Genomic DNA, 72,089 nt, shown 5'->3' on the forward strand with positions numbered 1-72,089 from the left:
GTGAGATGTGTAGTTGGTCTTCCCGATCTTAAAGAAAACAAATGCATTTAAGATTAAATATTGCACACTTTTTTTGTGATGAAGTTGATTATAGAAAGCATTAACTTACCTTTAACTTCTCAAAATACTGGCAGCCAAGTAGTTCTGCAAGCTCCAAAAGGTCAGCATAGTTCGTATGGTGAGCATGTTCTTTTTTCGTGAGGTGGTAGAGGCACTTAAAACCACCAATCACCGCTTCGTGTTCAAGGGTGATAACTGGGTCAAAGGCGACCAGCACTGAGGACCCTGTGTAAAGGTAAACAAAATTAAAATTGTAATGTATTATAGCCTACTGTGTTGTTTGTACTATGTTGACCTGCTGAGGGACTGCAAATGTTTTTGTTTTGCTTTCTCCCCTTTTCCTTGGCTCGGGAGTCACGTCAGCCATGGGAGAGTTAGTGCCCCTCGTCTCCTTGTGATATGACGACTCAGGGTAAGAATCTTCGCTTTAATCTCCTGGAACCTGAAGGGTGCCAACCAGCCCATCAAACGTAATAGGTAATGACTCATTTAAAGCAACTTAGGGGTGATATTTTCTTTTACAAGAAACCCACCTTCGTTCGTCAGAGGTTGGCCTTCTCAAGCGACCCTTGGATAAGGGATGTATTTTCACTCTAAATTCCCAGTTAGGGCAAGGGGTGGCGGCTATCCTTATACACAAGAATGTTCCATTTGAGTTATCAAACTCCATTGAGGACCCAAATGGTCGATTTGTAATTATTTCTGGTAGACTGTGCCAGTGGTTTATGGCCTGTGCTTATATACCAACATGGGATATGATACATGTATTAAACATTTTTTCTCCTCACTCCCTAAAGTTGATGACCACTACTTAATTAGTGGCGGCGATTTCAATTATAACTCAAAACCCCTCCCCTAGACAGGTCTTCCTCTAAGCCTCTGGCGTTATCCAAGTCAGCTAAAGTCCTTGACACATATAAATCTAGTTTAGGTTTATTCGACCCATGGAGGGCAAATCCCATTCAGTCGAAGCCTTTTCATTTTTTTCACACACGTCCATTGCGTACTCTCGGATAGATTTTTTTCTCTTGGATAATTACTTTCGATCAGAGGTCCACTCATGTGAGTACCATAGCATTGTTATCTCAGACCATGCCACCCGTATCTATTGATATTAAGCTTTCCTAGTCGGGTCCCCTCATCCAGACAATGGAGACTTAACTCCTCCCTACAAGCCCACACTTCCTTTAACCTCTTAAGCCCGAAGTCCCCCCATGGACCCCTCCACCGGTTTTTTTAACGAGACTGTCTCAAGGCTTCTTAACATTTATGAAACTAGTAATGTTTCATACCCTTTAAAGGTAAGACACTACTCCGCTAACTGACAATAAGAACATTGTTAGCTAAAAAAAACAGAGTAATACCAAGCCTTTGAATTAGCATTGAGCGAAAAAATGCTAACTAATGCTAACGCTTTTTACACAGAACTCACGGTAGAAATGCCCTTATTACTATCTTAACTGCACAAACAAGATATACGATTTAAAGCTGAGACTCCACAGATTCCACACATGTAATGTCATCACTGTACGACCTCGAATTCCTGGAGCTATCAGCCAGAAAAGAGAAAGTAAACAACATCCGGTTTCAAAAATATTACAATAATTACGTCTTACCTTTTTGATTTGTGATCAAAAGTTGTGTTCAACGGAATAAAAACGCCGCTCAAGGTTAATCCAATGTCATTGGGTCACGTAGAAATGTTTACTGATAATCCATCATCATATTTATGGCAATATACTGGGTATAAAGGTTTGCCGTCCAGGCTTGTACTTTCAGATATGTTTCCTTTGCTTCTCTATTACGTCCGCAATGGTAATGTTTACATGGATTTGGGAACTGCCCATCGATTATATTGGATGTAATGGTTAAGAAAAAGGTGTAAATCACCAAATCGACCAATGGGTTCCAGAGATATGGTCTGGCGTAAAGGATAAAGAATGCCAGCCAGCTTAAGTACATTACGCAGGAGACTTTACTTATTGTTTACTACGTAAGGAAGCAGGAATTGCGGACCCAGAGCGCATGGAGCACGAGCGGACAGCAGATAACGGAATTGTAGTTGTATTGCTTACATGATTATCAGAACAGTTTCACAGGGACACAGCCACATTGGATATTAACCTATGGATTAACTACATCATCGTTTTATCGTTTTAATGCCAGTGAAGACCAGTTTAGACCAGACAAAGAGGAAGGTGAGCCATGTTAGCCTAGCGCATTAGCGCTAGCGCCACTTGTTTTGATGTACGTTTTTGTTATACGTCACAAGTTTGTATCTTTCAGTGTTGAGGTGGGCACCGTTAGATTCTGTGTCTTTACGATCATAAACAATGTGTTGGATGTGCAGCTATGATAAGTAATAAGGGAGCTAGGAGTGATTTTCGGTGCAGTAATAGGTTAGCATTTTTCGCTCGGGGCTAATTCAGAGGCTCAGAGGATAACAGAGTAGGCCTATGTTTTATTTTAATTTTTTTTCACAACAGTTGTATTTGGATGGAATGAATACCTATAGTGATAATTCAAAGTAATAAAAAAATGATTTTTTACAGTGAAAAAGTTCAAATGGAACTGATGGTTCCCAAATTACCCAGAGGTGAGTCCGCTTGGACTTTATTTTTCTAACCCTCTCTAAAAAGGTCAAATTTCACTTGTTTTGCATCAATCTTGATACAGGGTACTTATATGTTATAGTTTGGATTCCTAAAGCTTTTAGTCTACTAGCCCATCATTCAAGGTTGGTTTTCACTATAAGTCATGGGTTTTTTTTAGGCGGACATTAGAATTTACATGTTTTTACTGTGTTCCATCTGAATTTACTTTAAAATAAAAACATCTATATTGATTCTGACACTTCTACATCCAACTCACAGATGTAGCCTTGCTTTGAGAGAAAATATTATTAATTTACCCCTTTTAGAAGTGAAGATATAGTGTTTGTTGTGTTAGTGGCATTTTCGAGCCTGAAACCTGAAAAACAGGCTCAGGGCTTAAGAGGTTAAAGAATTCCTCCATACGCAGATCTCCTTGTTCTTTGATACTAATGATTCTCCAGAGATCTCTAGACGCACGCTATGGGAAGCATGCAAGGCGTTTATGCGCGGCCAAATCATCTCCTATGTCTCAAACCTAAGGAAGGCAGAAAGGCGAGAGTTGGAGGCGCTCACTAAGGAGGTATTTAGAATTGATCAGTTGTATGCTTCAGCTCCTACCCCTGCTCTTTATAAGGAACGCCTTCAACTTCAGTCCAAATTTGATTTAATGTCCACATGTAAGACTCAGAAGCAGTTATTCCTCGCTAGACAACGTTTCTTTGAGACTGGGGACAAAGCGGGAAGATTATTAGCACACCAGGCGCGTGCAGCTACACTATCCAGATTGATTTCCAAGATCAAATCTACTTTAGGTGAAGTTTCCTCAGACCTGACAGAGATCAATAAGATATTTTGTTCTTTTTACACTAACCTCTATTCCTCCCAATGTCCTCCGGATGTTTGGGATGAAGATAATCCTCTAGATAGGACCGTTTTCCCCAAAATAAATGAGGATTTGTGTAAGGAGCTGGGAAGTCTGATCTCTATCAAGGAGGCAATTATGTCACTTCAGAATGGTAAAACTCCAGGCCCTGACGGGTTTTCTGTTGAATTTTTTGAGTTACTCCCTGGCACAATTGCACCAGCCCTCCAGAGAATGTATAATGAGTCTTTTGCTGAGGGCCGCCTGCCTCCCACCCTGTCGGAGGCCTCCATTTTTCTTCTGCTTAAGAGTGATAAAGACCCTCTTATGTGTGGTAGCTATAGGCCCATCTCCCTCTTAAAAGTTGACCTAAAGATCCTGTCAAAGATCCAAGTATAATATCTACTGACCAAACAGGTTTCATAACACAAGGAGGCTCTTGAATATCATTGGCTTATCTAGTTCATGCAGTCCGGAATTGATTATTTCACTAGATGCGGAGAAGGCCTTCGACAGGGTGGAATGGAGCTTCCTTTTTTTTGTGTTGCAGAAATTTGGTTTCAATTCAGAATTGATATCTTGGGTCAAATTGCTTTATGCCTGCCCAGTCGCCTCAGTCCACACAAACGGTCTCCAGTCTGCCCCATTTCCCCTTTATCGAGGTACCAGACAGGGCTGCCCTCTCTCCCCCCTCTTATTTGCCATAGCTATTGAGCCTTTAGCAATCTGGCTGCGTCAGGAGGGTGGGTTTGAGGGCATCACCAGAGCTGGGAAAGTTAATAAATTATCGTTATATGCCGACGACCTCCTTTTTATACATGTCTAATCCAGCTGCCTCTCTTCCCGTGGTTCTAGATATCCTCGACAAATTTGGGTCCTATTCAGGCTATAAACTTAACGTCCACAAGAGCGAAGTTTTCCCCATCAATTCTACAGCTAAAAGTATACCCCCAGCTTTTTTCCCTTTCAAATATTCTAACCCTCTGTCTACCTCCAACTTCACCTCAAATCCAGTGGTAACTAACACCATTAGAATTTGGATTCAATTTAGGAAGAGCCTAGGCCTCCATAGGGCCTCAGATCTCTCCCCATTGTAAATAACCACCTATTCCTGCCCTCTTGCACCGATATGGCCTTTCGGACTTGGTTTGACAAAGGGCTAACCACATTTAGAGACCTCTACAACCAGGGGACTTTTATGTCCTTCCCTGAGCTCTCGAAGAAATTCTACCTGCCTAGAACCCACCTATTTCGTCAAAGGCATTTTGTCCAGAATCAGAACCCCAAATTCCCGAGTCGTCCCCCAGAAATCCCGGTTGACTTGTTAGTGGCGCTTGATCCCGAACAAAAGTGGCTAATTTCTAGCATTTACAGCCTTATCAGTTCTGCTATTGACAGCCCAGCGACCGGCCCCAGAGATTCTTGGGAGCAGGAGCTTGGAATCACACTGCACGATGATTATTGGCAACAAGTTTTACGGTTGGTTCACTCCTCTTCAATCTGTGCAAGGCACGGCCTCCTACAGTGTAAAGTTGTGCACAAAGATCACTACACTAACTTGAGGCAATCTCGGATTTACCCCAATGTAACTGACTCTTGTAATAGGTGCAAACAATCCCCAGCCAACCATTCCCATATGTTCTGTCTCTGCCCTAGGCTCACCACATTCTGGTCCGATGTCTTCAAAACTCTTAGCACAGCATATAATACTACTATCCTTTCAGATCCTCTCTTGGTCTTGTTTGGTGCCCCCCTGCAGCCTGTCACCTCTAAAGTTATACAGACTGTTCTAGCTTTTGCCACCCTGTTAGCCAGGCGACTTATACTCCTCAATTGGAAACACGCTCAACCTCCATCTCATAGTAGGTGGGTGAAAGAAATGTTACTGTCCATTAGACTCGAACAGGGGCCCCCCCTTTTTTATTTGTATTTATTTATTTATTTTTGTCCATACTTATGTATTTGTTGTATGTATTTTGTACTGTTTACATTTTGTGTACAGAGAAGTGTTCTCCTTTGGGTGGGATTGTGAGAGGGATAAAATGACGGGGGGAAAATGGAAGAATGGAAGTTCTCTGTGACACTGCTCTGTTGTTTTGTTGGTCTAATTCAGGGGTCTCCAACCTTTCTCCACCTGAGAGCTACTTGCATCGCATCGCTTACATTTATTCACATAGCACTAATCAGTTGAATTAAGCTACTTTTGTGTGAAATTGCAATGCCTAAAGCTTATCTAAAATCTTAACTTCACATCAAGGTCCAAGAAACCGACAATTTCTCACATATTAATATGGACAACATAGTAAGTACATCACTGAAGATTCACATAAATGTCCAAGAGCAAATTACAATGTTTTCACTTCTTATTATGGCCCACATAGTAAATACATCGCCTTAATCACCAGCTTGCAAGCATCTTATGGCACGTGTAAAATAAGTGCATTCACTCTTTTTCACAGTTAGTGAGATGACTGGCGCTGCATGGAGTAGAGGTGCACCATAGAGGTGTATGCTGGAGTGGACCCACTTAGGTTCACTCTAATAGAGTCATTTAAATGTTCATCAGTCGGTCTTGTTCTGTATTTAGATTTCATCATAGGCGGCGCGTGAGGCTCAGGTTTGGGAAGGTTAAATAACTTCTTTTACCTGACGCTGCCCGCCTCCGGCGTCTATAGAAAAGAGATCAACTCAGTGTGCGGAGTTTAAATCTCTCAAGTCATATTACAGGATAAAGGAAATACAGTTTAAACTGCCGTATGCAGAGAAGACGCCGACGTGTCGCACTTATCATTCATATTACATCATCAATCAGATCATCGATCATATAATATCATATATTTCCTTATCTGAGTCAGCTTCTCCAGCCGTATCTGGCCGTGCAACACTTACAGTGTCACATACTGTATGCAGAAGTATTATTTTAAGCAACACATTATGTTGACGAAACACTCAAATGTAATTAAAGTCAGATCCACTCGTGTCTTAGATGTGGCAGTGATATCATAAAACTATACGCTTTCAAACACTCGGTAGGCCTAGTTATTTTTTAACCAGTTGTTCTATATTCACCTTGCAGGTGCAGCTCTGTGGCTTGTATCCTGGATTATAATTTATATGTTTAAGTCATGGATGTTTAAAGCTCATATTTGTCTAATATTAGTTTACTTTTCATTAATGAAGTATGACGCTGCGCTGTCAGCACACTTGTCCCTGTTTGTGATTGGTCAAATATAGCTAACCCCGCCCCTTTCACGTGAACGCGCTCTCAGCTGGTGAGAGAAGCCCTTGCTTGATTTACCGAGTTGATAACCTGCGTCGTAGGACCGCTTAGCGAGATCTCGTTTGTTAGTTTGTTGTTAGTTTGTTTGTTACTCAAACATATCCAGGGTCTGTTGAACTGGCTTCGTAGTACAGGGCACAGGTGGCGAGCATCGCTAATGTCAAAGTCACAGACATTATACATTATATTTGTATTTTACCAGGATGCAGTGACACAAATATTTGGGAAGGCTTAGCCTTCCCTAGCCTACAGCACCCGCTGCCCCTGGATTTCATGACATTCATGCCAGAAAAAGCTGCTTCACAAAGGGATGTATACAGAACCAAATAAAGCAGACATGTTCAGTGCTGCTTGATGAATGTTCTTATAGTTTTCTGGGCGTACAAGGCTCCAGAAATGTTGTGAGTTTTGCTGAGACTTCAGCTGAACATTATTTTGGAGATTTATAACCTCCATCTCCACAGGATTGACACTGAACAGTGCAGCCATATTTTCTTCTTCTTCGTCTTGACATTAAATTATAAACCATAATAAATCAACTGTATAGGTCTAGCCTCCCTATATCTGCGTGTGACATTTTTCCATCCTCAAAAACAAAAAACTAATACTTCTGCAGTCTAGCTGCAGCTTCTAGCAACGGTCTTCTGTTAAAGAAAGGACACTGAATGTCCTGAATGAGGCATCACACACAGGACTTAAGTCTGAACACAGCAGACAACAGGAGTATTTACAACAGCATTATAAAAACAAAAATAGTGCATGTGGGTGCGCACTTACATTCTCTGTCTTACTGTTACATGAGTCCCATGAATGTATGAGATTAAGTTAGCTTCATCATCTCAATCAGTAATTAAGTGAATAATAAAGTTTCTATCAGGTCACTATCAGCCTGTCACTCTTATTAGTAGTTATTTTTCAGGAGGGGGCGGGGCTTGGAGGAACAGAGAGGAGACGGTGATTGCGGAAGCTTTCCTCCTGCCTTCACAAACTTTACACGCGTATTTATCAACTGAAAATAGCAAGAGGACATTCATACTCTGCAATCCAAGACTTGATTGAATCCACCAAAAAACCTGACATTACGATAACGAGTTTTTCAAAAACACAAATCCCTCCCTGTGTCTCTGAGCCGCAGCGACGTGGACTGATTCAGAGCGGTCATTCTGCTGGTGCTGCTGGAGAAAGCAGACTGCTCCATATGTGGTGTCGCTGTGCCGCCGTCACATCTGCTCCTTGATCTCTGCGTCACGGACCAATTCTAAAATAAAAACACTTTGTCGCGGCCGAAAAATCAAGAAGCAACGTTACTACGCTATAATCGATAATCGAGCGGCGAGCTACTGAAAAGCTGCCCGCGAGTTACCGGTAGCTCGCTATCGACGTGTTGGAGACCCCTGGTCTAATTGCTTTCAATAAAGAAAGTTGACAAAAAATAAATAAATCTGGAATACATAAGAAAAGCTAAACGTTTGAACTCTCGTCATGCTAGATGGACTTTATTTTTCAACCGCTTTAATTTTACTTTGTCTTACAGGCCGGGGTCCCAGAACATGAAGCCTGATGCCCTGTCATGTCTATTTGACCCCGAGCCTATTGCCAAAGAGCCTGAAGCCATCCTGCCATTGAACCGTGTGGTTGGAGCGGTGACTTGGCAGATAGAAACAGAGGTGAAGCAAGCTAACGGTGAGAGCCCTGCACCTAGTGGTTGCCCGCAAAATCGTCTGTTTGTGCCCATTACCATGGTGATCCATTGGGCTCACACCCTGCTGCTCACTTGCCATCCGGGGGTTAAGAGAATAATGTTTTTCATCAAGCAACGTTTCTGGTGGCCATCAATGGAGCGAGAAGTTCAGGAGTATGTGGGGGCATGCCCCCTCTGTGCTCGGAATAAAACATCCTCCAGGGCGCCGATGGGGCTTCTCCGGCCACTCCCTATTCCCAGCCGGCCATGGTCTGAGTTCTATGTGGACTTCGTCACATGTTTACCGGAGTCTAAAGGTAACACCACCATACTCACGGTGGTAGACCGTTTCTCGAAGATGGTACATTGTATTGCCTTGCCCAAGCTTCCATCAGCCAAAAAGACGGCTGAAGTAATGATGACTAACGTTTTTCGTGTTCATGGTTTTCCAAAAGACAGAGGACCACAGTTTATATCGCGGTTCTGGAAGGAGTTCTGTAACCTGATCGGAGCCACAGTCAGCCTCTCGTCCGGATACCATCCAGAGTCCAATGGTCAAACAGAACGCCTGAACCAGGAGTTGGAGACGTGCCTTCGTTGTTTGGTTGCTCAGAACCCTTCGTCCTGGAGCAGATGCCTTACCTGGGTTGAATATGCCCGCAACTCGCTTAATTATGTTAATTATGAAGTTATTACCCTATCCGATAATAATCCATGAAGAATGCTCATGGGTTCCATCAAGTTTTGTTGTGGGTCAGGATCTTTTTGACGATTTCTACCGACGCCATCCACAAGTGCCTGGGCCGTCAGGAGCCGTCCCTAGAAGGGGGGGTACTGTAATATCTCGTAAAATCTGTTAAGTTAATGTTTTAAGTTTAGTCTTGTATCCTGTTTTATGTTGTAGTAACCTTTCCTTCTTGTTGCAGATTACCTCACTTCCTCCCTTTGTGTGTTTTCCCTCCACTGTGATTGTTGACTCCGCCCTAATTGTCTGCACCTGTTCCCCCTTAGCCTGCCTATATATAGTTTCTGTCTCCCTTGTCTTGTTGCCAGTTTGTTTCGTCCCATGTGCCTGACTGCCAGCGTGAAGTCCATGTTATCTGCTAAGAGCTAAGAACCGAGGTTTTGGAATTTACTTTATCTTTTTGACTTTTGATACTATGTTAACCTTTTCCTCGTAAGAGTGTTTTTTGTTATCGAAACCTGTTACCTCTACGGCAGGGGTGGGGAACCTCCGGCCCCCGGGCCGTATACGGCCCGCGAGACCATTTGGTTTGGCCCTCGAGGTAATTTATAAACACACGCAAAAAAGAAAAAAATGAAAGAAATCGAGACCGCAAAATAATTAAACAAGCGAGTGCCTGTTTTTCCTGGCAACGGTCATGTTCCTTGAACACAACACAAGCCTAACGTGTCACCACGTGGTATATGTCTCGTCTGACAGGGGTGCAGTGCTGACGGAGAGCACCAGAACCACTCCGGGACTTCAACAAATTGCAGTACCCATAAGTCCGTAGGCTACACATGCTGCAGTTTTTGCGTGGCTGTGTCTTAGTTGTAAGCCCAGTGGCGATCTGTTCATCTGTCATACTGATCATACAGTCAATAACTTTGTTGTTATTAGCATCTGGTTAGCTAGCTACGCTAACGAATATAAGAAGCTTTTTCTCCAACCAGTGAGGTAAAGGCACATCTTTATATGATCATTATAGTTAACAAAAAACAAGAGAATAAAGTAAACAGGTATACAATACATATAGTATTTTATACCTGTTTACTTTATTCAGTAAAAAAAAGTTATTAATAAACAAGAATACAGTTTGAAAGGAGAGTGATTTGTAAAATATCCATAAAGAAAAAGTAAATCTGCTTACAGTTCTGTTTCATATGGGTGTTGAGAGATGTATCCATAGATCTCTTCATTTTGCTCTCAAAGTGCACCAGATTGATGCTTTCAACTTCAATATTTAAAAAAAAATCCCCCGGACCCCCCTAGAGGAGGTTAGGTCCCCCCCACTTAAATCATGTCCATGGATAGAAAACTAAATACATTTGCACACATCTTGTGTCCATATCTTTCTGTTTGGTGGTCATGCCACACCGTGCATGTGCATGCATGCGCGAGTCATGGCAAGATATCTGGATTAAGAGGTTGCTTTTTCTTTGCACAGCATGAAAGAAAAGGCCAAATGAATGTGCTGTGATTTTTAAGCAGAGGTCAATAATTTGTACGGCCCTCGGAGGATGTTGAAAATATTGAAATGGCCCTTGAGAGGAAAAAGGTTCCCCACCCCTGCTCTACGGAGAGCTCACAATGTCACTATTTTTTCAGTAAAGACTTTTTTATTTGTACCTTGTTTGTACTAGTGGATCGACAGAGCTGTTAGATTAACATTAACATGTGTATTGTAGTTATAAGTGCACTGCCTTGCGGCCTGTATCACCATCCTTGATGGAGCATATATGTGGGCTGGAAACAGGAAAGGAGTGAGCTCAGGGTAGAGTAGAGTAGAGTTGTTGATTCTTGTGACTATCTTCCTCACCCTCTCAGACTTTCAGTTGTGCGCGCTACTAAAGAGACGCGCTACCATGGAACCCAAACAATGGTGTAGCTGTATTAAAGTCCGAGTGGAAACAGTCCTGAGTAAATCTGATTTTGTCAGAAATGCGGGAGAAATATGACCCCGGGAGGAAACCGGGAGAGGGCAATGAAATCGGGAGTCTCCCGCGAAAATCAGGAGGGTTGGCAAGTATGCCCGTTCCTCGCACTGCCTGGCGAACCGCCGATTCCATGGGTTCGCTGGCTTGAATCCTTCGAAACGTTCATAGTAGCCGCGGGAAGAGAGGAAGAAAGCTCCGCCGATCACAACCTCACACTTAATGGGGAAAAGTGCACATTCGCCGTTCCAGCCATCAAGTTTGTGGGGTTCCGCCTGACCGCCGACAGCCTCAGCCCGCTACACAACAAATGGTTTCCTGAAAGAGTTATTTGGAGTAAACATGTTACAGTGGGTGAAAACAATGTTTAGGCATATAGTAAAAGTATGAGTAATTCATTAATTGTGTTTAGATGGCATTTAACAAACTAAAACAGATAGTATGATGAGAAAAATAGAGTGGAAAAGGTTGGATTTATTTGTATCTACCCTCGTGGGGGCGCGCTCATGTGATTGGCTTGGAATTGAGGAGACATCTGATTGGCTGTAGATAGAAAAAATTACAAGTACGAATCGGCTGACCGTCAGGGGAGTCTCAAAAAACCCACACACGAATGCACAGCGATCCGTGCACAGAGAGCCGGTTGTGTTTGCAGGTTCAGAGGTTTTAAACGGAAAACAAATATGTGAGGATCAAAAATACATTTGTAAGACTTTTTTCTGTATTTGGATTTTATTTACATGTATATGAAACGGAACACATTTGTGTGTGCATTGAAAAACACAAGTGTGAATCCTTTTGTGTGTATTATGAGACTGTTCTGAGCCCATATGAGATGTGGATATGGGCTTTTCTCTTCCAGTAGATACATGGACTTCTGTACTTAAACGGGTTAATTCAAATGATCTATGTGCACTGCTTAATTCAGTTCAAAGTGGTACATAGAGCTCCTATTTCAAAAGTCCAACTATCCAAAATGGACCCTGATGTTAGTCCCTACTGTGACAAATGCGAAAATCCTCTCATTCATATGTACTGGTCCTGCCCTTGCCTTTGAATGTACTGGAAGGAGATCTTTCAAACTTTATCCCAGGTGTTCAGTACTGAACTGGATCCAAATCCTCTGGCTGCCATATGTGTGGTTATAGGAAAGGAGATGCATTTAACTGCAGAACGGCGCTGATCTCTGTCCTTTGCTCTCCTCCTAGCTCGTCGAGCCATTCTGCTTGAGTGGAGAGACAGTGTCCCGCCCACTCACTCACAGTGGTTGATGGACGTAATCTCCTGCATGAAACTGGAAAAGATCAGATATTAATTTCTACACTCAAACAGGACATTTCAGGAAGCCTGGGGACCTATTTGAAATACATTACACACTGTGAAATTATCCGTTATTGGTATTGCTTATCTGCAGCATATGTAGATGTGTATCTGTGTATGTATGTTTATGCATATTCGTGTGTATGAGGCACACTGGCAGTGAATGTAGGGGATTACTTTAGTCGTTGTCATTGTTTGTTTTGTGTTTTCCATTGTTCTGTATTTTCCCCTTTGTACATGTACAGTACAAACCATTGTTTCATTTGTATATGCATACGTTTTCCTTTCCATTTCTAAATGACAAACCCTGGTTATGCATTGTAGAAACGTAATTCAAAGATTTTTGATCTGAATACTTGTACTTTTACTTAAGTAACATTTTGAATGCAGGACTTTTACTTGTAACAGAGTATTCCTACCCTCTGGTACTTCTACTCAAGTACAAGATCTGAGTACTTTCCACCTCTGTGAATATTGTTCCGTCATTTATTTGGCAGCTTCATCCCTTCAGTCCATCACACCGACTTTACCTTCATAGTGTGTACTTTTACTTACTATTAGTACTCTGTGTGATTGTGAATATCCCTCTGTGATGAAAGAAAGCCTCCACCATGCATCTCTTTTGAAATCTACGTTTTATTACAAAAACAATATACCTTCATCTCAATGGCTGTTGGCAAGTCACCAATAAATCCCTTTTGTCTCATAGAAATGAAATGTCTTAATTTGATCACCATATATTTAATAAAAATAAACATTATTAGAGGTGATTAACAACAACAATGGTAAGATGTGACTTATCTTAATCAAAATATATCAGCTATTTATACTTATTTGTTGTTCACATTTTAGAACACAGCGATGAGAACAAAAGTGAGTGTTTTTGTGCGGGAGGGGGTGACACACAGCACACTGGAGGATGTTCAGAATCATGAAGAAGCTTCACATGGCTACAGAAAAATGATCAGCTGACTAAAGAAATAACAGTCACATGTCAGCAGTAGGACTCACATTGAAGTGATCATGGAAATGCTGCAACAAAGGAGTGTATGAGGCGGTGCAGAATACAGGCTGCATGTGGCCTCTGTGTGAGGCTGTGTGGATCAGTGGTGATGCTCCCATCATTCACCAGGAGCACATTTCTCCTCTCCACACTCTGCTGGGCCGACAGTCATGTAGCTTCCATGTTTGTTTGGACTCTGAGGAGCGTCCTTCTGCTGCGCTTCCTTCAGTGTCCTCTGTCCGACTTCTCAGTCCTATCCGCTCTGCTTCACCTCCCTGCAGTGATTTGTTGCAACGGTATACATTGCTTTATTGTGACCCTTCCTCCCCTCTGACTGCTGCTTGCTGCTGTTTGGTTTTTGGTATAGAAAGTGAGAACGTTGCAGGTCGACATTATTTTGGTTGAAGTCTCTTCAGTGGGCCAACAGGAAGAGGAGAAGTTTATGCAGGAACAGGAGAGAGATGCAGAAGAGGGAGTCCATGGAGCTCATCAGACGGCAGCCTGGATGAAAGAGAGAGAAATAAGAATATTACAAATTACACTAAATGACACTGTTCTGAATATCACACTGATCATCTCTAATAATGTTTCTTAAGAGCCAATGCCTGCACCTTGCTGTAGCATCATCATGCTAATCTGTGTTGTTATGGAGGTGTAATGTTTACCAGGGTAATCCTCCTATGCTACGACTACAATTGGATACATGCTCAGTGAATGGACCGTGTAGTTGTGTCTCAAAGCCGCAGTGCTGCCTTGTAACGATAACCACTGTTATTACATGGCTTAGTTGAATACTCAATTCTGATTGGTCACTTCAGAATATGTGACACGTTGTTAAGGACGCTCACATCTTCAGAAAGAAGTCCGGTCGATTTAACTGTATACAGTTGGGGCAAGAGACAAGAAAAACAGCGGAGAAGAAACGGGGCAGAAACCCTCCTTTTTACGGTCCAGGCATAGACATCAAACAGTTACTTTGGCATTAGGGCAGGGATATCTAGATACTTTCCAAGGTTTGACATCATGAATTGTGCTACTTTTAAAGCAAGGAGCGATGTTTTCAAATCTGTAATCAAAAAGCTCCTCAAAAACGCTATCGAAGCAGTTCCTACCGTTGGCTTTTCAAACTGACAAGAGACGCTCTCACTGTTTTTCAAATGTAACAGTTTGAAAAGCAAGCAAACTGTCTGATTGTCTTTAGTTTTCCGCTGGCGTGTGATAGCAACATGGAGGATTTTAACATTAATTTTAATATATTTGGAGAGCACAGTAATTTGGAGGAATGGTTAGTGGCTGATGAGTCCCCAGTGAAGAAAAGAAAAAGACAAGAGGGACAAGAAAAAAGCGGAGAAGTAAGAGAGGTGAAAAGACACCGAGATTTGAATGAAAGAGAAATCGACCAAATTGAAGAGGACCGGCATGAATTGAATACAAAACGGAACTCATTATGGGCGATGAAATTATTTAAAGACTGGTTGATTGAAAAAAAAGAACCAACAGAGTTTGACAGCTATGCAGCAGAAACCCTCAACACGCAGCTGCGGTCCTTTTACGCAACGGTCCAGACCTCCAACGGCAAAACATATTCAGTAGCCAGTTACTTCAGCATTAGGGGACATATCAAGACACTTTCCACGGTTTGACATCATGAACTGCGCTACGTTTAAAGCAAGCAACGATGTTTTCACATCTGTTGTAAAGAAGCTCCGCAAAAACGGGAAAGACGTCAGCCAGCACCACCCGCCTATCTCAGCTGCGGATTTGCGGCTGCTCAGGGCTTTGGCGCTGTCTGTGGACACAGCCGCCGGACTGGTCCGGAAAGTGTGGATGGATGTCCAACTGCATCTTGCCAGACGAGGCAGAGAGGGAAATCGACATTTGAATCAAAGCTCTTTTATTTTGAAACTTGATGATCACGGATGCGAATACATATCTCTTGCCCATAACGCCGATACCAAAAATCATAAAGATCCAAAAGACACAAATAAAGAGAATGACAGAGGTTTTATTTTCGCCGAGCCTGACAACCAAAATTGCCCCGTTGCCAGCTTCAAAAAGTATGTTTCCCTGTGCCCATCTGACGCCAAAGCCTTCTACCTTCACCCACTAAAAACAGCTTCTCAACAGTGAATCAGTGTGGTATTCATGTGAGCCCATGGGACATCATTTCCTTGGGCAAATGCTACCCACAATAAGCCAGGCAGCCCAGCTTTCAAAGCGCTACACTAACCATAGCCTGAGAAGCACGGCTGTACAACTTCTCTCTCAGGCTGGTCTTCGATCTAAAGAGATCATGTCTGTGACTGGGCACAGGTGCGAGGGCAGCCTGAAGAGTTACTGGGCTCCGACAATAACCGAAAGGGAGAAATGGAGCAACATCCTGTCCTCCAACCCAGGAAATACCACCACATCGGGTCAGTGACCTTTCTATGTTGTCTGTCCTTACACACACATTAGCGGGAGCGATACAACTGTAGCAATATTGTTTCCCGTTTTTTTACATGTTGGGAATTGTGCTTTCAGATGTGTCATCTGCGAAACCCCCGCAAGGACAGAGGATCGAGGACAGAAATGTCGATCTGAATATCCCTAAAGATTTCCCATTCACCATGTCACATTGTACCATTAATGGAAACGTTCAGGTCAATGTTAATTACAGCTAAGGCTCAAATGCTAACATGAACAGAGTTAGTTGCTATCGAAGCAGTTCCTGCCGTTGCAACAGCCTTTGTTCAGACATCAACAATGGACTATTTTTCGTAGCGGATGAATGTCATTTTAAATCAGTTAAACTATATTTTTAATCATTAAAAACATTTTATAAATCAATAAAAGCATTTCAATTAATATTGGGACTCATGTCGTTACTTTGTTGAGAATGTGGCTATGTAATAAGCGGGATAATGTGCAGCGACTTGGTCATTATAAAAGAAACCCTTCAAGATCCCTCCGCTTCGCGTCGGGCTCTCTGATCAGCCCGACTGCACATTATCCCTTACATAGCAAGCTAGCTAGAAATGATCACTGCCAGTACCAAATAATTACAGACTGCTAAAAAAATAACATGATGTAACAATTGGTGGCTTATTTTCAAGAGCAGTTTTGTGGTACTTACTTAAATGGTGAAAAAAATAATACATATGTATAACATGTAATGTATAGTGCTATGTTTACTGGAGCAACCACGCTCATAGCTGTTTGCACAAAAAACACAAAAAAGTGTCTCTACTGTAGGCTATTTTTATTATATGTACAGCACTTTGGCTCGACCAAAAAAAGTTTATAAATGTGCTATATAAATAAAACTTGATTTGATTTGAAAAAACGAAATACAGCATTAACAGTTATTACTTTAGCTGCAGCTAGCATGACTAACAATGAGACTATGGTGGGAACAACGTCACCAATGGTCTTTACATTTAAAACAGCAGATCTCACAGAGACAGTCTTATCGCGGTAAAAGTAGAGCAAATTTCCCATAAACATGTTTTTAGCCTTGACCCCAAAATGTTCAGATTGCACCTGATTACACTTCCTGTCCCCTTTGTGTTAGAATCAACTGTCCTACATTTTATTTTTAAGGTAAGCTAAGGTGTTTCAGAAAACAGACCCAGAATGAGGAGATAATACCAGACGTCATGTGACCCTGGCAGACTGCGTTTTGAATAAATCTATCATAATCTCGCCATGTTAATCCCTCCACAACATTACTGAATGAAATGAAATGTTATTTGTAAAGGTTAGTAGGAAACAAAAGGCAATGTTACTGTCAGTGAAATATTTGGATTGCATCTTTCCCACAGTGTAGGAGAATAATACACCTACACCTAAACATAAAATCATTTTATTAAGGATGAAAAGGTAGGATGTGTCAACTACATAATATAATAGATCACTACACATACTGCAGGCCACTTAAGCAGGGAACTCAAATAAAGGTCCAATAGGAATCTTTTCCAGCACGCTCGTGAACTGTCAACGGGGGGTGGGCGCACGCTCATGAACTGTTAGCGCCGTGTTATGCAAGCCCACTGCACACAGCGTGCGCACAGCGTAAAGCAAAAACTCGCAGACATTTCAATGATTTGTTAGGCAAAGTTCGGTTTGGAAACGGTATCATTTCCTTTTTGGCGGGCATGCATAAAACGGCATAACACCTGAGCCTTGCTGCAGGGAAGCTTTGGCGCTGTTCCGAGTTTGTACTAATCTGTCAAAATGACAGACTGCTTTCAGATTTGTCCATCATTGTTAAAAGAAATCCGTCATAGACGGAAAATATCCGGTTAATGCGACCTCTGCTCCTGACGGCTTAAAAATATCTGATATTGGATTTGTCAGAAGCCTTTTGCAGAAAATGTAAATGGTTAAATATAGGCAAAGTCAACCAATGAGCCCATTTTGTTATTATCAGCGACATGGATTCATATAGTCATATTTGGATGGGATGGGAATGACATATTTCACACCTATTGACGCACTATAGTGTGAGGATTTGCTTTTCAAGCAACAGTTGTATAAGTTTGTTTCTAAACAATATCAATTGCTAGTGGGGACGGGGGCAGTCAACATCATAAACCTCCCAAAAAGTCAAGGCTTCTAAAACATGTTTCTAACAAACGATTCATCCGAATATTAAGCCACTGCTTTGATTCCAAAGGACATCAATGACCATTGCGTAATTATTCTACTTATCATATTTTCATTACTGTTCTTATGTCTTATGTTATTGTCTGGGAAACAGCAAGTATATTCTTAGCAGCAGTCAGCAAATGTAACCTTCACCACCATCATCCAGCAACAATAACCTCCCCCAAAGTCATCTGTCAACCATCATCCAGAAACCATCACCCCTGAAACATTATTCATCAACGTAGGCTGGAGCCACACAAGGACGATAACGCAAACGGACCGAAATCGATATCAAAAATGTCTTCCGTCCACACGCAATAGGCACCAGAAACGTGTCCGTTCACACGAGACCGCTCAAAAGCGCTGAATGTGCGTGGGGATAGGGAATAGCCGAATGGCAGCCTGTTGTACTCGTAGGCTATTCCCTGGAAGGCAAAACGCAGATACTTTCTGTGCTTTGGAGCAATTTCTACATGAAAGTACGCATCTTTCAGGTCGATGGTGGTGAACCAATCGCCTGGCTGCACAAGCCCCAGTAACTGTTTCATAGTTAACATGCAGAATTTCCTGCAGGAAATGTGGCGATTCAGGCCGCGGAGATCTAGAATAGGTCTGAATTCCCCTGTCTTCCTGAGAACCAGGAAGCACATGGAATAAAGACCCTCTTCTCTGTGCTGAGGGTGCACAACAGACACAGCCTGTTTCTGCACCAGAGCCTGAATCTCCGCTGAGAGGAAACCCCTCTCCTCCAGTGGGACACCCGCAAGACAGTGGTCCATGTGATACAGTGTACAGACATGTGGTACAGTGGGACGCTGCAAAACTGGAGTAAATAGCCCCATTTCAGCGTCCTGTCCATCCACCTTATTAGCACAACTGAGTTTCCATTCCCCATACCATTGTGTTAATGGGCAAGCTGTGGGGCCGCAGCTATGAAGCTGTGATACTCTCTGGTGACCTGTTCCGCCGCAAAACTCCCCGGAGGGTCGAGACAGAAAGGGCCGATTATTTCCTAAGGACCCTGAACGCGCACTCTTGTGTGAGCGCGCGCTCCACCATAATGCTGTTCTCACCACTACGGTAAACAGCATTAATCGGAGTCTTTATAGGAGTAGTGTGTTTTACTAAGGTCCCTGAACGCACCACCATGCGCTCTTGTGTGAGTGCAGGCTCCGCCATAATGCAGCCTTTACCACTACGGTAAACTGCATTAATTGGAGTCTTTGCTCTAGGCGTAGTGTGTTCTCTGACAGTAATACGCCGGCCATAATGTCCCTGCACCCGCATAGCACTCTCCTTTCACTCTCATCTGCGCATGCCCACTAGCCACCTCCTTTACAGGAGCTACAGCTGGGGCAGCAAATGGGGAATTTGTACGGTTAACATTGTGTGTAAGTGTAGCATTTGTGGAAAACAAAAGACACTTAGATTTGGATACAGATCAACCTCATTCTTATTAGAAAACGTAGTGATCTGTGTATTATACAGGGAGGAGGCGGGATTAGCCCTCTCGTCCCGGGCGGAGAGATATTCTCCCCCCGCCAGTCAGATCCGTAAAGACCAGCAGCCCACCCCCGTGAGTGCCGGCACGCCGGTTCCACGGGGTGGGCTGAAGAGGTGGAGGGCGCCGCGGGCACGGGATCTCCGTGCCGGCACCTCTCCCTTCGTCTCACCGTCGCGCTGCGCTCCCTCGTCTGCAGGAAAGCCTGTGGAGGAGGAGGAGCGCCCGCTGCGGTGACTCTTCTTTCTACTGAGGTCTTTGAACGCACTGCGGCCCGCCCTCGGGGGAGGGGGGCCGCACGCGCCATCACAATACCGTTTCTTTGAAACGGACATTATGTGGAAAAGTGGAATTGTAGAGAGATGACTCTTACTTTGGGATAAATGCAATCGTTTTTACTGAATGCATTTTCCCCACACACACACATCACTCGAGAACAGTGCTTCTCAAAGTGTGGTCCGTGAGCGCCCCCTAGTGGTCCGTGAGTATATTGGTAACATTTCACATTTGAAATAAATACATTTAAGTTTTCCGCACTCTCGCGGGAATATCTCCGCAATGGAGCGAGTTTAAGTTTCAATCCATTGCAACACCTTCGTTACACATGTTGCCACCTGTTTGTACCATTTTCAGGCGATTTGTAATCTGTTCTAGAAAAACCATGTGTTTTTTTATATTTGTGGAGTTAGGTGGTCCGCGAGTGTTTTGTATTGGTTAAGTGGTCCTTGGTATGAAAAAGTTTGAGAAACACTGCTCTAGAACTAGAGTTTACAAACGTAAACCACCGTTCCCCTGCGGAGGTCCCTGAACGCACCGCGGCCACTCTCACGAGGGCCGCGCGCCCACTCTCACGAGGGCCGCGCGCCCACGTATTAACGCTGTATTTCCCATTCAATGGTGAAATGCATTAATCGGAGCTATTATACCAGGCAAGGTGTGTTCTCTGACAACAGCACGCCGGCAATAGCGTCTCTTGAACCTGCACAGTGCTTTAACAGCACACGGTTTATTCCACTCATGTGCACACGCCCACCTGCTGGCTCCCTTTACTGGGGTTTACAGCAGGGGCGGGGAGTGTAGGACAGTGTTTCTTCCTCTGGGGATGGGCAAGAATCAGCCATGCTGCGATTACTCCTTATCCCGTGACCAAGGAGATTGATCCAAAGAGCCCTTCCGTAAACACGGGGGCTCCCAGGAGATCAACACGGTCCTCTTTGGAAAGTGTCACGCGGCGTGATATCCCAGGGACATCACACGGCGGGCACCTGTCAATATATCATTTGAAGCCACCGAGCACCGGTCCCCGGGGGAACCGGGCCTGGGGCAAGGCCCATGGACCAAGCTACTTATTCGGCCTTGCGGCCCAATAATCGCTCTGACCTGGTGAGGCGGGGGCATCTCTAGCAATGAGCGAGTAGCCCACACACCCGCCGCCATGATCATCACCAGGGAGAGTACAGCCCTGGGCGGTGGACTTCCATGGACGCCGGACCCGGAAGGAATGGCGAACGTGAATGGCGAACGTGAATGGCACCGCCTCGGCCATATCCTGGTTCCCCAAACACTCTAAGCAAAGGTGGTGGGGATCGGCGCCCGCGATTTCAGCTAGGGCACGAAGGACAGGCCTGGGTCTCTAGCAGTGGAGGCGAGGCCTCCTTTTATACGGTGAGATGCGCGCGCATTCAGGTAGGCCCGCCCCGGGGGCCGGCTACGTCTATATAAATCTCAGTAGGTGAATGCGGGTAGTACCCATAGAGTCCAGTAGAGGGCGGAGCCTGTGAGAGATATAACAGGCTTGGGGCTTAACAGAGTTAGTCATGATGTCTAGGCCTGTCAAGATAATTACTTTTGTTGGACGATACATTTTTCTGGCGATAAACGATAATATTGTCGGCACCGTTGTAAGACCATTTTAGACCACTATAATATATAATAATTCAAGTACATCCTTTCAAACATAACTTTTTATTGAACATTTAACATTGTAAATGAAATGTGAAATAATATTAAATTATAATAAATGAATTATATCACACACAACCAAAACAATAAATTAAATAGAGTCAGGCTGGAAAACAGCTCTCTCTATCTATCTATATATATATTAGGGCTGTCAGTCGATTAATCGCACATTTTGTATCTGTTCTAAATGTACCTTAGAGGGATATTTTACAAGTTTGTAATACTCTTATCAACATATGAGTGGACAAATATGCTTTATGCTAATGTTTATTATCATTTGAACAATGACAAATATTCTCATGAATATTAAACACAACAACCTCTGAACATTACAAATATTCGCCTCAATTCAACCTGTAACCTCTCTCATACAGTGTGTGTGTGTGTGTGTGTGTGTGTGTGTGTGTGTGTGTGTGTGTGTGTGTGTGTGTGTGTGTGTGTGTGTGTGTGTGTGTGTGTGTGTGTGTGTGTGTGTGTGTGTGTGGAGAGACACTGTGATGGATCGTTGGAGCTATATGCTCGAACGGGAGCTGCCTGGACGCTGCAATCATGTTGCGTGCACTATCCGTGCTGACTGTTCGTACAATGTCCCACTGTCTGGCTTCCTGCATAAAGTGAAGTGCTCGGCGCAGTTATCGGCGAAATGTCTCTCCTGTTTTCATTTAAACAGCTCCTTATATCCGTTAGCGCAGCTAGCTAGCACCAGATGCTAACAACAACAATACACATAAGGTCTCTCTCTCGCTCGCTCGTGCCACACATACACACACCCTCCCGGTCCTCCTGATGGCCAGTCGGTGCCTGCCGGTGAGCGTGGAAGTGTGGTCTGCCACAAGCAGGCAGCATCAGCTTGTAGATTGTATTTTAAACTCGATGCGCTCTGAAACTACGGGGCGGCGGAGGACAACAAATACACATGCGTTAATCGCGTTAAAATAATTAGTGGCGTTAATTTTGTTTGCGTTAACGTGTTAACTTGACAGCCCTAATATATATATAATATATAATATATATATATATATATATATATTAGTGGTGTAACGGTACACGTTATCCTTCGGTTCGGTACACCTGTGTACCGAAGTGTACTGTGGAAATTGATGTGAGCTATTGTACCAAAGAAGTGTGTTACATTTGAAATGGCAGAAAGTCTTGTTGCAATTTCCAGACACTAAAAGAGGTCCTTTGAGTTTCAATAGTAGCAGTTAAGTGAATACTGTTCAGGCAATACCTGTGTTTGTGTTTTATAGTGATTTCTCTGTTTGATCCTTTCATAAATGTGAGGACTAAAATGGCGGTAGACAAAGGGCTGTTAAAAGTAAACTAGGTTTTATTGCTGATGGGGTATGCAAGGCAGGGTGATTGGTGTGGGGAGAGTATATTCTGTTTTAGATCTCTGGCAGGCCAGGTTTTAAGGAAATCTACATATCTTTAATGGTATATGTGTGGGTTTATACATTCCTGTGTGTTAATAATTGAAGGAACAAAAGGTACAGTTTTCCTCTCAAATATAGAGGTTTTTTATAGATTTCTGAAACAATGTTCCCTTTTTCTTAAAAATAGATGAGCACAATAGTTTTTTCTTTGACTTTTTACCTGTTTATCAAAAGAGTGTTTTAAGCTATTTGTGAAGAAGGAAGATGCAGAATTAATGGTGATTTCTGTTTTGAGTGTAAAGATTATCCCTGAGAATGTTTTCTGGGTTAAACCATCGATAGGCTTTGCAAATGGGGAGGGACATTTCCCCTGATTTTTAATGAGGTGCATCCTGCAGGCCTTCCCAACACCTGTGGCTTTCAAAGCTGCCCGCGCTAATTCCCTGTGAGACAGCGTGTTGGTCAGGGTGGGAATTTCACGACGGCCATGGCAATTCACGGCCAAAGTGGCCTTTGTGCCCCTGTCAAAAATTCCAGTGTAAATAACGCCAGTGAAGTTAGACTAGTGCGCGCAGTCCCGCTGTTATTGTTCCGTCAGACATGCCTGTAGGTGCCCGACAGCCTCCTCCTCAGCCGCGGGAGCAAGAGAAGCACAGGTAAGCAAGCGGACCAAGCTGTTTTGATATGATGTGGTAGTATTTGAAAGGACTTAACATTTACGTGTTTATAGAAAGTACTATTGATAGGTAATTACCATTGTATTAGCCTATTTAAAGTCGACTCGTTAGTACATGTTGTCATGAAAACTAGCGATAGCTAGCTAGCTAGTTTGGATAGCGTTAACGTCTTCCCTTCAAGGGGTCTACATCTAGTGTTGCTTCTACAAGCTAGCAGATAGCTGTCACCTTTGAATCTAGTATTTGTCTTGCTAAGCGGTTTTGATATAATACATGACTGACTTATGTGGTTTATGGCTGAACTTAACGTATACGTTTAAGAAACACTATTGCTATTCATTCAGCCATTTGTAAAATGACTGGCGTTGACGTTAGTGCTACACTTTTCCGTCATGTTGATTGACGAGCGATAGCTAGTGAGCTATCATCACTAGTTAGGAGGATACGTCTCTCTTTGAAGGAATTGTAGGGGTTACTTTTGGAATCCTTCTCATATGATTTTCTGGGCTTTTTGAACTAAAATTCTGACATTTCTGTGAGATGATGCATAATGTTTCAGTTTATCCTATAGTTAAGTTGTGGGTTTTTGATGGCATCGTGTGGGTGATTCAAACTCTGAAATAGCAGCTTGATTCACACTTGATCAAATGTAAAACAGCGCTGATGTAATCCAAGTATTTAGAATACGGTAATTAGATGGAGTAATGTAACGGAATATGTTACAAATGACATTTTAGAGCATGTATTCTGTATCTGAATACATTTTAAAAGTACAACCAGTAAAACCAGCGTAATTTAACCAAACGGCCTTTGTGCCCTGTCATGTGGCCTTTGTGCCCTTGAAATATTTTTGAACGGGAAGGCCAAATGGCCTTGCCCCTAAAATGACGAAATTCCAAGCCTGGTGTTGGTATCTCCCCAATGAAACGCCACCCCTTCTTAGTATTAGGGAAATGTTTATCTAGTTGTTGGCCCTCTCTCCACGCGTTGACAAGACGAAAGGATGTCCGCAGCGCGTGAATAAGGGCGGAGTACTCCACACGTTGCTTATATGATTCTTTGAATTGTATAGTAATGTATTATATTATATCGTATTGCATTATTACTTTGTTTAATTAAAACGGATTATTGTTTAACTGGTATCCTGGTGTCTTCTAATTCCCTCCCTGTTATGATTTCAAGCAGGACTCGTCAAAACAACACGCGGTGAGGAGTTGGGTTGTAAGAACCCCCACCCTACAACAAGTGGTGACCCTGACGTTAGCGAGTGGGAGTTCAAAGGGAGTCACATCAGGAGCCAGCGGACGAAGCAGTCCAGGGGGGCACCTGTCAGAAATACTTCTGACAACTAAAAACAGAGCTCTATACAAAAACACAGGTAAGCACGGATACCCGTTACACTCGAAATCTGTGATTTGGATATATTCAAATTTTTTAGAGTTGTCAGGAATATTTCTCAGTGTCATAGACTTTATGATAAAATAATGCAATGCATATATTAGTATAGGTAGGTAACGACGGACTACTGATCTTATAAGATAGTGTAATGCATACATTAGCATAGATAGGTAACGACGGACTATAAATGTAATATAATGATGCAATACATATAGAATAGGTAGGTAACTATGGACTACTCATGTTGATAAAGCAAAGGTTAAGAACCTAGGGGGTATGCTACACGTGAAGCGACGAGAAATGTAAGAAAATGGTGCAGGGCCCCGTTGATTTTTAGAGAAATCAAGTCGGCAATTTCAGTCGGGGAAGTCCAGTGGGTTTCATAAGAAATTATATCCACCCAGGACGAAACTGAATAATACTTCTTCAGCCTCATAGGACGCTGGAGTGTATTATATGTAATAAATCCAAGAGGAGATACGCAAATTTCAAAAAGTCATTTTGAAACGAACGGAATCTCGTTCTCTTGTTCTGTGGGGTTATTAATCTAAGAAGCTAAACGTGACGATAAAGGATTCTGTTGACCTGGGTTTCGGCTCCATGAGGATGTCACATAGCTGAAAAGCCGTGTCGAAGCGCATTCCAAGGTCGCATTATCTGTTGAAATAAACATCGCACCAAAAAAGCTCGATAGACTGTACGGGGAATAATTTTATGTGAATAACTACTAATGAATAAGGGAGAAAAGGTCAGACAAATACGCAAAGTTTAAGCTGGTTGCTCTCAGAAGCATCTTTCCCCTCAAGTGAGGTGGAACTGGTGAGGTGCCGCCATCTGGTGGAGGTATTTTGTAGTACTTCTTGCATTATTACATTCCATTTGACTGGCGCCTTTAATCCGAAGCGACTCACAATAAGTGCGTTAGACTAGGAAAATAAAAAATAAGAACACAGGATAATTGAAATAAATCTGGGTTAATAGAGCCAAAACATTTCAAGTACTACTCAACTGCCTTTCGATAAGCCAGTCCGTTAATAGCATTATAAGTGCTTCTGGTAGTACTTCTTGATTAATATAATATATATATATATATATAAATATACATCATTCAAAGTGGGGGTGTAATACTTCAGTTTTTTACACTCAAAATAGTTACACATTTGAATTAAGGGCAGGACAGTTAAATAAATACATTAACTACGTTAGGAGTAACGACGAGTATTGTCCATTATATTAATAAATAACACTGAACACATAGCAACCTAGTCAGATAAATAAGATATAATCACCATGGAGGGACAGTTTGAAAATAAAGATTTACACGTCCCAATTCCCGGAAGTTTCCGAGAGCAATGGGGACAGACTGAGAGATTGATTCTCAGTGGACTCAAACAGGGAGACAAGAAAAAGGCTTGTGCCGACCTTGGGTTCCTCCATAAAAAAATGATAGAAGAAGACAGAGTGGGAGGAGATGAAGCTCTAGGAAATTTAAGCTCAGCTCTAAATGTTTATGAACGACAACTTGTAAAAAAAACTGGGTGACCTAAACCAAAAAAAGCAAGGATTAGTAGGCCGGAGGAAACTAAACAAAGAAAAGGAGGAGTTAGATAAAATACGGAGGCTTTGTCATAATGCAGCACTCGCCATGAACGGAGTAGCTGTTACCCCCTTCACGGCCAAAACTCCCCCAGTCCTGGTCGCAGTCCAAACCCCGACCCAGGGAGAGGAGTTTCAACGCTCTAGTGACAGTATAGGGACGCACGTGCCAGCACAACCACCTACACAGGAAGAAATACTTCACTTTATTACAGAAGGTGTCAGGGCTTATGGGAGTATGAATAAAGAGGGAACCTCTGCCACACACAGGGAAGACATGGGGAGGCAAACTCTCAGCAGTGCTGTAAATGACATGTGCACTGTACAAAAGGCTGGCTCAGAAGAGAGGTCTCAGACAGGACCTACAGAGGATCCAGTTCTCCCCTTCAGTTCCCCCCTCATTTACCCGGATTTATTCAATCCAATTAAACAACCTCCCCCTTACTCTCCCCCTGTCCCAGACACACACCCCATGTCTAATCTACAGATGCCACTAACGACAGGGGCCTGTGGATCAGACCAAGAACAAGCAAGTGATAAAGGGGGTTTCCTGTTTGGCTCATTTGATTTAGAACTGAAGTAAGGAAGAATAGTGTTTTATGGGTCATTCCTCATGGTTTCTAAAGATAAATCATCAGTTTGTAGGGACTTGGATGTAGAGATAGGATCATGGTGGAGAAGGAAGACCTTTTTTGGTTTCAAATTAAAGAAGATTTTAAAGATGAAGTAAGCAGGACTTCAACTAGACAAAAGAGATTTTACAATGTGGTTTTACTACTTTTAATGGAGTAAAGAATCCGGGTAGACTACTGCCATTGATTTGTTTTAACATTCACATGTTTCAGCATTCCTGACCATATAGACACTCAGCCGTTTTATTTTGTAACCCTTTGGGGGAGAGATTTAAATTGAGTTTATCTCCAGTTGCTGATTTATTGTGATTACAGCGGCACTGGAAAGTTGTGCGCCACCTTTGGGTTGTACTCTGAATCAGTGTGTTGGTGAAGAGTTGCTCACTACAGAAACAGAAGAACTGTGCAAAGAACGCATCTGAGGAGGGTTTGACATTTTGCGTGTACCTCGTTGCCAAGGCAACAGTGGTGGGAAGAGGAACAGCAGTTTTTGGGGATTCCTGCTGTGCAGAGGACAACGTGTGTCTGCTGACTGTAGCACATTGATCCAGAGGTGCCTTCCCCCTCAGGACATCCCAGTGCAAGAGTTTCATTGATCCTATTGACTACAGCTGCAGAGGACACCGCATTACTGACTGTTCACATTGTAATAAGATCTTGAGACAGGCTGGTCTCAGACGGTTCAGACTCTGAGGAAATGATGCGATGATTTGACAGCATAACTGTGCAAGAGTTTTCCAGAGGGTGGTGTACAACAATAACATTAGTGTTTGAGAGGGGAGGCTGATTGTTTAAACGATGGTCTGGAATACTGAAAAGATTAAAGTTTAATATTCTTGGTTGACAAACAAGACATCTGATTATTAGGTCACACATAATAATTTAGACATATAAACTAACTATGAGTAAAGGGATTAATGGATTTCATATCCTAGGGAGGGTTAGTTAGGTTGCGAATACTTCGCAGGGTATTTGCTAATGTATTTTGAAGAACAAAAAACAAGGACACAAGTCCAATTTTGTTTTTAGATTAAATTGTCCGTTACCAAAACTGTTCACCTTGTGTCTAGATTTGGACTTTGATGGTAAGGGAGTATTTAGGCTTATTTTTATACATCTGACATTTTAAAATATGTTGGCTGTTCACTAGATAGACATTGGTTAAGAACTTTTCTGAAGATTGAATATTTGTTCCATTTCTACATATTCCTATTTAAAAAGTAATTTTAGAGTAAAGAGGGCTGATGCTGAAATGGGAAATAATGTGGGGCCTTCAATCACCCATTAGAAGGGTGCATATTATTGACGACCAATAGGGAGGAGGGGTCACTCGACCCACCCTGCAGTGGTTTTTTAAAATCTTACTTGCAGCTTCACAGGAAGCGCACAGCACCAGATTATGAGTTTAGAGGACTAGCGGCACCACCTCCTAATGTACATTCATTTAGTTAGTAATTAACTGACATTTAGAGATGTTAAAAAGTAAAAACATACCTACCATGAGGGATAATTCCTAAGTTCAGCTACAAACCATTGATGAAATTACTTCTGTTTTTAGGTCCTTGATAAAGGAAGGAGTGATTGTTACATGTTCAGGACACCCAGGGTTCCACGCACTGTTAAAGAGGGTAACATTGTTCTTTAAGTGCACCAGAATTGAAGATAAATTAATAGAATGAGTTATGGAATACATAGCAGAGCTTTACAGATCCTAGTAGAGGTTTGACTCAAGATAATAATTGTGTGCACAAGTTTCTGAATTACATCTATTAGACGTGTTGATATTGATTAGGTGTTAATGAACTGCAGTAGTAGTACAATAAGGAAGTGACATTTTTTGGCTAACACTTTTCAGGAAATGTGGGGAAACAGCTATTCCAATGAGGGGTTAGAGATATCTTGAACATTATAGTTGTAATTGTGAATTAATAAATGATGGCGCTCCATATATACAGATTTTTATAGACGGAGGATGCTGGCCTGTGCTGGAAGATCGGAGTCTCTGCAGAGCACGACACATGGCCAAAAAGACTGAGACCAACTGACCTTTGACCCTGACCGACAGGGTAACTTGGGAAGGCACTGTCAATGACTGACTCTGAGGTGTACCTGACCAAACCTGACTTTACAACCTGACAGTGTGAGTGTGAGTGAGTGTATGTCTGCATCTGATCAGTGCAACTGCATGATTTAAAACAATGACTAATCAAGCATGTTTTGGACTAACACATTATTTTTGTGTGATAATAATGTGTGAAATGAGAGGTTTCCTAACATTGCACAAAAGGGGAAACCGTTTCTAACCTACTTGATATTTCACTCCCACAGGAGGTGGCGGTTTGCAGAATGTGAAACTCAAACTATGACATTTGAAGATTCTGTTTCTTTTAGGACTGAATGATGGAGAGAAACACTTCGTTTCACTGAAGTGTTTACTGTGGAAATAATGGATGTACATTTGGGAAAAATGTTTGGTATTGTCTTATAATCCATTATGACCTGAAGGTTTTCTTCCCATGCAGGATTTTGTTTACACATGAGATAATGTGTAAAAAAGGGGGAGTGTAAACTTCACAATGTACATTTTTTTTTTATTTAGGGACTGAAAGGAACCTGCTGCTCCAACTCCATTGTTCAATCTGACCATTGATTGACAGTTTTAGAATTGACCTGCTCCATATCTGGGGATAAGAGGTTGTTTGATGAATGTTGACATGTCTCTAATATTGATTGAGTTATAGCAGGTAACACAGATAAAGAATCAGTGGCCAAGGGGCTACCAGAGAGATGTAAGTCCAGAATGGAATACTGAAGAAGCTGACCTGTGAGTAATGTTTCAACAGGTATTAAAGTAACTGAGGTTTGAAATGTAGAAAGAACATATTTACAGTTAAAGCTAAAATATAGTAATGTAATTTAAACAACATCATGTAACTAGTCTGGTAAAGAAGTAAAAGCCATAGACTTTATTGTGTAGGTCATTATGGGGATATACATTTCATCTACAATTATAATAGAAAGACATTTGAGGACAGTTTGTTGGAATTCTGTATTCATTTTTTCAGCGGGATAATATCTAAGAACTGACGGGTAAAAGCAGTATCACCAGGAAGCCATTCACTTTGTTAGTATTGTGATTTTGGTTGTTTTTGAATCCATAACATTAGTGTGTTTCTTTACCAGAAACATTAGCAGTTCAAATCATATTTAGATTTTTAATGGGATCTCAAGGATTTCATTTAAAAATAAACACAGATGCTTGTCAGAAATTCAGAGCTATTGAAATATGTTATTTAGTTTACCTAAAGATGTTGGGGTTCTTATTTAGTTGGCACAGTCCAAGTATTAAGATTCTGAAGCTGCACAATTAATTTAGAAAACCTGTGCACAGACGTCTGTTGTTTTAAGACACCCCACCAACAGGCTCCAAGTTGCCTACGCAGTGGTGGGTCAAACAGCCGATGGCCCCAGAGCCCGGAGCGTAGGCTTGAGGGATTTGTATCAGATTTCTCCACACAGGTTGTTGACGCCAAAAGGGGGACCCGAGACGCAGGAGGCGGACTGTCAGCAGAACAAAGTGGATCAACCCCAGGCTCTCCGGCCCCGACCGAGTGACCCAGCGGACATCCCATGCCGTCCGCCTACAAGGAAAGGAGGACAACTGGTACCACTGTAGCCAGTGTGCGGCGGGGAAACCACCTGCGAGGACCCTAGACGACATCAGGACGGATCTGGCTCTCGTCATGGAGGTCGACTCGGATGCTGCCATCAGCGGACTGGAGGAGAAGGACCTCGAGGACATCCATCCAGCAGTCGTCCCAGGTGGCATCATCATCGGACCGGGGAAGGAGGATCGGGAGGACATCCATCCAGCAGTCGTCCCGGGAGGCATCATCATCGGACCGGAGAAGGAAGATCGAAAGGACATCTATTCAGCATCGACTCGGAAGCCGCCATCAGCAAGCCGGAGGAGAAGGAAGACATCTCTCTAGCAGGAAGCCCAGAAGCCGCCGTCAGCGGATCAGAGGGGACAAAGACACGGCAAGCCAGGACGGCACAGGGGACTCCACTCTCCGCTGACACAGGAGTGTGTGTTAAGTACAACAAGACGGTGTATGGAGCCAGCCAGGCCTGCCAAGCTATGGGCAGCCTCTACCATGACAGCTGCTTCACCTGCAGCGCCTGTAGACGAAGGGTGAGAGGGAAGGCGTTCTACTATGATGCAGGAAGGGTTTTCTGTGAAGAGGACTTTCTGTACTCTGGGTTCCAGCAGTCTGCAGACACGTGCAACACATGTGGACATCTGATCATGGACATGCAGGCCTGCAGGCCCTGGGGAAGTCGTACCGCCCCGGTTGTTTCCGCTGCGGCATCTGCAACGAGAGCCTGGACGGAGTGCCCTTCACTGTGGACACTGAGAATAAAATCTACTGTCTGAAAGACTACCACAGGGTCCTGGCGCCTAAATGTGCTGCGTGTAACCAGCCCATCCTGCCCTCAGAGAGGTCTGATGAAACCATTCGAGTTGTATCCATGGACAAAGACTATCATGTGGGTGTTGTTGTGTGCCGTGCATCCGCTCATTATGTGTCAGACTAATCAGTTCCACCATTGAAGGAAAATATGCTTCTCCCCCCCCGTATCAAATGCCTCTGTTGGCCTATGTCTCGGAGGGAGAGGACGAGTATGGGGACTCAGCTTTTTGACATGTTTTGGTCTCCCTCTCCTTCTGCCATAAGAAATTGCTATGAAGGGCTGTTTCCAAATGTTTAAAGGGCTCTAAATATAATGTTGAGAGATGAACACAGTGGAGAGGAGCGACAATAGTTATGGTTCAAGTGCCTTGTGTAAGTTGCACTCTTTTTTAAGAGTGCAAAAGAATGTGAGATATTGTACCAAAGAAGTGTGTTACATGTGAAATGGCAGAAAGTCTTGTTGCAATTTCCAGACACTAAAAGAGGTCCTTTGAGTTTCAATAGTAGCAGTTAAGTGAATACTGTTCAGGTAATACCTGTGTTTGTGTTTTATAGTGATTTCTCTGGTTGATCCTTTCATAAATGTGAGGACTAAAATGGCGGTAGACAAAGGGCTGTTAAAAGTAAACTAGGTTTTATTGCTGTGGGGGATGTGGAGGTATGCAAGGCAGGGTGATTGGTGTGGGGAGAGTATATTCTGTTTTAGATCTCTGGCAGGCCAGGTTTTAAGGAAATCTACATATCTTTAATGGTATATGTGTGGGTTTATACATTCCTGTGTGTTAATAATTGAAGGAACAAAAGGTACAGTTTTCCTCTCAAATATAGAGAGCAATGTTCCCTTTTTCTTAAAAATAGATGAGCACAATAGTTTTTTCTTTGACTTTTTACCTGTTTATCAAAAGAGTGTTTTAAGCTATTTGTGAAGAAGGAAGATGCAGAATTAATGGTGATTTCTGTTTTGAGTGTAAAGATTATCCCTGAGAATGTTTTCTGGGTTAAACCATCGATAGGCTTTGCAAATGGGGAGGGACATTTCCCCTGATTTTAATGAGGTGCATCCTGCAGGCCTTCCCAACACCTGTGGCTTTCAAAGCTGCCCGCGCTAATTCCCTGTGAGACAGCGTGTTGGTATCTCCCAAATGAAACTCCACCCCTTTGTTGGTTTTGGGACGTGCAACGTGTTGTTTTCGTCCTCTCTCCACACGCCGCCCGGACTGGGAGGTCGGGGCAGCCTGTGAACAAGGCCAGGAGTAGGCATACTCCTGACATTACTCATACACAACCTGCTCCCCCACATTCCCAGCTCCACAGAATACCCGGAGCGGATTCCACTCCCCTCTGCCTCCCAATACGCATAACAAACCAGTTTTCCCTACCACCATGCCCCCACCTCTGCTCCACCACCACCCCCCTTCTCCTCCCCACCCCCGTGTTGCTAACCTGGATAACCTCATACCTCTCCACCCTGCCACCACCCCTCCAATCCCCCACCTGACCAACTTCGCCATCCTCAACATCCGGTCACTTACCAACAAAACCCACATCCTTCACGAACAAATTCTGGACAAATCGATTGACTTCCTTCTGCTCACTGAAACCTGGCAACAACCCAACGACTTCTTCTCCCTCAACCAAACATCACCTCCTGGTTTTAATTACATCACGAAACCCCGCCCCTCACGCCGTGGTGGTGGGCTGGCTGTCATCCACAACCAGAACATCCGGATTACAGAACTCACCCTCCCCTCAGTACCATCCTTTGAATTCCTCGCCTTCAAAGCCCCTCCCTCACTGACAGTTATCCTCATCTATCGGCCCCCCAAACCGGACCCCTCCTTCCTCTCTGATCTCACTGAACTCCTCATCATTGCTTCATCCCTCTCCCCACGTCTGTTACTCCTTGGTGACTTCAACATCCACATGGACTCCCCCACCTGCAAACATGCCTCTGAACTTTCCTCCCTTCTGGACAACTTCTCACTTACCCAACATGTCACCTTCCCCACCCATGATAAAGGACACATCCTTGACCTTGTCTGCTCCACCAACCTCCCAGTACTCGACCTCCACCCCTGCCCCTTTCCCCTCTCTGACCACAAACTTATACAGTTCGCCATCACCTCCCCTGTCCGCTACCCCCCCCCCTTCCAGGAACATCACCTTCCGTAACCTACGCTCTGTCGATCCCCAGCACCTATCCCACCTGCTATCCTCTACTCTCCCCCTGGACTCGAACCTCAGCACACCTGATGACCTACTCAATCACCTCAACTCCACCCTTCTCACCTCCCTCAACAGCCTGGCCCCCCTCAAAAGGAAAACTGTCACCTTTACAACCTCGTCTCCCTGGTTCACCCCTGCACTCCGTAGAATGAAACAAACCGGCCGTCAGCTTGAACGCTTAACAAAAAAATCATCCCTCACAGTTCACCACCAATCCTACAAACTTCATCTCACCACCTACAGAGATGCCCTCACTGCCGCAAAATCAGCTTACCTCTCCAACATTTTCACCGACCCCTCCCGCAACCCCAGGATCCTCTTCTCCACCGTCAACAAGCTCCTCAAACCCCGTGCCGACACCCTCACTTCCACCTTATGCAGTTCATTCCTCCAGTTTTTCTCGGACAAAATCACTGCCATTAATCACTCCCTATCTGCTTCTCCAATCTCTCCCTCCTTCTCCCCTGACCTCCCGACTCCCCCTCCCCACGGCCGCCTCTCCCAGTTCACTCTGGTCTCCCCCTCTGAAATTCTCAATCTGATCAGCTCCTCCAAACCCACTACCTGTTCCCTTGACCCTCTTCCCACCCCTCTACTGAAGTCCTGCCTCCCCGTCCTCTGCCCCTACCTTGTCAACCTCTTCAACTCCTCCCTGTCCCAAGGAACCGTTCACTCTGCCTTTAAAACTGCTGCTGTCACTCCCATCCTCAAAAAACCCGGTCTGGATCCCTCATCCCTCAGTAACTACCGCCCCATCTCCAACCTCCCCTTTCTCTCCAAAACAATAGAACGCATCATCTCCAAACAACTTCACCGCCATCTTCAATCAAATCACCTCTTCGAACCCCTTCAGTCTGGTTTTCGTCCCCATCACAGCACAGAAACGGCACTCGTCAGGGTCCTCAATTACCTCCTCACCTCTGCTGACACCGGTTCCCTCAACATCCTCATCCTCCTCGACCTGAGTGCAGCCTTTGATACCGTGAGCCACAAAATCCTGCTCACCCGACTCCAAGACATCGGTATCAAAGGTACTGCGCTCAGGTGGCTCCAGTCATATCTCTCCGACAGATCCCACTTCATCTCCTTCAATAATCACTCCTCTGCCACCGCTACAGTCACCCAAGGTGTTCCCCAAGGCTCAGTACTCGGCCCCCTCCTCTTCATCATCTACATCCTCCCCCTTGGTCAGATTCTCCGCCACTACAACCTGGACTTCCACTGCTACGCCGATGACACTCAAATCTACCTCAGCACCAAATCCCTCCATAACCCCCCCATCACCCACATTGAATCCTGTCTGACTGACTTGAAATCCTGGATGCAAAAAAACTTTCTTAAACTCAACAGCAATAAAACTGAACTCCTCCTCATCGGCTCCAAATCCACCCTCAGTAAAACCCCCAACCTTACACACCCCTCAACCCAGGCACGCAACCTCGGGGTTATATTCGATCCCACCCTCTCCCTTGACTCCCACATCCGCCAAGTTGTCAAAATCTCATTTTTCCATCTCCGCAACATTGCCAAAATCCGTCCCTATCTTACCCGCCCCGCAGCTGAGCGACTCATTCACGCCTTCATCTCCTCCCGCCTCGACTACTGTAACTCCCTCCTATACGGCATCAGCTCCACCTCCCTCAGTAGACTCCAGCGTGTTCAGAATGCAGCCGCCAGACTTCTCACCCACACTAAATCATGGCACCATATCACCCCGGTCCTCAAAGAACTACACTGGCTTCCCGTTACTCACCGCATCAACTACAAACTCCTGGTCCTTACCTATAAAGCCCTCCACCATCTGGCCCCCCCGTACCTCACTGACCTTCTCATCCCCTACCATCCTCCCCGGACCCTCAGATCCACCTCGGCCGGCCTGCTTTCCACCCCCATTGGCAATCTCCGGAGCTTTGGAGACAGAGCCTTCTCTGTGGCCGCCCCAAAGCTCTGGAACTCCCTCCCCCAAGACCTCTGTGAGTCCGAGTCCCTCACTCTGTTCCAGTCCCGCCTCAAAACCCATCTTTTCACCTCTCTCTATCCGTAAAACACCCCCCCACTCATTTTCGACCTCCTCCTGACTGCCACTGTGTTTTGTTTTGTTGTTTTTGTTGTTTTTCTTAGTCTGCTGTCTACCTGCCCCAGTCTATCTACCCCCCCCCCCTCATATTGTAAAGCGTCTTTGAGTACTATAAAAGCGCTATATAAATCCAATATATTATTATTATTATTATTATTATGATGGCTTTGTATGGTAATGTATTATATGGTATTGCATTATTACCGTTTATGATTAAAACAGATTTTTGTTTAACCCTCGTCCTGGCTGTTTTGAATGCTTCTTCTTTTAAAGCAAGCTCATTAGGAACGGCGTGGAGGAAAGTAGTCCAAAACTCCTTCAGTACCGAACGAATATAAAGTTAAACGTAAAAAATTGAGAACGTGAACAACTTTTTGGAAGTAATCTCAGGTGCTGCGTCTCAGAGTAATTTGCTCACATTGGGTTCAACGCTTCATAGAGCGATCAAGTTATTTCATTGGACGAGAGGCATACTATGAGAGCTGGTCACAGGGATGCGTTCAAATTTAGTCAGTAATTTGAGGAACTGTCGAAATGGCGAACGCAGATAAAGTTGAGCTCGAAAATCCTCCAGCATTATTGAAGTCTCCGGTTTGGGAACATTTTGGTTTCGCAGTTACGTACAATGATGACGGACAAAGACAGGTGGACCGAACCAAAGCTGTTAGTCGGCATTGTTCAACTAAAATTGGTTACGCGGCTGGCAATACATCAAACTTGCACACTCATTTGAAAAGGCATCACCCGAACGTGAATATCACCGGTACCAAAAGAAAAAAGACTGAAGTGCAAACCCAACTCCCACTAGCATTTAAGTCTCCACCACTCGCAACAAGTTCAGACCGAGCCAAAGCTATTACAAACGGCACATATCCTTATGTTGCCATGTTAGCAAAGCGCTACCTGGCTGTGTCTGCTACCTCTGTCCATGGTTAGTGCCAGCAGATCTGCCCTTTCGGCAAGCAATGTGGAAAAGTTAATTGTTCTTTAAAAAAACATGAAAATACAATGACAAGCAAGTCATTATGTCAAACTGGCTGCTTAGGTACTAGTACAGTACAGTTCAAATACAGATTATTTCAGTTCATCGAAATGCTGCACCTTAATGTTTATTTTATTCTATTTTGTATTTATTTGAGTGAATACATTATTCACAGTTTAATAATAATAAAAAAATATATATATATATTTTATGTTTTGTGATAATTTTTTCTGCTGTACCGAAAACGTACCGAACCGAACCGTGACCTAAATACCGAGGTACGTACCGAACCGAAATGTTTGTGAACCGTGACACCCCTAATATATATATATATATATATATATATAAATATGAGCACACATTATCTCACAAGCAAAAAAAAACTCCTTAAAACAAAAGTCAAGTGTACAGTCCACTATCAAAGACCCAGATGCCTCAACAGGCGATATCCAAATCTGTTTTTCAGCAAGGAACAACAACATCTTTGCATTGTCGGGCAAATGCATCTTTGATTGTAAACTGTCGGGAAGGTGGGGGCTCTCCATCTCCAGCTGCCGTGTTTGCTCCCAGCTGGGAAAACGGAATGGGGTGGTCAGACAGTGTGGTGGTCAGACAGTGTGGTGTGTGTGTCTACAGAAGATCCAGTTGTGATAGACACGGTTCGCCACTGGTTTTAGGTGTAGTTTAAAATGCGTGGTATTGCCTGCTTTTGTCGCTAACTTTTTTAAACAAATGCGACACACCGCCCGGCTCATTGAAGTCCGTAGGTTCGCCTTGTTGATTTGGCTTGAATCCAAAATACTGCCACACTGGAGAATCGAGATGTGTAGTTAGGTTTTGTAACCAATTCCATTTAATTTTAAATTCCCCGGGAGTAGTCACACGTTGTCTCCCGCTTGTCGCTATATTATTAATTTGGCTGCTACGCTGCTGCATGTGCACGCGGATGGTCCTGACCTGGCTATGTGTCAGCCCGTCCCTCACAGCGCCCGTGGCCGGCAGCCACAGCGCTCCTAGCTAAAATGCTGGTCACATCCTTATGTAACGGCAATTTATCGAGCTCAGAAAAGTTATCAAGTCCATTTTTATTTATCGTACGATAAATCAATTTATCGATTATCGCGACAGGCCTAATGTTGTCAACACCACGACCCATGGCCTGGTGTATGTACACAAAGCCTGGGGCTGTGGCCTAATTTAGAATCACAAAGTCATGCTGATGTTGCCATGCAGTTAAGCATTGAAGGTCAATGCTCGCATCTGTGATGATGTTGTGGTTGAGTAATGCTTACTATGCTGAGTCAGACATTGTGGAAGGGACGACACTGTCAACTCAGACAAAGGGCCTCAGATTTTCAGATCACACGTGGTTTGATGTGCATTTTTCAGCTGGCCTGCTTTCCACTACCTGCTCAGCAGCAACACACTTAGAGTCTGGCTAGTAAACATAGAGAAGTGTTTAGCAGCTGAAGAGCTTATCAGTGACTAAGTCAGACCCCGGACCACAGATGAAAAACGAGAATATGAGAGTACATGTAAGGCACCCGACAGCTTATCTCTCCCACCCCCCCACCAGCCACAATCACTGCCCCCTCCCTGCCTCCCTTATTAATTGTTTCTGCCACTCAGTGAGATGACTGACAGAAAGTGACAGATGCCTGCATTTATTTCTCACACCATTGGCTGGTGTTAGAGAGGATAAGGCAGCGGAGCCTAGAGCGAGCTGAAGTAATCTTTCAATTTTGCCAGACTTCCTAACCTTCATCTGTTGTCAAATACTGAGGGCAGCTCAACTTGGAGGGGGACAGGGAGGACAAACTGCCAGAGACAGATTCCTCCGGGTTTTCAGTCAATAGTGAAATGTCAGCAAACCGCTTAAACATTAACAGCTTAAACATTATTGGTTAAAGGTGTAACAGACATTAGTAGTCTGGCCGACATTTCACTTAAGGTCTCGTATATGAAAATATCAGCTCCCACTGCAATATTAATCAGGAGCAGTTTTAGATTCAAATCTGCACTTGTTGTATATACTCAATTTATTTAATGCTTCTTTTAAAACAACAATAATGAATAATACATTGCCCTGGGGTAAATGTAACATTAGACAACAACGTAAGCATTTGTGTAAAAGTGAATTGCAATTAAAGTAATAAATAACTTATGTCATAAAAATACCTCTATCATCATACCGCCAGATTATAAATCCAAGCTCCACAGATCATTTTAGGGACTTAAATAACACAATAGTTATGCAACCTTTAATTAAAGTAGGATAAGTGGTCATAGCTCGGCTGGTAACACTTGCACTGCTGAGGCGCCAAAGAGCATCATGGTCCTGCTCAGGGCGCTGTGCGGCAGCAGCCCCGTCACTCTGACATCTCTCCACAGTGAGGCCTGTGTTTGTAAATGAAAATGACATTTCATTCATTTAGCTTAAGGCTTGATAACAAAATGGTTGGCTGCGTTTCATCCACCAGTGTATAGAATGTAGCAGCGGTGCAGGACATTGAGGACAGTGTGGCTCGTGTTGGCTGCTGTTACGCCCAACTCAATGTGAGGGAAGTTGGCTGAACTGAATTTGAACCAGAGGCCGGTTTATCCTCCTACTGGAACCCACTGTGACAGATCCATCAGCAGCCAATCAGGGAGAGGATATCATGAGTGACTTGTGAACACAACAAACACTTTCTCTTTCTCTGTGGGGAAATGTGATATTTTTTATCACAGATGCTGAACAAATACATTTAAACATTTAGAGCAAAATAGGAGATGAGTGTGGAGCGCTGAGCTGACACTGCTGGGGAGGGATTCATATATTTTGTATATTTGTAGGTTTTTTGTGTATATGTTGATTATAAGTTTGTATGGCTTCAGCTCCACCCTTTCATATTGAGATTCACTGAACACCATTTGGAACTTCACTACAATTTGAAATGACATTTTGAGAGGCTTACTGTTAAGGTTTTTGATGATGAGAAATATAGACATTAAGAAACGTATTGTTTCTGTCATGAGGAACTGTGCCTGGTGACCGGCTGTAAGACGACAGGCTGGGAACAACAAGACAGCTACATGCACACTCTTTCAAGGAAACAGCTTCTTCTTGATTGCTTACTTTGTAAGTAACAGAATGCAGCGTCAGTATGGTTATAGCAGAAATGCCCCCCTCACCGATGAAATAAAAGATTATAGGCTCTTAATATTTTCGGAAATGTTCAGCCTTGTTGTAACAGGCACACAGGACAGTGTGTACCAGCACTGTCACGGAGTTGAATTGAACAAAACAAGACGAGCCTTGAAGGGGTCACGCTTGAGAGTCCCTTACACTGAAGCTTCTGACTGAGCTTGTATGTGCTGTGTCAGTGATCATCCAGAACAGCACTAACAGATGTAGGTTACATAAATGAACAGTGGACATATGGCTTCACAAATACTTTGTTAATCATTGGTTTGGGCTTACTGAAAATGTCATGGATAGAAGAGGATGAAATCTGTGTGCAGTAAAAGAAACAGCTCTGGATTCATTACGGTTCATCACTTTGTATTGAAGGTTTGGAAATTGCAAACATGTTGCAGCATTAACTATAATCAGGTTTCTTTTTTTATTACAAAGTAGCAACCTGGAATTCTTGCATGCCTCTGCAGTTGTTAGGTGTATATAAGGGGTACAGGAGTGGCAGCAAAGGAATTTGATGGCAACCACATACTGCTGATCGTGACCAAACCAAGGATATGGTCATTGTATTCAAAATGACTGCTGCTGACCTCATTAGCTTTCTGGGAGAGGTGCAGGATGAGTATCTGGATGGAGTTCACCTTGACAACTGACTGGACTGGAAACGCTGAGGCTGTTTTTCATCACATGTTGCAGTGTGATCAGTCTCTAGTGGCAACTTCAATCCTCTCTGCTGGAGCAGTTGGCATTAGGGTAGCAATACCTATAAAATGACCATCTCATGTATATGTGTACAAGTAAACTTCTCTCCTTTATTTAAGCTCTTATAAATAGCATGAAATAGTCTTTTTGCTAAGCTGCTGTAACAGTACAATCTGTCTATTTTAATTTCACTGCACCACCACATGTCTGGATCCACCGGAGGGGTTTCCTCATTATAACTGCCATGCTTGGAGCAGAAGCCGCCATCTGCTTTATTTGTACCTGTCCTGATTAAACTGAACACTTCACTGTTTCCAAGTGTCTGCAATCACTGACAGGAAAGAACACATTAGTTCAGCTCAAGTGTAGAAGAACTTGCCACATGTATCTGCAGAGAATTATGCCCAGGTGAGTCACACACACTGTGCTCTTAAAGGGGCCCTATTCTGCTGATGTTCAGGTGTATATCAGTATGTAGTGTCTTTACCAGAGGTGGGGACTCGAGTCACATATTTTTGGACTTGAGAGTTGCTTGACTAACATTGATAAAAGACTTGACTTTGACTTGGTATTCATGACTTGAGACTTGACTTAAGCTTGAGACAGATGACTTGAAAGGACTTGACTTTTTAAAATTAAATATTTGCATTTGTATTAAGATATTACGTTTGGTTTTGTGATTGGGTGATTATAGCGCCATGCGTGCAAACCTGGCAACCCACTAGAAGGCAGGAGCGTCAGTTAACATGGCAGTGGCTAGCGTTACTCCACAAATAGTCAAGTTTGGATTCAAGGATCATGTTGTCGATGACGCTAATAAGAAAAGAACAGCGGTATGTAGGGTCTTCAGCATAAAGATCAGTGACACGACCACCACAACATCAAACTTCATTCGTCACTACAAAAAAACCCACAGAGAAAGGTGCGTGCATGTGTTATGTAGGACTTACTCCCACCTCTGGTCTCTACTATGTAGTGTCTCTCTAGTACGTCTATGCGAAGATAAAGTAAATACATTAAAGGAGATATCTACATTTAAATACAGCGATATCAAAATTAAAAGTTTACATTAAAGTATTAGCACCAAGAGCACAAGGTTAGTGTTAATGTAATATAAAAATGTGTCCTGATTCGTTTATACTGTTTTACAACTTTGCTAACTATTTGCAGTCACTTGTTTAATGGTATGCTAAAGTGATGCGAATATGGACAAAGCTTACATGTATTTGTTGTTTTGTGTCTTTGTATAGCTCTTACGTAGATTTTTGGAGTTTAATACATTTGAAATCATCAGTCAAGTGCACAACCATCTTTCGGAGGGATATGCTACACTTGGTGCTCCGGTTTCCTGTTGTTAGCATTCCAGCTTCACAGTAGCATGCAGCTAGTATGTTCTTGTGTGTGTAGTTAAAATAGAAAATTAAGTGGAGAGTTCCATATTAAACACACCGCCTCCGACTCCCATTCATCGGCTCTACAACACACACATGTTTTTAATTTAAATCGCAGCCTATAGCGGTTGTGCAATCGCACAAGCTGACATCGTGATTGCGATTCGATTAATCGTGCAGCCCTAATGTAGTGGCTCTACTAGGGCTGCCCCCAAATAGTCGATTAATCACCAGTCGGCAATTTTTCATTTATCGATTAGTTGAAGAAAAAAAAAGTATATATAAAAAAAATAAAGAAAACATCCGTGCGCTGCATGTGCTATGACGCGTCAGCTGGAAACCCTCAGACTTCATTCAGAGCGGAGCCTGGTCATTAAGTTAATTTGGTCGGGCAGGAAATCCAAAGTGTGGATCTTTCTGAGCAAGTAAAGGACGAGCAAACTTCAAAACACAGAGCTTAATTATCCCGACGACAACGTGTGTTACTTTCTCAGAATCGGAGGAAAACAGCAGCAGTAAGTCAGGCAGTAGCCTAGCTTTGTATCAACATATAGACTAGGGCTGTCAGTCGATTCAAATATTTAATCGCATGATTGTCCATAGTTAATCGCACATTTTTTATCTGTTCTAAATGTACCTTAGAGGAATATTTTTCAAGTTTGTAATACTCTTATCAACATATGAGTGGACAAATATGCTTTATGCAAATGTTTATTATCATTTGAACAATGACAAATATTATCATGAATATTAAACACAACAACCTCTGAACATTACAAATATCCGCCTCAATTCAACCTGGAACCTCTCTCATACAATAATACAATACAAAGTGTGTGTGTGTGTGTGTGTGTGTGTGTGTGTGTGTGTGTGTGTGTGTGTGTGTGTGTGTGTGTGTGTGTGTGTGTGTGTGTGTGTGTGTGTGTGTGTGTGTGTGTGTGTGTGTGTGTGCTTGCTTGATGGATCGTTGGAGCTATGTGCAACTCAAGGCATATGCTCGAACGGGAGCTGCCTGGACGCTGCAATCATGTTGCACGCACTATACGTGCTGAGTGTGCTGATTTTCCGTACAATGTCCCATTGTCTGGCTTCCTGCATAAAGTCAAGTGCTCGGCGAAATGTCGCTCCTCTGTTTTCATTGAAACAGCTCCTTATATCCGTTAGCGCAGCTAGCTAGCACCAGATGCTAACAACAACAATACCCGTAAGGTCTCTCTTTCGCTCGCGCCACACATACACACACCCTCCCGGTCCTCCCGATGGCCAGTCGGTGCCTGCCGGTGAGCGTAGTCTGCCGCAAGAGCGGGGCTGTCAGCGTCAGCTTGTAGATGGTATTTTAAACTCGATGCGCTCTGAAACTACGGGGCGGCCGAGGACAAAAAATACACATGCGTTAATCGCGTTAAAATAATTAGTGGTGTTAAAAAAAAATTGCGTTAACTTGACAGCCCTAATATAGACCTATAATATATACTCATTCTGACCTCAGAAAACGATAAAGCTTTAATTTCTTAATCAGGGCGTAATGCGGAGTGGTTTTTGCCGACGCTCATATTTTCAGTGTTTCTGTTTCCTCTGTAGTAATTATTGGGTTGTTATATTCAGATATGAATAATAGAAACTAGAACTAAATGTTCCGTGTGGGTCCTCGCTGCTTGTTCACACACCATAAGAATCCTTACCGGAGCTCCTGCTGTTTATACCGCTGCATCCATGCGGTTTGACTCTCATGCGCTCTCTACATTTCATTTATATTTAAAATGTTAATTATTACAGTTTTATTTTACGTGAAGCACAACGTACCATGCTGTTATAATAACGCTCTTTATCAGCCTTTGAAATTGAAACCATTTTGGGAGAAAAAAAAAAAGAATAAAAAATATATATATTTATGTATCATAAACGTGCGACGATTAGTCGACTAATCGCCTTAATTGACGACTATTGGTCGACTAGAAAAATCTTTAGTCGAGGGCAGCCCTAGTCTCTACTTTAAAGAGTCCTCTCCTGCTGATGTTCAGGTGTATGTCAGTATGTAGTGTCTCGACTTTAAAGAGTCCTCTCCTGCTGATGTTCAGGTGTATATCAGTATGTAGTGTCTCGACTTTAAAGAGTCATCTCCTGCTGATGTTCAGGTGTATATCAGTATGTAGTGTCTCTACTTTAAAGAGTCCTCTCATGCTGATGTTCAGGTGTATATCAGTATGTAGTGTCTCTACTTTAAAGAGTCCTCTCCTGCTGATGTTCAGGTGTACATCAGTATGTAGTGTCTCTACTTTAAAGAGTCCTCTCCTGCTGATGTTCAGGTGTATATCAGTATGTAGTGTCTCTACTTTAAAGAGTCCTCTCCTGCTGATGTTCAGGTGTATATCAGTGTGTAGTGTCTCTACTTTAAAGAGTCCTCTCCTGCTGATGTTCAGGTGTATATCAGTATGTAGTGTCTCTACTTTAAAGAGTCCTCTCCTGCTGATGTTCAGGTGTATATCAGTATGTAGTGTCTCTACTTTAAAGAGTCCTCTGCTGCTGATGTTCAGGTGTATATCAGTATGTAGTGTCTCTACTTTAAAGAGTCCTCTGCTGCTGATGTTCAGGTGTATATCAGTATGTAGTGTCTCTACTTTAAAGAGTCCTCTCCTGCTGATGTTCAGGTGTATATCAGTATGTAGTGTCTCTACTTTAAAGAGTCCTCTCCTGCTGATGTTCAGGTGTATATCAGTATGTAGTGTCTCTACTTTAAAGAGTCCTCTGCTGCTGATGTTCAGGTGTATATCAGTATGTAGTGTCTCTACTTTAAAGAGTCCTCTCCTGCTGATGTTCAGGTGTATATCAGTATGTAGTGTCTCTACTTTAAAGAGTCCTCTCCTGCTGATGTTCAGGTGTATATCAGTATGTAGTGTCTCTACTTTAAAGAGTCCTCTCCTGCTGATGTTCATGTGTATATCAGTATGTAGTGTCTCTACTTTAAAGAGTCCTCTCCTGCTGATGTTCAGGTGTATATCAGTATGTAGTGTCTCTACTTTAAAGAGTCCTCTCCTGCTGATGTTCAGGTGTATATCAGTATGTAGTGTCTCTACTCCCAACACTCAGACTGCTCTCTGAAGCCGGCTCATGCAGGTATGAAGGCTCTCAGTGTGTGTGAGGTGTGCATTAACACAGCGGCTGACAGGAGTCCTCCAGACCTCCATGAGTTTTAATTATTCACGTGTGCTTAATTGAACAGAACTGGGGCAGGTTGAAGAGCTATGGGGAGGTAGATAACAAAGATGCATTCAACCCCCGTCCCGGTGCCATCTGCCTGATTAGAAGAAATGTGGAAACTGTGCCAGAGGTGTGGTTGGGTCATGCGAGGAGATGATGGAGATCTCTGAGATGGGTGATGTCACATGATCCCTGATACGCATGCTCTCTCAATACAATATCTGTATGAAGGAATGTATCTTTTAGGATAAGTGATAATCAGTGTTGGGGAAGTTACTTTTAAAAAGTAGTGTTTGCTCGTTACTTCTTTAAAAAAGTAATCCCTTACTTTACTTAGTTACCCTCCAAGGAAAGTAACTGTTTACGTTACTCGTTACATTTACGTTACTTTTATGTTGCTCGACTTTGGGCAGAACCCCATCTCTGTTCCTAAATGTGTAGGCTTACATAAAGTTCTACTATGGAGGACATAACAGATATTTCTTTTGTGCTCTTTATTATAACAAAATGCCACAGAGCACTTAACAAAACATTGGGCTATAGGCGTCAACACCACCACTAAACAATAATATAAAACAATATCAATATAAAATCATAATCATTAAGGGTTACAGGCTAGCCCCAAAATGGGTGCAAAGCTTGTGCAAATCATATCAATAGGCAACTAAATAGGCTTGGACTCGAAATATCATCATTTTTCCCCTTAGTTTCAACAAGTTCGAAGTAATGGGAATACCTCCATACCTCGAATGTTAGCGTTGGCTGCGCCTGCTTCTCGCAGTCTTCATTCCACCACCAGCGGCCAGCCTCTATCACGTACAGTGTGGAATGAGAGCTCGTGCCTAATGCGTAAGCACAAAACTGAGTAGGCAGTGTCACTGTCACTCGTCCCTGGGAAAAGTAACGTTGCGGCGAATTGAAGAAGAAACTACGTTACGTTACCAAATGTTCCGTAGTAGCGTGTTACACTACTTTTTACCCGGCAAAAGTAGTTACGTTACTGTAACGCGTTACACCCAACACTGGTGATAATATATGCTGTCATAAAAAGCATATACGTTAAATGTGTCAGTGCTCACTACAGGTGTCAACATATTTAAATATGGACATAACACAGCTAGCGGGGAACGTTCTCACAACTTTGGCTAACGTTACCTATGGGTTCTAATAAGGTTTTAAAGAAACGTTTTAATCTGATGTTCAAAGAACCTTTTTAGGATGTTTATTTTTTCAAATAATGTTCCGATAAGGTTTAAGGTTAACTAAGACATAGCGTTTTAACTGCAACATTCAGAGGATGTTTTCAGGATGTTATTGAGGCCTGAGATGACAAAGTTTATTTATAAAACGTTCCTTTAATGTGATGTGTTAACAAAGGTGGAACGTTTTGCCTCCAACATTCTAAGGATGTGTTTTGGACATTGTTGGGTAACACATTAAAGATGTTATTTAGAAAACGTTCCCTCAATGTTACAAGATAACAAATGAAGAACATTCTGAAAATGTTTTCAGGATGTTATTCTTTTTTTATAAAACGTTCCTGTTATGGCAAATATTAATACAGTCATGGTCAACGTCAGATTTATTTCTAGAGCGCTTTAAAAAACAAACGTGTTGCATCTGTTTGAAAAGGATGTTTTAAAAAAATCTGATGTCACCATATTTTTCTTTTGAAAAAAACAAACACGTAATTCATGATAAGCTGTAAGCAGATATTGCATGTTTGCGGTGGCATGTGCAGCTAGAAATGTTTGTTACCATTCGTTGTTCTAGGAATGTTTTCAGCGGGACGTTTTATTTTGGTTCCCAGAATGTTCTTCTGAAAGGTAGGATAACATTCTTTAAAAACATTCTTGAAATGTTTGGTGATAACCTTCTTAAGATGTTTTTGATAACATTGTTGGAACATTATGCCCTACTGTTCTGTTATAGCAGAATGTTTAATACAGCGTAGTTCTGATATTCATTAAAGATGCTATTCCATATGATGTGTGTTACTGAGTTGGGTCACACACAGTTAGAGAAACAATGGTCGTTCTGAATTATCAATAGATGTATTCATTTTAAGTGAGCTGACACCGAGAGTAGAGGGAGTTCAGAGAAGGCCTCAGGTTATAAAAACACTTAACCTTTGTTAGTTAACTACTCCTAAAGATGTCATGAGACGATGACGTTTAAACATATACAAATATAGCTTTCAGAGAGATAAACATGTGACATTTGTGTGCTAGGCTGCATGATAAAATGTGTGTGCGTTAAACATGCTTAGGGAAAATGTGTGTGTGTTCATTGCAGTGGCTATATATGCTGTATGATTGTTGCTACTATTGGGGGGCATTTCCGCGATGGGCTGCTGTGGCAGCAGGTGATGGACTTCCCATTGTTGTTTGTTTGTTGCAACAACTAAATAATAATTACTGATCAGCTATGTCTGTGTTTTATTGATTCCTCTCTGTTTCATTCTTCCCTGTTGTTATGCTGGATCGCCACAACAGTTCTTAAAACGTTTTCAGCGGGACGTTTTATTTTGGTTCCCAGAATGTTCTTCTGAAAGGTAGGATAACGTTCTCTAAAAACATTCTTAACATTTTTGGTGATAACTTTCTTAAGATGTATGAGCGCATTGAGACAATGAATAGGACGTATAAAAACGAATGTATGCATGCCAATATTCACTCACATCCACACTAAGGTATGTCGGCCCACAGTGTTCATAATATCATGTGTAAAATATCAGAAAATAATCACACTTTTTTCTGACTATAAATGTTGTGTCTCGTATGTAGGTTCTAACTGTTGGATAAGCTATCTGGCCGTGTGTGGTTTGTGAGGGCTGCGTATAAACAGTGTTCGCTGTTTGTGCATATTGGATACAAATCGTTATTGCAGCCTTTAGATTTGAGACCGACAGACATATAGAGGAACGGACCGACTCACTGCCCGTCCCTGAAACCCCTGTTAGTGTTTGTATGTGTTTGTTTCTACTGTGTCTCTCTCCCCCCCCCAACCACACCTGCAACCTGCTCATCAGCCACACTATGAAAGCCTGCAGCCTGCACTCATTCCCTGCCGGTTTGTTGCGTGCCGCTCTAGCTTTTTGCCAGCATATTCTTTGACAGCTTTGCCTGCTTTTGCCTCACACTCATTTTTGTGTCTCTCCCAGGAGGAGTCCAAGGCCTTCCACACTCCCAAGACCAGCCAGGCCTCTCCACCCACCCTGGAACAACTGTTTCCCACTGTCCCATAACCAACCTCCACTCCCAGCTCCCCTTTTCTAATAAACAGATGTTACTTTCACCAGCTGATTCCGAGTCTGATTCTGGGTCCCCTCCAGTACATGTGACACCGACAGTGACGTGTACTAGCTGCTGGTCCCATTTATAAAAAAAAGAAAAGACTTCTGATAAATCGGAGCGATAAAGCACGTTATCATTCTCTAAAATAATAACATTCTAATAAAAAAGTCTAACTTGCAGCTGAAAACATTTTAAGAATAGTAGGGCATAATGTTCTAACAATGTTATCAAAAACATTTCAAGAATATTTGTAGAGAACGTTATCCTACCTGTCAGAAGAACGTTCTGGGAACCAAAAGAAAACTTCCCGCTGAAAACATTTCTAGAACAATGAATTTAACATTCTCAGAATGTTTTTAGAACCAAACATTTCTAGCTGGGTATATTGCAGGCAACTTAAAGGCCTCCTACAGTATATAGCTATCTCTCTTTTTTCAAAGATGTCTGAATGAAACACTGCAGTGAACTCAGAGTAATTCTAGAATATTTGAATGAACTGATGATAATATCAAGAGGTATTCAGTGTCGATTAAACCATGGACAGTATACAGCCCTAACCGTACACACTTGAAAACATAGAAACCTCCACAGTGTATATCACACTGAAACACCTTCTGTTATGAGCTGTCAGAACATCAACGTGCATCCATCTTAATGATCCATTGTTGTCCGTTTATTTGGACCTATCATGCAAAATGCACTTTTGTACGTCTTTTATACATGAATATGTGTCCCCGGTGTGTCAGGGAATATATACATGTAATGCTGGAGGAATCACTGTATCTGACCTCGTAGTCGTGAATTCTGCCTGAGAAGATCCTATTGATTGTCTTAAGGTTCAGAGATTCATTTGGCTGAGGGGATATGATTTGCTTCGAGCCAAGTGCACATCCGGTCCGTTCGGTAATTAAAGGGGACCTATCATGCAAAATGCACTCTTGTACGTCTTTTATACATGAATATGTGTCCCCGGTGAGTCAGGGAACTCACCAAGTGTCAGAAAGCACAACCCTCTCTCTTTTCCTCCATACCCACATCTCTAAAAACGGGGCAGCAACGGATCTGATCCAGACTGATACAGACTTGAAATATCTCTGACGTCAGAAACGAGGAGCTCCGCCTATATGGGCAACTCTCCACTTATCAGGAGGAGACAGCCACGGCCATTGCCGTTCGAAAGCGCTGGAGACGCTGTAGTACATATGCCAGGCCTGTAGGTGGCGCTGTAGTCTGCCACAAAAGCAGCGAAGAAAACTTCTCAGATTCAGCCCTTGCAAAAACAGGGCTAAAAAAGAGCAAATGGAGCGAAATGAGGCATGGCTAAAATGCAGGATCTGTTTGGTATTTTGAAAAAAAACGTTGCCGACATTATGGCCCTACAATATATTATTAAAATATAGCATGATAGGTCCACTTTAAAGAAAAACGAAGCACAAAGTACAACAACTTTTAACAAAATATTTGAAGCCCTACTGCGCATTACGGCTCGTACCGTGCGTAGTTCACTGTGCGGTTGAATGTTGTTTGCCCTTCCATTCGGTGTGTACAGTTCACCTGTCCTAAAGTATAGGGCCAAAACCACACCTACAGTCACTATAATGCATAGATACACAGGGAAATCTAAAACATCCTTTAACATCAAATTATAATCATTTTAACTTTTATTTATTCTATAATGAAGAAACTGTCACACAAACCAATTTCCCCCTGGGGTTAGTAAAGTGTTTCTAATTCAAAAAATAATCAACAGATTTGTATTTGTATTTGTATGTTGATATGTATATATTTACTGTTTAAATCGTCTTCTTCTTCTTTATGGTTGTTTTTTATTTGTAATTGTATTATATATTAAGTCATTTGCGATGCCTTGTAACCATGCTGCTGCGGCAAAATAATTCCAACAATAATTTCAATTCAATAGTGTGTATCTAATCTCATCTCATCTAAACTCTGTCAAGACATCTCCAATAAAAGGCTGCACATACTGGTCCCTGTGAGGAGCCTCTGAATGCCACAGCTGCAACACATCTTATAAATATGCAAAATGGCTTCAACAGCGTCCACAACAACGAGACAAAGAGAAACAGTTTGTCTGACAGCACATGAGCTCAGAGGTGAGTTAGTGAGACAGATGTCTGCCTAAAGCACCAGCTTCCTCTATCCTGCCCCCACTAGGGGTCACTGTGGCTCTGCTCCCTCTCCCACTCACCCGCTCCCAGCTGCTGGCGGAGGATGGCTGCGTTCCTCTGCAGGGGGGAAGCGGATGACTTGGCCACGGAGGAGATGGTGGTGGAGGAGATGGTGGTGGAGGAGATGGAGGGGAGGAGGCCGGGCTGGGCCTGCTGAGGCACCCGCTGCCTCCCCTGCCCTGCCCTCTGACCCCCTGCCAGCCCCTGTTCAGGCTCCGAGGTGGCCCTCCCCCCTGCGCCCCCCCCCAGCGCCGTGTTGGTGTTCCTCAGCGGCCAGCGGTTCTGGATGTGTGACACCGCCTCCTCGGCCACCATGCCGTCCCCCAGCGACACGTGCAGCATGGCGTGAACCGTAAAATCCTGAGACTCGTCCGCCCACAGGTCCGACACGCGGCACTCGTACACCCCCTCCTCCTCCTTCTTTACCTTGGACAGGCTGAGGCGGTGGGAGATGGCGCTGCCCTGGACACGCACAGTCTGGATACAGGCAGAGGAAGCAGGAAACACTGAAATGTGGCAACGTCAGCTATATTCATGTCCAACGCTAGCTTTTCACTTCTGGCGATTGCATTCACGCTTCAAAAATCATACACTATGTGGAGATTTAAATATATTGATGCAGCTTCTGTGGGTTCATTATTTATAGGCAGAACTATGTGTTTGAGTAAAATAAACATTTTTAAAATATTGTCATTTAGGGATTTTTTTTACAGAAAAGTGTATCTGGTTGAAATAACTCAAATCAATTAGGTCATTTCAGACCTGAAATACTGCATAGAAAATAACGTCATGGTTATTTTTAAACACCACAATAATAATGGTTTATTTCAATATTTGGTAGAATAACCCTGATCGGTCGGCCCCGTGCTCTTGGCTTATCCTGCTGAACAAAACATCTAAGTATCATAAACGTGTTTCCCACAGAGCTTATTTCTTTAAGCATTATTCTGAAATCCAATGGAAAAACCCCATGACTTTTGGCAAAGGGAGCCCTGTGATGCTAACTTTAGAGTTGGCCTACACACTACGTCATCACTGCACCAAAACACGTAACCAAAGCTGAGCCTGCCACAGCCTGTTGACATAATCCTGACCTTAAGAAAGGCTGACGCTGGGTCGGCATGAGACTAAAGTCCTGGGTGAATAGTCACAAAATATGCATAATAATCATCTCTTTAACTTCTGATACGACAACATATATATATATTTCATTAACAGGAATGCTTATGTTTATTTCTCATTAAAGAGAACCCACAGAATGGGATTTAGCCTGAACATATATGAATTAATATGAACATCATTTATCCAATCATAGTCCTCGAAAAAACACTTGAGTGTGTGCAGTCAGGAGAGAGGACACTTACACTTATTTTTGTGGCTTCCCTTGGAACGACCTGAAACAAGAAAGCATTGTAAATCCCATGTATTGAAACAGGTCCACCAATCAACAGGGCATTAGCTGTTGCATTAGTAAGTAGATTCACATTATTAGCAACATTAACATGTGCTGTGTTTTTCATTTAGTGCAGAGAGCATACATACAGCGTGAGTAGAGCTGGCTGCGTACATTTCTCAAAGACGCCATTGATAACCTCTCTCACTCTCTTCCTACCCCCGCTGAATGTCTTAATGTGCTTAAACCGCAGAGGAAAACGCTGCGGATGTGATTGTCCCTGACTCCTCTGACAACTGAGAGACTGATTTGTGATGCTGGAGGGAAAAGAAATCCCCCTGCCACAATATTCTATCATGGCGGTTTAATGCAGCGGACCTGAGAGGAATGTAATGGTGTTGATAACCAACAAGTGCCCTTTCAGCAGCCAGAGAGGGAATGCTCAGAGTGCATCGCTTCAAACACTGGGATCCTTACTTACAAGAATAGGAAACTCAAAAGATTAAAGAAACTGTCTGCAACAGGCCAACGAATATAAACTCTCCATTACATCACATTGCATTTAGCTGACGCTTTTATCCAATAGCATTCGACCAAGAAGACACAACCTTGAAGAAAACAGAATCATAAAGTACATCAGGTTTCATAGAGCCAAGCATTTCAAGTGCTACTCAGCTGGCTTTAGAGGAGCCAGTCCTTTATTAGTATATAAGTGCTTTGTTAGTAGTTCTCTCGCTCGAAGTGGAGTCGAAAGAGATGAGTTTTCAGTCCGGAAGGTGTGTGAGCTTTCTGCCGTCCTGATGTCAATGGGAGCTCATTCCACCATCTTGGAGCCAGGATAGAAAGGATCTCCAAATATGTGCAGCCTTTTGATTTACCTTTACAGGCCACTGCATGTGCATCGTGCACCATGCTGATCGCTGACAGATAAACATGCACTGAAAAGTTGACTTTAATGAAATGTGTTGTCAACAGATTTCACATAACTGCATTAGGTTGGTTGAAAGCAATAATATTAAGTTTAAATAAGGTTCAACTTATATTATTACTTTCATGTGAAATGAGTTGACATTATATATCTAAGTCAACGTTGAAGTGTGTTCAGTGTGCATCTGACATCATCCACTGCTGGGTACGATCTGCTTTCAAGATGTAGCACAATATACACTGTGGCACTAACAGAGCGCGCGCGCGCGCGCGCACACACACACACACACACACACACACACACACACACACACACACACACACACACACACACACACACACACACACACACACACACACACACACACACACACACACACACACACACACACACACACACACACACACACACACACACACACACACACACACACACACACACGTTATGTATACTTGAGTTCAGGTGCTTGTGCAGTTACCTTGGCTCTGTGGGCCGGAGCACTGATCTGCAGCTCGTGATGCAGATCTCCAGGCACGTCCTCCTTCAGGTACCACCACTGGATCTCCAGAGACATGGGGGCCGCACTGACAGCCTTGAAGGCGCAGGGCATCTCCACGTCCTCTCCCTCCCCCACACTCACATCTTTAGGGACTTCAGTAAATGCAGCTTTGGTATATGATGGGTGAGGAGACACACAAGACACCAGAAGCACATTAATATGAGTGGGATGGCATGGTGGAGATGCTGTGTAAAACACAAGCCTAACAATCCAGTTTAGTAATCCATTACCATCATGCAGACTTCCTCTATTTTTAGGATCTCCTCCAATAGTCCCCATTAGCTGTGATTTATAGACTAACATGGATTTATGAGAGCACATCAGACATAGCAATGTGCCTCAGGCTTTATTTGATCAAATAATGGAGAGCAATCTGTTCCATGATGCTGTGATGGGGGCACAGCTGGGTCATTCTGCGGTTTCCAGGTTGATTTATTGTTACAATTCTCAAGTATTAAATAATGGTAGAGAAAGAAAACAACTGGCTTAGTTTAAAACTAGCAGGGTATATGTAATGCTGCAGACAGGTGGCATTTGTTTTTAATTTAAAGCTTTTTAAAGCCACTGTCTATTTCCGACGTCAAATAATGTCTTCCCTTCTCCATTTGCTTCATCAGCGGGGACTCACTTCTTACCATTTGCACAAATCATAAATGGCGAATTGAGGATGAAGTAGTAAAGCAGGCTGTAGAGTCGCGTTTTTTCCATGTCACAACAAGACTGGTCACACTCAGCACGGACATTAGACGGTCATTGGACCTGGATGTATTGAGTCCTGTTAATGTCAAGTCAAATAAAATATAAATAACTCCAGATATGACCACAGATCCAGAGGCAGCGGCTCAGCCAGGCAGCAGGAACACTCCGGGGGTGAGCCAGAGCATTTTTAAACCACAATTCAGCTCAGAAACAAAAGGAACTACAGTAATTCTACAGCGAAAATATGCAATAAGTTAGTCAACCCTCCAGTAAAAGCAATAGCTCCGTTAATCAGCACTGAGCGTCGTCTGGAAGTAGAGAGCGAACTTCCCGCGGCTCTCCATCCCCTGCCCGCTGCTCTCAGGGCTCCGCTCCAGCACCCAGCACATCCCGCTCTCTGCGCGGGAGAGGCTGCAGCAGGGGCCGCAGGGAGGACTGCCTCTGCCCGGGGATCACAGACCGGTGCTAACAGGATGGTAAGATACACAGAGCCTCGCGAGTTTCCCTGTGTGTTTCACCCTCTCTCTTCTGGAAACTGCCACCGACCTGGAGCCTCCGCGGATTAGTGAGCGTCGCAAGCGCATCGCGAGGAGGCGCGTTCAAAAGAGCCCCCCCCCGTGTTTTTTTTCTCTTTTTCTTTCTCTTTCTTTTTCTCTCTCTCTCTCTCTCTCTCTCTCTCTCTCTCTCTCTCTCTCTCTCTCTGATGGTTTTGTTTATATTATATATATAATATAAGGCCTACAGGGTCCCAAACTAAATATACAATTGTGATCAAATAACACAAATTACACATTTGGTTTTGATTGCCTTCATATTTTCAATATATAATAGTGGTGCTATATTGTTCAGAATCAGAACTCCTTTGTTTGTCACAGAGGGGACTTTTACATTGTTACAGCAAAAGTAAAGATAGAGACAAAAAAGAGAATACTATCAGAGAAAGGGCATGCACGATTTCAAATTAAAATACTAGAATTTGCAAAGTATACATTTGGGTAGAAAAGTAGCAGTAGCAGCAGTATTTATAAAATGAATTAGGTGTAACGTGTTGAAGCTAGATATTTTCAGTCAGTCCATCTCTTTTTTTGAACTTGAAATGTTTGTGTAAATGTGTGGTTTTAATAAATAAATAAATATATGCAGCATTTGTGGTTTTACTATTTCTGTTTTGTTTTTTAAATATGGTCATTTAGGGATTTTGTTTTCCGAAATAACCCAAAAACTGCAGTGTGTCAGTATTTGGTAGAATAACCCTGATCCGTCTTGATCTCTCGGCTGACACCCCTGGAGCAAAAACTCAAGCAGCTCGGCTCTGTTTGATGCCTCGTGACCATCCATCTTTCTCTTGATGATTTCTGAAGTTTTCAATAAGCTTCAGGTCAATCAAATGTCCCTCAACAACAGCAAGATGACATCAAGTCATGGAGGCAGCCGAGGGGAAGTGCACATCGAGGACGATTGAAAACAGGCTCCTCAGGGCTGGCATCCTGCAAAGCTAGGGATAAAAAGTCCTTAATCAATGGGAAGCAAAGAGGAGCCAGGCTGAGGATTGCTGACTATTGGAGCATAAAAGGGCTGGAGAATGGTCATCATCTCTAATAAGTCAAATGTCTAGCTTTTCCCCAATAACTGCGGTCTAATGCCCATTGAAAACGTCAGGAATCATTAAGATGAAGATGAATAGTCACAAGTCATCAGTCAAAGCGGAGCTGCTTCTATTTTTGCCCTAGGAGTGGCATTAAACATCCAACATCCATGTAAAGACTAGAGGAGCGGGTTGGTAATCCGGGGTTCCGCCAAAAAATTGTTTCTGTACTCTTCCTATGTTTAAAAATGCATATGATCTTGATTCCTTCACACTATTCAAGGCCTGAAACCACTGCGTTATTAACACCCCTTTTGTTATTTTGTAATGTTTACTATTAAGCTTTACATTTCCGCAAATAAACATTTTCATTATATTCAAACTCATCACATGTGACACCTGTCATGCTACTTGCAGCAAATCTGCTGCAGTGTACCAATCAGCATGTCCTCCTACAAAAAACGACCACATAGGCCGATTGTTCATGCCCATATTACGACCCAGAGACACGTTTTAAAGTGTATGTTGTTTCCTACACGACCACTAGAGCACCTCTAGTGGTCGTGTAGGAAACAACATGCTCCCGTTGATTACAAACGCTCCGGAGGGTCGTTTATTCACAAATAACCCTCTCTGGAAAATAAGTGTATATTGTACTCTTAGAATCCACGTCCAGTCGATGTGTAGGATCTATAGTTTGATAGAAATTACGAAGATGATTTGATGTCTCGCAATCCTGTGACCTTTAACCTTGCTCATCAATAAAAGTGCGACGAGCCAAGAAGCAGAAGAAGAGTGTCCGACGCATGTTACAGAGCATCACAGCTGTACAAGTGGTAAGTCTGATTTCTGTATTTCATTTCATTTGTTTTTACCCTTTTAATTAATCCTGCCGTGTTTCTACAAATCATGTTTAACCACGATATTTCAGTTTTACGTTTTAGTTTAAAATGAATAATGTGCTATGGAGGGCCGGCCCGTGGCATAGTCAGTATAGGCGAATGCGTGTTGTTAGCAATAGCATGGTAAGCACTTAGCTTAGGTATAGACGCGCTAACGGATATGTATGGCAATATAAGAAGCTTCTTCTACAGCAAGTTGGAGGGAGAGTTTTCTCCTGTCTGTCAGACTGAGAGGCTTATCTTAAATAGAGTCCAAAAAGTCAAAAAGTCAAAAAAGTCAGTTTGTCGTAAAACTGTTGAAATATAAGACTATGAAAAATACGCAACTAGAAAGACTACAAATCCCGGTCCCGCATGCTGGCTCTTACGGAACCGACTAACTCCCCTTGTGTGTATGCACAGCTCTCAACATGCCCAGACTTGGAGTGATTTTCACCTCTTTTAATACTTTCCGCCTCATTCTGAAAGAAAGAGGTGAAATGTTCCAACGTGACGGCCGTCTTGGTGTGTGGTGCGAGATGGGAGATGTAGGTCATTGAACGTTTCACTTAAATGTGTTACTTCACAGTTTTACGACACATTATTTTTTTTTGACTTGTAAAATTATCTTTTAAATTGACAAACATCATATGTGTAATTCGTGGCACAATTCAAACGGGATCGAAAGATAATCTTTCTCTCTCCATTGACTTCAATACATACTTTTTCCGAAATAAGGTCCCATTGAGCTCCCCCGGAAGGGGAGGGACTTCGCCTCTCTATTCAGCTAACCAGACCAGGACATGACCTTAAACAATGCGAAAGGAAATGGTATTTTAATAATAATTGACATTTAAATGGTGCTTTTCATAATGCACACATTTTCACTGTAACTCCGCCCACTGAGCACATACGTCAGCAGCTTGCTCCGCAGCCGATTACTCAGCTTCTAATTATTATTTACAAATATTTTATTCACAAATGAATATGGTCGGACTCAAACCCGTACTTTAATAGTTTCGTAATTGAACCTGAACAACATGTAAAGCAGAAAAACATTGCAAAATATATTTATTTTTAAACAAAGGAGGGGGGAGGGGTTCTACCATATTTTCTTCCCGCATCGGAGGAGTAAGCTGGTTCTGTCCCGAGAACATCTCTACAATGTAAAAGTTATTTAAAGGTTTTTAATGTCGTCATAGTTACAGGTTATCACAAGACGCATTGTTTGCAAAAAGCAGAGTTAACATTTGCCGTTACAACGAGCAACGTAAATACAGCAGTCAATTTGTAAACATTGTCATTCCCTGGTGTTAGCTAAGATAAAGCCATGAAAATCATAAGGTGAGTTTATATTGATTGACTTGTGTTTAGCGTGTTTTTTTATACTGTGAGTATTTGTAGAGCGTAAGTCCGGCAGTTGCTTAATTTACAATATTTAAAACTATGAACCTTGCCCAAAGTTATGCACATTAAACCGAGCTCAGTGGGGAGGGGGAGTCATATCTGATGGATGAGCTTGCGGCATGTTTGCTTGTCTACGTCTTGTTTTAAATGATTGTTCATGCTGTCAGGCGGTGTAGAACTTTACTGCGTCGGTCCGGCTCTGCATGTCTACTCTTGTGCCGACTTTTAAGGGCAGGTTGTAGGCCTACCTTACGTTAAGCGACCATCTTTACCCATTTAAGGTGTTGATTGTTAAAGATACAATATAAATATAAATAAAAAACTGTGTTTATGTCTCTGCTTTGATCCGCTCTGTGTTCATGTAAATACCGTAAATACACAGATCAAAACAGAGACACAATATTGTGTGTGGGGGTGTGTCCCGGAAAGCGATACTTGTGATTAGTTGTTCCTCGTCATGCACGAGCCGTGCGTGTTGCTGCGGTCCCACAGTTGAAGGCTGTGGCCTGAAAAAAGGACCTTGGAAGTCAGTGCACGTCTCCATTGAATTGATTGAAACCAATTCACAACGCTGATGTGGATGGCTCCGTACAAAGTTGTACTTATTTGTGTGTGTGAATAATGAAATAATTCACACACATATGTTTTTCTGTGATAGGTAATTGGGGTGGAGAAGATCGACCTCAGTCTTATACTTTGAACATTGTTCCAAAGGCTCTGTAGTAAATGGTAGGGTTGCCAGAAACTGACCATGATCAAAATCGATTATTCGGCAGCCCTGGCGAATAATAATCGATTATTCGACCCCCCCCCCCCCCCCCGCGGGAGAAAAAAAAAAAAGTACGAAAAAAAAAAAAAATCAGACAAAAGGAATTCCGTTGTTGTCTTTACTGGAACATGTTTAACAGCACAAACAACAAACAAGCATGTCATCACAACGACGTGGACTTGAAGTGAAGTTGGTAATGGCCAGCTGTGCTGCGTCTTTCTCTGTAACCTCGTTGGCGTGCTTCGCACTCAAATGCGAACGCATTGTTGAGGTTGAGCTGTGATACAGTTTACAGTAGTTTACAGTAAAACAAACTGGTGGTGTGACCAATGGCCATTTACAATTATTAATACTATTACTATTATTAGCATATATATTTTGGTTGAAACTAAGCCAGAAAAAAAAAAAAAAAACATAAATAATAATAAAAAAAATTTAAATAATAAATTTTTTTTTTTTAAATAAAATCGATTTTTAAAAATAATATTCGATTATGGAGACTGTAACGAATATTCGAATAATCGAATAATCGCTGGCATCCCTAGTAAATGGTGAGTATTCAAATGTGTTGTGTGATTTACTTGACTAACTTAAACTTGATCTTGTAACTCTTTATTATCAGGGAGTACCAAGAAGTCAGTCAAGTCGCTTCAGCTGATTCAAAATGCTGCGGCTCGTGTACTAACCAGAGTTAGGAAAAGGGACCACATTACTCCTGTTCTGGCTGCCTTACACTGGCTCCCTATAGAACACAGGATAGAATTTAAAATTCTTCTTCTCGCCTACAAAGCCCTTAATGGTCAGACGCCATCTTACCTTAAAGTTCGGGCGGCAGACACCCTATCCGTTTTTAAGAGTGCGCTTAAGACCTTCCTTTTTGATAAAGCTTATAGTTAGGGCTGATTAGATTCAGCCCCTAGTTTTGCTGAGATAGGCTTAGTCTGTCGGGGGACATCTTACTTCTTCCTTCTCTCCGTCTGTACCCGTGTACACTCATGTTCCGATTAACCCAGCTTCCCCAAATGTCTTTCTTTTTGGTGTCTATATACGCCGGGATCCGGAGTCATGGATGATCCTGCGGTCCTGTGTCCTGGATCGCGAGCGCTGGATCTTGAGTCGTGACTGTGGTCCTGGATCATCGGTCCTGGATGGATATCCTCGTGGATTCATCTTCCTATTATACACACATGCATTTCCAAACATTTGGACTACCTATGTTGCAAATGTATTATCTTTTCAATTTACACACGGCATCTATTGCACGTCTGTCCGTCCTGGGAGAGGGATCCCTCCTCTGTTGCTCTCCCTGAGGTTTCTCCCATGTTCCTTTTAAACTGTGGGTTTTCTCTGGAAGTTTTTCCTTGTACGATGTGAGGGTCTAAGGACAGAGGGTCTAAGGACAGAGGGTCTGAGGACAGAGGGTGTCATATTGTCATACTGATATTCTGTACAAACTGTGAAGACCACTGAGACAAATGTAACATTTGTGATATTGGGCTATATAAATAAACATTGATTGAACTAATTGAAAACTGGTATTAGTCTGACAATCTCAGAATATGTATTCATAACATTTACATACTGCAAACATTGCAGGGATATACACATTTTCTGATTTATTAGGCAAAAGTTATTCAGAAAGTGAGAGGCAAAAGCCAAACATTCTGCGATAAAGCCTCCTTCACAAAAGGGATAATGTTTTGTTTGTTGAAATGGCTATAAGGGTGTTTCTTATATGTAGCCTACATTACAATAATACTTATTTTAAGTTGCTTTGGAAAAAAACATCAACTAAATGAAATGTAATGTAGTCCAACCTGGTTGTTCTTCATGGGTGTACTTGATATAAAAAGTAATTCTCACTATATCACAACACCATTCAACAGCACCACAGATTCCATCCTCCAAAAAGAGCTTTTGTAAAAAAAAACTCAGAGTTTTAACAACAATTAAGATCACCTCCATGAAGGAAGGATTTATTGCAGGACTTGTGTATTCGACTGCATTTGATTTTGCTAGGTTAACCTAATAAACTGACAGATGAGTTTGCACATCTAAATATAATATATACTAACTTGCCTTGCCTTATCATTCTCTCTCCAGTGAATGTGGCAGTGTAAGGGGTGTCCAGTTGCTGTAGCAAGTAGGTCTGCACGACTTAAACATTATAAACTCGAGCATCCACATTTTGGGCGCACCATTCGCTATCCATGCACATATTTGAAATGCCCATGCACATTTAAGACATGGAAAGCTTTAATCGTACACCAGAGTAAAGTGCATTCCACACAAGTTAGTCAGACCCAAAAAGAGTTATCTACTTTCAGCTGTCACATATGTAAATGCAATAATGTATCTAATGAAAGGGAGTACTTTGTTCATATCAACTCACATCTGAGAAAATGTCCCTAGCGTGTTTGTTGGCTGTAATTTTCAAACTAGTATTTATGGAACATTTAAGTCCCATAAGAGTCGTCGACACACACCTTAACTGATTTTGTACCTAGTATTGTGAAAACAACTACATTAGCATCATCATCATCCTCATTACATGATACTTTTGATCATTGCCAGGACGAGGAAGAGGAAGTTTCTGTGACATCCTTAGATCATAAAAGCCAGAACAACGCACTCCCAAGAATTGTTGAGCAGCAGCTTGCAGCAGCGTTGTTGAAGTTTGAGTATTTACTGCATGCATTGACGAATTTCTGCAAGAACTCTACTACTTACTAAGCTCAGCATCAGTCCCAATTTCCAGAGGTTTAGTAAGTGAGATCCTTGAGCGTCATAACGTCCAAGTGGATGACTCTGTAGTTACTGAAATCACCACAGCAGTTTGCTCACCTAACCCAGTTCATAAAGCAATTGAAAAAGGTGGCCCTCTTAGCACTTCGTATCAACGTAAACAGTTTTACAAAAAGAAATTCAATGTTGTGGAACCAATCACCTACATACTTGATCGTAAAAAGAAACACACTTGTCAGTATGTCCCATTGTTAAAATCCTTGCAGCAAATATTAAATTGCAAAGTAATTCTTGAAAAGATTATTGAAAGTCATTGTGGGCAGCAGGACATAGAAATTGACCCATCGTTTTAATTCAGGTCCCCCGAAAATGGTTCGCATTTTAAAGAGAACAGCTTTTTGAATGCTGAGGAATTACGTATATCACTGCGTCTGTATGTGGATGATTTTGAAACTTGCAATCCCTTAGGCACCTCTCGAAAGAAACATAAGCTTGTTGGTGTTTACTGGGTATTAGGTAACCTTCCACCTGGCTCTCACTCATCTTTATCATCAATTTTTCTTGCATTACTTTGCAAAAGTGTTGATGTAAAAACATATGGTTTTCACAAAGTATTAGAACCTTTTCTGCAAGATCTTAAAACTCTGGAGGACCATGGTGTGTATGTCCCTTTGTTAGGCAAGTCTCTTAGAGGTACAGTGCAGAGTGTTATTGCAGATAACTTAGGGGCGCACAGTATTGCAGGCTTCACTGAAAGTTTTTCAGGTGACTTCTTCTGTCGGTTTTGCACTGCAAAAAGTTGTGATACTAGGTCTGGTTGTGTTGCATCCAGTGGCGGCTGGTGGAAAATATCTTTGGTGGGGCTGTTGATATAGCGAGTAAAAACGTTTTTTTTGGGAGAAATGACCCCTTAAATTAGGACTTCTGGTGATGTAATGGCGCGTTTCAAGTGCAGCGCGGAGCTCGCTTTAAGCGTGCCGAGCCGTGCGGGGCCCGTTTTTTGGTTGCGTTTCCACTTGGCCTGGTACCGGCTAGCGGGTCCTAATTCACAGTTTTTCTGGCCCCATAAAATCGTGGTTCGAGGGCCAGGAACAACCAGGCTGAGTCGGGCTGATTATGCTAAACTAGAGAGAGAATCGCTGGCAAGGGGGCTACAACTACAACAAGATGAACATATTTTACCGTGATTTAATTGTAATACACGTTTCAAAATGATGCCGAATTAACAACATACTGATACCGGTTAGTAAAAACCATGAATTAATGCTTTGACAAGTCTGCAGACAGACGGCAGGCGAAACACCCTTTTAAAATGCGTGTTTTCTAAATGGAGCTTGGCTAAGCTAACGTTATATATGCTCCGACCGTCCACACTCACAACAACGGCCTACAGACATAAATAAACCAGCGACTGTATTCGCCATGACACAGACAGTCTGTGGTTTGTACTTGTTTAACTTTTGTCTAGTTTCTGAACAGATCGTATCTGTCCCCGGCTGTTTGAAGAGCAAGCATGGGAAACAAAAGATAGCATTTACCTGTTTGCATCCAGCTAGCCTTTCTGGTGTACCAGCTACGTGAGAAGCCTCGTTGATACGTTTTGTCTTTTTCACGAGCTTGCTGCGATATATACAAATCGGGTTGGTCCGGTCCAAGGTCTTTAAGCAACAATTTATCTCCCAAACTTCTCCTTTCGAAAGGATTGGAGAGTAGCTCTGGCACGGAATTGGGTGCGGACCGAGGTCCGGCGACTCCACCTGCACACGAAGCCATTCTCATCCAACTACTGCGTCACCTCCCCTGCGAGATGGAGTTCATGACTTTACGAGCTGTTCATGAGCACTCATGAAACATTCATGAACAACTCATTATATGTTCACTTGTCATGTTCATGAACCAAAATTCTTAAAATGCTCATGAACCATTTTAAAGAGCAGTTCATGACATTTTTATGAACATTGTTCATTCATATAAAGTTCCTGTTTTGCTCATGACAGACTTTTATGAGCAATTTATGAACTTTTCATGATCCAGCCAATCACAACATTATAATTAAAACCCCAAAAAGTTTGCATGAGCATTTCATGAACTTTTCATGACTATTAGCATTTCATGAACTTTGGATGATTGTGGCAAGTTCAGAATATTTTGGAATATTCATGAGAATTTTATGAACTTTTGATGATCAGTGTGATGATTTTAAAGACCTCTTGAATATTCATCTACTATTTGAACATTTCTTTCTTTTTTAAAACTTTTAATCTTAAAACAAAACAATAGTGAATTTGAAACTGAACATTATCTGTATTTATTTTGGTGACATTCATATCATTTTATGGTTTATCTGTACTGTTTGAGAAGCAGTACGAGTAAGTAGAGCCAAGGTGGAACCTTTGGCAGGTGAGCGGTGACATCTGGGTTACCTTAGGGGGGACACTTCCGCCCCCTCCTCAGAAGCAATCCAGACGATCAACCGGGTCCTGTGTATAATTATTGCTGCTTACTTTTCTGTTTTCTACAGGTCAGTACATGATGAAAATGATCGATGTTAACTTGTGTGAATTAGATATGATGTTGGAGATGTTTAGGAGAGTGTGTCAGAAGGTTTTGAGCATGTTTGACATAGTAACGGTATTTTAAAAATACTAAACTGTCGGCAACAATAGATGCCATTTTCGCAGGCTTCAGCCGCGCCTGGGTAAATGTGACCTGAGCGAAGGCTCGCAGGCAGGTTAGCTGCTGCGCACGGGTAATATGTTTTGTTTACCTGAGTGCAGTCTTGCAGGCACATTGCCTTGTTTTTTGTTTATTAACATTGACAGTGTATTTTTGTGATCTCCATAATATGTTATATTTGGTAAAGATAGATATATTGATAGAAAGTATTATTTGATAGCGTTATGTGTTTATAGATAACAACCTGTCCTTCACTGCAAACATAGCTGCTACAACCCGCTGCTGCAGATACACGCTTTACAACATCAGGAGGATACGTCCCCAGCTGACCCAGAAAGCGACGCAGGTTCTGGTCCAGGCTCTCATCACCTCACGCCTAGACTACTGCAACTCCCTCCTGGCTGGTCTACCTGCTTGTGCCATCCGACCTCTGCAGCTCATCCAGAATGCAGCGGCTCGTCTGGTCTTCAACCTTCCTAAATTCTCCCACGCCACGCCGCTCCTCCGCTCCCTCCACTGGCTTCCGGTAACTGCTAGAATCCACTTCAAGACACTGGTACTTGCGTACCATGCTGCGAATGGATCTGGCCCTTCCTACATCCAGGACATGGTTAAACCGTACACCCCAGCGCGTGCACTCCGCTCTGCATCAACCAAACGGCTCGCTGCACCCTCGCTGCGAAGGGGACCCAAGTTCCCATCAGCAGAAACACGTGGGTTTGCTATCCTGGCTCCAAAATGGTGGAATGAGCTCCCCATCGACATCAGGACAGCAGAAAGCTTACACACCTTCCGGCGCAGACTGAAAACTCATCTCTTTCGACTCCACTTCGAGCAATAGAACTATTAACAAAGCACTTATATACTAATAAAGGGCTGGCTTATCTAAAGCCAGTTGAGTAGCACTTGAAATGTTTTTGCTCTATGAAACCTGATGTACTTATATGATTCTGTTTTCTTCAAGTTTGTATTTTGTTGGTCGAACGCACTTATTGTAAGTCGCTTTGGATAAAAGCGTCAGCTAAATGCAATGTAATGTAATAATTTATATTGACTATGTTGAATTTCTCCTTGAGATACAGTAATTGACTGTGACAGACAGATAACTTAAATGGAGAAATGTGATGTTTGTAAAGTTCAGCTATTTGAATGTAACTGTGTACTTGAATAAGAAGCATTCCAGACGATCAACCGGATCCTGTGTATAATTATTGCTGCTGCACCTTTCTGTTTTCTACAGAAATCATTTATTGTTGCTGTGGTACCCAAGCTTTTGGGACCCGTAACAACATTTTTTGTGCAGCTGAGTATCAAGAACTGCTTCAAATAGTGATAGGATTAATTGTAGTGCTCCACCTGTATACATTTATGTTTGTTTGTTAATTTGAGTAAAGTTCCATTGTGATTGACATAATTGTTGTTTATGGTTGCCAATTGACCCACAGTCAATGGTTCATGAACAGTTCATGAACAGTTCATAGCCAGCCATTGAATTATATTCAGTGACTGGGTATGCACTGTTCATGAAGTTGTTATGAACATTTCTTGATATGTTCATGAACAGTTCTTGATATGTTCTTGGTTGAATATCCCTACACACTCACTGAAAACTCCATTTCATGAATTGTTCATGAACCTGCCTAAAACCATATTCCATGAATTGTTCATGAACCATTCCAGCACAGGAGTTTCATGAGTAGTTCATGAACTGCCCTAGTGCCATTTAATGTTCATGACACTTTCATGAACAGTTCATCAACTTTGTTATGAGCTGTTTATGAGCTGTTTATGAGCTGTTCATGAATATGGTTCACTAATATTTCATGAACTTTTAATGACAAGTTCATGAACAGTTCACTATCATCTCACTGGGGCAGGCAGGGCCATAGAGAACCACAGTGACGCGTCCTACAAAAAAGTCTAAAAAAAGTCAATTGCATTGCATTTTTGTTGAAGGGACCGGAAGAAGTTTACTTCCGGGTTTTTATTTATTTTACCTTTATTTAACCAGGATAGGTCTCATTGAGATTAAAAATCTCTTTTTCAAGAGAGTCCTGGCCCAAGAATGGCAACAGCTGCTTAAGAGACGCGCTACCATGGAAACCAAACAATGGTGTAGCTGTATTAAAGTCCGAGTGGAAACAGTCGTGAGTAAATCTGATTTGATCAGAAATGCGGGAGTTTCCCGTGAAAATCGGGAGGGTTGGCAAGTATCACTCACTCACACACACACACACACACACACACACACACACACACACACACACACACACACACACACACACACACACACACCACACACACACACACACACACACACACACACACACACACACACACACACACACACACACACACACACACACACACACACACACACACACACACACAGTTCGTATTTAGTCTCCTGATTTTAAATGGGAATTAAATAATTTGAGTGTTCCCAAAGCACCAGTGTTCTGCAGTTTGTGTGCACCAAAAATATTTTCCACCAGCCGCCACTGGTTGTATGCAACATGTGAACATATAAAAACGAGTGTTACGATTGAATGGCTTGTTTATTACCTTCTTTTTATTTTTTTATTATCCTGCTTTGCATTCACTATGTCTGGTATTCAACTAAATGCCATTAGCAGTTATCAGTCACCTTCAGATCCGAGTTACCTCGAGGGCCGGAGGTTCCCCACCCCTGGTATAAGGTTTTGGTGATCACCCTTATCATGTAATTTAATCATGATCTGTTTAATTAGCCAATACTTTCATCCAAAGAATGTGTCTAGACTTTACTCCTACAGACACACGGTAACAATAAAAATGGACCTAAGTAATACACTCACCGGCCACTTAATTAGGTACACCTTGCTAGGATGGGTTGGACCCCCATCTGCTTTCAGAACTGCATTAAGTCTTCATGGCATAGACTAAACAAGGTACTGGAAACATTCCTCAGAGATGTTGCTCAATATTGACCTGATCGCATCACGCAGTTGCTGCAGATTTGTCGGCTGCACATCCATGACGCAAATTTCTGGTTCCACCACATCCCAATGGTGCTCTGTAGGATTTGGATCTGGTGACTGTGGAGGCCATTTGAGTAAAACTAATTTGTCATGTTCAAGACCAGTTGGAGATGATTTGAGCTTTGTGAGTTATCCTGCTGGAAGTAGCAATCAGAAGATCGGTACACTGTAGTCATAAAGGCATGGACATGGTCAGCAACAATATAAGGGGCCTAAAGTTAGACCCTCCAGAAAAACGCGGGCAAAAATTCTTGATTATGCGAATACACATGCAGGGTTTTATGTGATTTTATGCGGTGAAATTGCGGGAAGTTGCGAAATATGCAGAAACCTGCCATTAACGTTAAACCCCTTTACTATTCAATTAAACACATTCAATGTTTATTTATTGTAAAAGCAATAGGGCTATTTTCATCAACACACACACACACACACACACACACACACACACACACACACACACACACACACACACACACACACACACACACACACACACACACACACACACACACACACACACACACACACACACACACACACACACACACACACTTCTCCGCCTCATTCTGTTTTCATTTACTTCGTTCGTTATCTGACCATCTTGTAGGCTTCTCACCTCGTTTCTTGTAGCCCTCGAAAGGGTTTTGGAGGTTGATGCCTCGGTGAACGTGAGTTGTTTGGCTTTCTTGTCCGCAGCAGCAGAAAGCATTTTCGAATGTTTGAATGAATCAAAGTGGGTCGTCACCGTCGATGTTCTCTTATGCTCCAACACACAGTTGCACGGGGTGCAGAATAGTTTCCCCCCCACTTTCGTGCAAGACATCGGGGAACTGCTTTGCCCGGTCTTTAGCAGAAATGTTCGTCGGTAAATGAGATGGATTCGATTTTTTCATCTTGGTGTTTTCTCTCTCGTGTGAGCTCCACACGTTCACTCTACGGTGTTGTTTACCTTCTGTGATGCGCGAGCTGATGACGTCACGTCATCATCATCACTTCACGTCAAGACGAGTTAACTTTGTGTGGAAAAATGCGGGGATCATGCGGCCTTTTGATAAATTTGCGGCCTTTTAAAAATCTGCGCCATTTTGCCGATTATGCGGTAAATTCTGCGATCGCAGAATCTGGTTTTTCTGGAGGGTCTATAAAGTGTGTCAAGTAAATGTCCCTAACGCCATTACACCACCACCAGCCTGAACCGTCGAAAGAAAACAGGACAGATCCATGCTTTCCTGGTGTTTACGCCAAATTCTGACCCTACCGTCCAAATGTCGCAGCAGAAATCAAGAACAAGCAACCTTTTTCCAAACTTCTATTGTCCAATTTTGGTGAGCCCGTGCAAATTGTAGACTCAAGTTTCCTGTTCATAGCTGACAGGAGCACCAGAGGCCTGTAGCCTACTACGAAGCCGGTTCAACCTAACCTGGATATGTTTGAGCTACCCGGTTTACCTAATCCAAAACAAACGCGCTCTCACTAAACTGTCCTACGGCACTGGTTATCAACTGGTTAACTCAAGCCAGCTTTGCCCTATCTAGTTTGGTGCGCGTTCACATAAAAGGGGTGATATTTGGCGCAATCGACCAATCACAAGCATGGACAAGCGTACTGACAGCGCAGCGCGTCATACTTCCTGAATGAAAAGTAAGTGTCTGTAATTAGACACATATGAAGATGTTACACTTTAAACATCCGTGACTTAAACACTTTATCCAGGATGAAAGCCACATAGGCTAGTTGTACCTGCAAGGTGAATAGGCCTACAGCTGGTAAAAGAAAAATTGTTTGAATGCGTACTAGGGATGGGAATTTGAAAGCAAATGTATATTCCAATATTTGACCCCCCAAAAAACGGTTAACTGGTTAACCGAAATGTACATATCCTATAAAAAAAAATTGGGTAAAAAAAAAATGTTTCTTTTTCTTTTTTGTTTGCCCAATTTTTTTTCAATAATTTTTGGAAATAAATACATACATGTTCAAATAAGTGTAGAAACCAAGTCGAATTTGTCAAATGTATTGAACTGGTGATCACAGTTTGACAGCTGTAGGCCTACAGCTTTCATGTGTGGAGGCGATTCACAATCAGGCCAGCTGTAGAGAAGACCCTCTCAGCTGGAACGGAGGTTGCGGGTATACAGGGTTGGGTTGTAACGGAATACATGTAACGGCGTTACGTAATCAGAATACAAAAATCAAGTAACTGTATTCAGCTCGCGTTACATTTGAAAAACGAGTAATCTGATTACAGTTACTTTCGTAAACCTGAAGTGAATACATTTTGGATTACTTATTGGAATTATTGGTGGAAAGATTTCCTCACAACATTTAATATTCATTACTAGTAGTACAGCGGAATCATCACAGCGCACAAAACCTATTACCGCCGCAGATGGGCCAAAAAAGCGTTTGAAAGAAAAACGCGGGTCCGCTCGCTCTGAAACAATAACAACGAAACATGGAGGAACAAAAGTCTGCGTTTAAATCGCGTGTGTGTATATAGAGGTGTGTGTGGTTAAAACACATCAGCCTGCGGTCGCTCTTTAGCCTTACTAATGATTATTTCTGAAGGTAAACACAGTGAAGGCGGTGCGATAGGCGGTGCGAGCTCGTCTTCTCAGAGGCTGAGTTAACCCTCCCGCTGCCTCCTGGCGCTGCAGAGATGTCATGAAGTGAAGCAGGTTTTCCTTCTATAAAACAGCTGCGGGCAGCAGATACTGTGAGAGTCACGGACATGAATACATAGATCAAGGCAGACTGGTGCACACACTCTCCTCTCCTGTTTTGCCGATCCGGTGCTTAAACAAATATAGCTCTACACCCCTGGCCGAAATGTCCTTAAAATGAAGTCCGAGTTCGACATTTTAATTCATGTCCTGCCAACACTGGCAGGACAGAAGGCGACACGCCCGTTCTAAGCCGTGTCCCTCACTCCTCACATCCCAAACTGCATCCCCAACAAGTGTATTATGTTGTTAAATCGTTTCAGATGTGATGTTTCAGTTGTGCTCTTGATAAGCCATTAAAACAGTAAAAACACGTTCAGTTTCCTTTTGCTTTTTGTGTCTCCTGTTCACCAAAACATACCCATTTTAGATGGAAAAAGAAAGTAATCCAAAAGTAATCTGATTACGTTACTTTTTAAAGACACGTAACTGTAACTGTATTCGGATTACTTTCAGAGCCATGTAATCAGTAACTGATTACATTTACAAAGTAACCCTCCCAACCCTGCGGGTATAGCAAGGTTTAGCATGTGTATATATAGGTTTAATTTGGCATAGTTTGACCTCTACACCGCACTCACTAACCTGGTCGAAATATTTCCACACATTACTCCTTTTTGACGCCATGTCTGTTGTGTAGGACTCTTCTTGGAGTGTAAATAATTACCGGACTATGACTGGTAAAATATGTTGAATACCGGCAAAACTAAATCTCTCTGTCTATGTACTTTGTGCTGCCAAGCAGCGCTTATTGTTGTTTAGGCTGGCCATGTGTCGCGAGTGTTGACAGGGGGCGGGGGAGCGCCGGAACCTCGCAACAGCTGCAGAGCTAATTTGCGCCACATTTGGGCCTAAGATGAGGTTTGAGTCTGCGTGATCTGCGTGTAGGGAGGGGCAGCAGCCATATCATTGGCTAGAACTAGCTAGATCTGATGGACTTGGACATAAACGCGAGTGAAGTATAACCGGACACGAGAGAGAGCACCTGCAGCTCTGCCCGCTGTGAGGGACCGATGAGCGGAGCAAAACACACCTTAAGACGTCACCTAACACATTTAGCTATGGCACAGTCGTATATATATATATATACATTGAATTATTCAATTTGATAATATGTAATCAACTTAGGCATCACTCCCAAAAAAAAAAAAAAACTTCATAACTCATATTCGAATACTGGAATAATTTCGAATATTCGATTAATCGTTCCCATCCCTAATGCGTACATCAGTGGCGTCGCCTGGCCTGGGCATTCGGGGCTTTAGCCAGTGAATGCAACAGAGGCAAGACACCAGACCAATCAGAGAGTTGCATGGACATAAACATGTGCTTGTGTCATTCAAGCTCAGCTCTGTGAGTGTGTGGCAATATCGCATTTAGTGTGATAGAGAGAGGGAGAGACTTTTGACTTTTAATAAAACCTTTATTTAAGTAATTTTAAATTAAAAACTTACAAATTCATTCACTTTTTTTTTCTTTTTAAATATTCATATCAAAGCCACATTTAAAAAATATTCAGCTCCAGCGTACCATCTTCCCTTGCCGTACATAGAACATGATTGACCCCCCAAAGAGTCCTGAAAGCAGGCAGGTTGTTGGTCACACTGTAAAAGGCATGTTCTACTTTTAGCCGAGCAGCCACCAAACCCTTCACACTCTGAACAACATCTGTCCGGCCCTGCCCTAGCATCTGGTTCTTCCTGGTCCTCCAAATTGCTAGCTTAGCAGTTGCAAAAATAGCATTAATCAGAGAGAGAG

The 72,089-nt window shown here is 42.6% G+C and overlaps 1 protein-coding gene across 1 annotated transcript; it reads right to left on the reverse strand.

The window, feature by feature from the left end:
• Positions 1-13,117: 13,117 nt before the first annotated feature.
• On the reverse strand, positions 13,118-55,068 carry vstm2b (V-set and transmembrane domain containing 2B). The gene is made up of 5 exons (XM_034103819.1): positions 54,459-55,068; positions 53,743-53,930; positions 52,308-52,337; positions 50,964-51,420; positions 13,118-13,959 (listed from the first exon to the last, which is right to left on the reverse strand). Exons 1-5 carry the CDS (start codon positions 54,529-54,531, stop codon positions 13,871-13,873), a joined length of 837 nt encoding a protein of 278 aa, XP_033959710.1. The 5' UTR covers positions 54,532-55,068; the 3' UTR covers positions 13,118-13,870.
• Between the last annotated feature and the right edge of the window lie 17,021 nt (positions 55,069-72,089).

Source organism: Pseudochaenichthys georgianus, chromosome 3, assembly GCF_902827115.2.
Source record: "Pseudochaenichthys georgianus chromosome 3, fPseGeo1.2, whole genome shotgun sequence".
Lineage (NCBI taxonomy): Eukaryota > Metazoa > Chordata > Actinopteri > Perciformes > Channichthyidae > Pseudochaenichthys > Pseudochaenichthys georgianus.

Excerpts from the sequence above, each read along its gene's own strand:
- vstm2b (XM_034103819.1), bottom strand. The coding sequence starts at position 54,531 with ATGGAAAAAACGCGACTCTACAGCCTGCTTTACTACTTCATCCTCAAT. Across the intron at positions 53,931-54,458 it reads ATTTATGATTTGTGCAAATG|CTGCATTTACTGAAGTCCCT; the intron begins GTAAGAAGTGAG and ends CATATACCAAAG. Across the intron at positions 52,338-53,742 it reads CTCCGGCCCACAGAGCCAAG|GTCGTTCCAAGGGAAGCCAC; the intron begins GTAACTGCACAA and ends TTCTTGTTTCAG.